This window comes from Ranitomeya imitator, chromosome 7 (assembly GCF_032444005.1).
Source record: "Ranitomeya imitator isolate aRanImi1 chromosome 7, aRanImi1.pri, whole genome shotgun sequence".
NCBI lineage: Eukaryota > Metazoa > Chordata > Amphibia > Anura > Dendrobatidae > Ranitomeya > Ranitomeya imitator.
Genome location: NC_091288.1, coordinates 164920658 through 164992746, shown reverse-complemented (window position 1 = coordinate 164992746; position 72089 = coordinate 164920658). Strand labels below are relative to the sequence as shown.

Here is a 72089-nt window from a genome sequence, read left to right as displayed (position 1 = left end):
TTTTCCAGGACTTATTTTTTGCAGAAGCGATACGTCTTCATTCTAGGTTTGAACATAATAGGACCTCTTCTACAATATTGTCAGAAAAATAAGTACAGAATACATCTTTAATAATCTTTATTTTTATATAGCGCTAACATATTCTGCAGCGCTTTACAGTTTTGCACACATTATCATCACTGTCCCCGATGGGGCTCACAATCTAGAATCCCTATCAGTATGTCTTTGGAATGTGGGAGGAAACCGGAGAACCTGGAGGAAACCCACGCAAACACGGAGAGAACATACAAACTCTTTGCAGATTTTGTCCTGGGTGGGATTCGAACCCAGGACCCCAGCGCTGCAAGGCTGCAGTGCTATCCACTGAGCCACCGTGCTGCCCGGGTTTAGGGGTAAAGTAACTGGGACTTCCCACAGCTCCTTGAGCATGTCTCACAATATTGTGTGTTGGAGTGCATCCCACTAATGTAGGATTACTGTCCCAAAAAACATTAGTTTTGGATGTTCTGCTTATCACTTCTTGAGGATCCACTAGATTCACTTCATCATCAGAAGAATCACTGGATGAGGATGTTCGATTAGCTGTTGGCAGATATTCTTCATCAGACAAAGATAGTTCACTTTCATAATCGCTTTGAAACATAATCGCTTCAATCTCTTGGTCAGTCAGACACTTGGAGGAAGAGTGTGCCATTGCTGACTAGATGTTAGCAAACTACAAGAAAAAACAATGAACAGAATCAGAGTTGTCCACTCTTTGCTTCTGTGTGATACACTGTAAGTGTAATGACCCCCCTTCTTCCTCTCACCCTCAGCAGCTCTTACCTTTTATACTTTTAGGTGGTGTACAATTCTCTGGATTTTTGTGGCTCACAAGCTCTAGCCTTGGCAAGCTTCTTAGAAACAGAAACTGAAAATGAATCAGATTTCCTCTCAACAGCTTACCTTATCACAGGTCCTTCAGCAATTAGCTCACAGAGTATACTGTCCTCATTACTCTATACACAGCTCATTACTGTGTTCCGAAGGACCTGAGGTGATGTCATGTGTTATGAACTGGTGGCCTAGGAGCAGCATGAGACGTACTCTGGAGAAGGTGGTACCTTTACTGACCGCAAACCCTGAACTAGCAGCGCAACTAGAAGTAGCCGTGGGGGGTACCTAACACTCCCTAGACCCCTCAACACAGCCTAAGAACTAACTACCCCTAAAGACAGAAACGGGAAAACTATCTTGCCTCAGAGAAAATCCCCAAAGGATAGACAGCCGCCCACAAATATTGACTGTGAAAGGAGAGGGAAATAACATACGCAGACATGAAATCAGGATTTAGCATAGGAGGCCATACTAGCTAAAAAGGAAGAATAGGAGAGAGTACTATGTGGTCAGTATTAAAACACTAGAAAATATCCACCACAGAAAATACAAAACACCACATCTGACTAAAGTCATGGAGGGTATATCTGCATCTCCAGAGACACAGCAAGGCTGCAAAAAATCCTTCACAGACAAAGCTGGACAAAACAAAACAAGAAAATGCACAGACAATAAGGTCCACAGCAGGTGGACAGCAAAAACAAGGCCAGAACTTATCTTTGAAGAAATGAACAGCAGACCAGGAGAGACCAAGTATGGATGTGAATCCTCCAAAAACAATGGACAACTGGCACTGACTAAAGGATAAAGCAGGACTTAAATAGCCCAGCCCAAATTGCAAAAAATGGATACACCTGATAACTGCTGCGATCCAACTACCGCAGCACTACCACTCATAACCACCGGAGGTGTTATGACCTGGTGGTCAGGACAATAATGGACCTGGTGGTTAAGAGTACACGGAATGACCTGATAGTTACTGATAATATAGGACGAGCTCTGAGACGTGGGAACTCTGCTGACCGCAATCCCTAATCCTATCACACACACTAGAAATAGTCGTGGATTGCTCCTAACGCTCCCTACGCAACTCGACACAGCCTAAGGAACTAGCTAGCCCTAAAGATAGAAAAATAAAGCCTACCTTGCCTCAGAGAAATTCCCCAAAGGAAAAGGCAGCCCCCCACATATAATGACTGTGAGTAAAGATGAAAATTACAAACACAGAGATGAAATAGATTTAGCAAAGTGAGGCCCGACTTACTGAACAGATAGAGGATAGGAAAGGTAGCTTTGCGGTCAGCACAAAAAACTACAAAAGGACCACGCAGAGGGCGCAAAAAGACCCTCCGCACCGACTCACGGTGCGGAGGCGCTCCCTCTGCGTCCTAGAGCTTCCAGCAAGCAAGACAACAATCAAAATAGCAAGCTGGACAGAAAAATAGCAAACCAGAGAAAAACAAGCAGGAACTTAGCTTCTGCTGGGAAGACAGGTCACAAGAACGATCCAGGAGTGAACTAGACCAATACTGGAACATTGACAGGTGGCATGGAGCAATGATCTAGGTCGAGTTAAATAGAGCAGCCAGCTAACGAATTAACCTCGTCACCTGTGGAAGGAACCTCAGAAGCCGCAGCCCCACTCACCACCACCAGAGGAAGCCCATGGACAGAACCAGCAGAAGTACCATTCATGACCACAGGAGGGAGCTTGACAACAGAATTCACAACAGTACCCCCCTTGAGGAGGGGTCACCGAACCCTCACCAGAGCCCCCAGGCCGACCAGGCCGAGCCAAATGAAAGGCACGAACCAGATCGGCAGCATGAACATCGGAGGCAAAGACCCAGGAATTATCTTCCTGACCATAACCCTTCCATTTGACCAGGTACTGGAGTTTCCGTCTCGAAATACGAGAATCCAAAATCTTCTCCACCACATACTCCAACTCCCCATCAACCAACACCGGGGCAGGAGGATCAACGGATGGAACCACAGGCGCCACGTATCTCCGCAAAAATGACCTATGGAATACATTATGGATGGAAAAAGAAGCTGGAAGGGTCAAACGAAACGACACAGGATTGAGAACCTCAGAAATCTTATATGGACCAATGAAACGAGGCTTAAACTTAGAAGAGGAAACCTTCATAGGAACATAACGAGACGACAACCAAACCAAATCCCCAACACGAAGTCGGGGACCCACACAGCGCCGGCGGTTAGCGAAACGTTGAGCCTTCTCCTGGGACAATGTCAAATTGTCCACCACATGAGTCCAAATCTGCTGCAACCTATCCACCACAGTATCTACACCAGGACAGTCCGAAGACTCAACCTGCCCTGAAGAGAAACGAGGATGGAAACCAGAATTGCAGAAAAACGGCGAAACCAAAGTAGCCGAGCTGGCCCGATTATTAAGGGCGAACTCAGCCAAAGGCAAAAAGGACACCCAATCATCCTGATCAGCAGAAACAAAGCATCTCAGATATGTTTCCAAAGTCTGATTAGTTCGTTCGGTTTGGCCATTTGTCTGAGGATGGAAAGCCGAGGAAAAAGTCAAATCAATGCCCATCCTAGCACAAAAGGCTCGCCAAAACCTCGAAACAAACTGGGAACCTCTGTCCGAAACGATGTTCTCTGGAATGCCATGTAAACGAACCACATGCTGGAAAAACAATGGCACCAAATCAGAGGAGGAAGGCAATTTAGACAAGGGTACCAAATGGACCATCTTAGAGAAGCGATCACAAACCACCCAAATGACCGACATCTTTTGAGAGACAGGGAGATCCGAAATAAAATCCATAGAGATATGCGTCCAGGGCCTCTTCGGGACCGGCAAGGGCAAAAGCAACCCACTGGCACGAGAACAGCAGGGCTTAGCCCGAGCACAAGTCCCACAGGACTACACAAAAGAACGCACATCCCGCGACAAAGACGGCCACCAAAAGGATCTAGCCACCAAATCTCTGGTACCAAAGATTCCCGGATGACCAGCCAACACCGAACAATGAACCTCAGAGATAACTCTACTAGTCCATTTATCAGGGACAAACAGTTTCTCTGCTGGGCAACGGTCAGGTCTATCAGCCTGAAATTTTTGCAGCACCCGCCGCAAATCAGGGGAGATGGCAGACAAAATTACCCCCTCTTTGAGAATACCCGCCGGCTCAGGAACACCCGGAGAGTCGGGCACAAAACTCCTTGACAGGGCATCAGCCTTCACATTCTTAGAGCCTGGAAGGTACGAAACCACAAAATCAAAACGGGAGAAAAATAGCGACCAACGAGCCTGTCTAGGATTCAACCGTTTGGCAGACTCGAGATAAGTCAAATTCTTGTGATCCGTCAAGACCACCACGCGATGCTTGGCTCATTCAAGCCAATGATGCCACTCCTCGAATGCCCACTTCATGGCCAACAACTCTCGATTGCCAACATCATAATTGCGCTCAGCAGGCGAAAACTTTCTAGAAAAGAAGGCACATGGTTTCATCACCGAGCCATCAGAACTTCTTTGCGACAAAACAGCCCCTGCTCCAATCTCAGAAGCATCAACCTCGACCTGAAATGGAAGCGAAACATCTGGCTGGCACAACACAGGGGCAGAAGAAAAACGACCCTTCAACTCCTGAAAAGCTTCCACAGCCGCAGGAGACCAATTGACCACATCAGCACCCTTCTTGGTCAAATCAGTCAACGGTTTAGCAACACTAGAAAAATTACTGATGAAGCGACGATAAAAATTAGCAAAGCTCAGGAACTTTTGCAGACTCTTCACAGATGTCGGCTGAGTCCAATCATAAATGGCCTGGACTTTAACAGGGTCCATCTCGATAGTAGAAGGGGAAAAAATGAAACCCAAAAATGAAACCTTCTGAACTCCAAAGAGACACTTTGACCCCTTCACAAACAAAGAATTTGCACGAAGGACCTGGAACACCATTCTGACCTGCTTCACGTGAGACTCCCAATCATCCGAGAAGACCAAAATATCATCCAAATATACAATCAGGAATTTATCCAGGTACTCTCGGAAGATGTCATGCATAAAGGACTGAAATACTGATTGAGCATTGGAAAGCCCGAATGGCATAACCAGGTACTCAAAATGGCCCTCGGGCGTATTAAATGCTGTTTTCCATTCATCGCCCTGTTTAATACGCACAAGATTATACGCACCACGAAGATCTATCTTGGTGAATCAACTAGCCCCCTTAATCCGAGCAAATAAATCAGACAGCAGCGGCAAAGGGTACTGAAATTTGACTGTGATCTTATTATGAAGGCGGTAATCAATACAAGGTCTCAAAGAACCATCCTTCTTGGCCACAAAAAAGAACCCTGCTCCCAATGGTGACGAAGACGGGCGAATATGACCCTTCTCCAAGGATTCCTTTACATAACTCCGCATAGCGGCGTGCTCTGGCACAGATAAATTGAACAGTCGGCCCTTAGGAAACTTACTACCAGGAATCAAATTGATAGCACAATCGCAATCCCTATGAGGAGGTAGGGCACTGGATTTGGGCTCATCAAATACATCTCGGTAATCCGACAAAAACTCCGGGACTTCAGAAGGGGTGGATGACGAAATAGACAAAAATGGAACATCACCATGTACTCCCTGACAACCCCAGCTGGACACAGACATAGATTTCCAATCCAATACTGGATTATGGACCTGTAGCCATGGCAACCGCAAAACGACCACATCATGCAGATTATGCAACACCAAAAAGCGAATATCGTCCTGATGTGCAGGAGCCATGCACATGGTCAATTGGGTCCAGTACTGAGGCTTATTCTTGGCCAAAGGCGTAGCATCAATTCCTCTCAATGGAATAGGATACTGCAAGGGCTCCAAGAAAAAACCACAGCACCTAGCAAACTCCAAGTCCATCAAATTCAGGGCAGCGCCTGAATCCACAAATGCCATAACAGAATAGGATAACAAAGAGCAGATCAGAGTAACGGACAAAAGAAATTTCGACTGTACCGTACCAATGGTGACAGACCTAGCGAAACGCTTAGTGCGCTTAGGACAATCGGAGATAGCATGAGTGGAATCACCACAGTAAAAACACAGCCCATTCCGACGTATGTGTTCTTGCCGTTCAGCTCTGGTCAAAGTCCTATCACATTGCATAGGCTCTGGTCTATGCTCAGATAATACCGCCAAATGGTGCACAGCTTTACGCTCACGCAAGCGTCGATCGATCTGAATGGCCAAAGACATAGACTCATTCAGACCAGCAGGCATGGGAAATCCCACCATGACATCCTTAAGGGCTTCAGAGAGACCCTTTCTGAAAATTGCTGCCAGGGCACATTCATTCCACTGAGTGAGTACAGACCACTTCCTAAACTTCTGACAATATATCTCTACCTCATCCTGACCCTTACACAGAGCCAGCAAGATTTTCTCTGCCTGATCCACTGAATTAGGTTCATCATAAAGCAATCCGAGCGCCAGAAAAAACGCATCAACATCACGCAATGCCGGATCTCCTGGCGCAAGGGAAAATGCCCAGTCTTGAGGGTCACCACGCAACAAAGAAATAATGATTTTCACTTGTTGAACATGGTCACCTGAGGAGCGAGGTTTCAAAGCAAGAAACAATTTACAATTATTTTTGAAATTCAGAAACTTAGATCTATCCCCAAAAAACAAATCAGGAATAGGAATCCTAGGCTCTAACATTGGATTCTGAACCACAAAATCTTGAATGTTTTGTACCCTTGTAGTGAGATTATCCATACAAGAGGACAGACCTTGAATGTCCATATCTACACCTGTATCCTGAACCACCCAGAGGTAAAGGGGAAAAGAGAGACAAAACACACTGCAAAGAAAAAAAAATGGTCTCAGAACTTCTCTTATCCCTCTATTGAGATGCATTAGTACTTTGGGACACCTGTACTGTTATGACCTGGTGGTCAGGACAATAATGGACCTGGTGGTTAAGAGCACACGGAATGACCTGATAGTTACTGATAATATAGGACGAGCTCTGAGACGTGGGAACTCTGCTGACCGCAATCCCTAATCCTATGACACACACTAGAAATAGCCGTGGATTGCTCCTAACGCTCCCTATGCAACTCGACACAGCCTAAGGAACTAGCTAGCCCTAAAGATAGAAAAATAAAGCCTACCTTGCCTCAGAGAAATTCCCCAAAGGAAAAGGCAGCCCCCTACATATAATGACTGTGAGTAAAGATGAAAATTACAAACACTGAGATGAAATAGATTTAGCAAAGTGTGGCCCGACTTACTGAACAGATAGAGGATAGGAAAGGTAGCTTTGCGGTCAGCACAAAAAACTACAAAAAGACCACGCAGAGGGCGCAAAAAGACCCTCCGCACCGACTCACGGTGCGGAGGCGCTCCCTCTGCGTCCCAGAGCTTCCAGCAAGCAAGACAACAATCAAAATAGCAAGCTGGACAGAAAAATAGCAAACCAGAGAAAAACAAGCAGGAACTTAGCTTCTGCTGGGAAGACAGGTCACAAGAACGATCCAGGAGTGAACTAGACCAATACTGGAACATTGACAGGTGGCATGGAGCAATGATCTAGGTCGAGTTAAATAGAGCAGCCAGCTAACGAATTAACCTCGTCACCTGTGGAAGGAACCTCAGAAGCCGCAACCCCACTCACCACCACCAGAGGAAGCCCATGGACAGAACCAGCCGAAGTACCATTCATGACCACAGGAGGGAGCTTGACAACAGAATTCACAACACAGAGGGAGCCCAAGAGCAGAATTCACAACAGTACCCCCCCTTGAGGAGGGGTCACCGAACCCTCACCAGAGCCCCCAGGCCGATCAGGACGAGCCAAATGAAAGGCACGAACCAAATCGTCAGCATGAACATCGGAGGCAACAACCCAAGAATTATCCTCCTGGCCATAACCCTTCCATTTGACCAGATACTGAAGCTTCTGCCTAGAAAAACGAGAATCCAAAATCTTCTCAACCACATACTCCAACTCCCCATCAATCAACACCGCGGCTGGAGGATCAGCAGAGGGAACAACGGGCACCACATGCTTCCGCAACAAAGATCTATGGAACACATTATGGATGGAAAAAGAGGCTGGAAGGGCCAAACGAAAAGACACCGGATTGATAATCTCAGAAATCCTATAAGGACCAATAAACCGTGGCTTGAACTTAGGGGAAGAAACCTTCATAGGAACATGACGGGAAGACAACCAGACCAAATCCCCAACCCGAAGCCAGGAACCAACACACCGACGACGGTTAGCAAAACGCTGAGCTGCAGCCTGTCAACCACTGAATCCACACCAGGACAATCAGAAGGCTCAACCTGCCCTGAAGAAAAGCGAGGATGAAAAACAAAATTACAAAAAAAAGGCGAAACCAAGGTAGCAGAACTAGCCCGATTATTAAGGGCAAACTCGACCAATGACAAGAACGCCACCCAATCATCCTGATCAGCAGACACAAAGCATCTCAAATAAGTTTCCAAAGTCTGATTAGTTTGCTCCGTCTGGCCATTTGTCTGAGGATGAAATGCAGAAGAAAAAGACAAATCAATGCACAGCCTAGCACAAAAGGCCCGCCAAAACCTAGAAACAAACTGGGAACCTCTATCGGACACAATATTCTCCGGGATGCCATGCAAACGAACCACATGCTGAAAAAATAACGGAACCAAATCAGAAGAGGAAGGCAATTTAGGCAAAGGTACCAAATGAACCATCTTAGAAAACCATCACAAACCACCCAGATAACCGACATCCTCTGGGAAACCGGAAGATCTGAAATGAAATCTATAGAAATATGCGTCCAAGGTCTCTCAGGGACCGGCAAAGGCAGAAGCAACCCACTAGCGCGGGAACAGCAAGGCTTAGCCCGCGCACAAATCCCACAGGACTGCACAAAAGAACGCACATCCCGCGACAAAGACGGCCACCAAAAGGACCTACCAACCAAATCTCTGGTACCAAAAATCCCAGGATGGCCAGCCAACACAGAACAATGAACCTCAGAAATCACTTTACTAGTCCATCTATCAGGAACAAACAGTTTCCCCACTGGACAGCGGTCAGGTTTATTAGCCTGAAATTCCTGAAGAACCCATCGTAAATCAGGGGAGATGGCAGAAAGAATCACCCCTTCCTTCAGAATGCCGACCGGCTCAAGAACCCCAGGGGAATCAGGAAAAATACTCCTAGAGAGGGCATCCGCCTTAACATTCTTAGTACCAGGAAGGTTTGAGACCACAAAATCAAAACGGGAGAAAAACAGGGACCATCGAGCCTGTCTAGGATTCAGTCGTTTGGCAGACTCGAGGTAAATCAGATTCTTATGATCGGTCAAGACCACAATACTGTGCTTGACCCCCTCAAGCCAATGACGCCACTCCTCAAATGCCCACTTCATAGCCAACAACTCCCGATTACCGACAACATAATTGCGTTCCGCAGGTGAAAACTTCCGAGAAAAGAAGGCACACGGTTTCATCAAGGAACCATCAGAATTCCTCTGAGACAAAACGGCCCCTGCCCCAATCTCAGACGCGTCAACCTCAACCTGAAATGGAAGAGAAACATCCGGCTGACGCAACACAGGGGCAGAAGTAAATCGGCGTTTAAGCTCCTGAAAGGCAGAAACAGCCGCAGAGGATAAATTCGTCACATCAGCGCCTTTCTTCGTCAAATCGGTCAGAGGTTTAACCACACTGGAGAAGTTGGCAATGAAACGATGATAAAAAATTAGCAAAGCCCAAGAATTTCTGAAGGCTCTTCACAGATGTGGGCTGAATCCAATCATGAATGGCCTGAACCTTAACTGGATCCATTTCTATAGATGAGGGAGAAAAAATGAAGCCCAAAAAAGAAACCTTCTGCACTCCAAAGAGGCACTTCGACCCTTTCACAAACAAAGCATTATCACGGAGGATCTGAAATACCATCCTGACCTGTTTCACATGAGACTCCCAATCATCGGAAAAAATCAAAATATCATCCAAATATACAACCATGAACTTATCAAGATAACTCTGAAAGATATCATGCATGAAGGACTGGAACACAGATGGGGCATTAGAGAGTCCGAATGGCATCACTAGGTATTCAAAATGGCCTTCGGGCGTATTAAATGCAGTTTTCCACTCGTCACCCTGTTTAATACGAATAAGATTATATGCCCCTCGAAGATCAATCTTAGTAAACCAGCTAGCCCCCTTAATCCTAGCAAACAAATCAGTAAGCAAAGGCAAAGGGTATTGAAGTTTGACCGTGATCTTATTCAAGAGGTGATAATCAATACACGGTCTCAAGGAGCCATCCTTCTTGGCAACAAAAAAAAACCTGCTCCCAATGGTGAAGAAGATGGCCGAATATGCCCCTTCTCCAAAGACTCCTTAATATAGCTCCGCATGGCGGCATGTTCTGGCACAGACAGTTTGAAAAGTCGACCCTTAGGGAACTTACAACCTGGAATCAAGTCAATAGCACAATCATAGTCCCTATGAGGTGGAAGGGAACTGGATTTAGGCTCATCGAATACATCTTGGAAATCTGACAAAAACTCAGGAATTTCAGAAGAGGGGGAAGAGGAAATCGACATCAAAGGAATGTGATCATGAACCCCCTGACAACCCCAACTAGTCACAGACATGGATTTCCAATCTAACACCGGATTATGTAGCTGTAACCATGGAAAACCCAGCACAATATCATCATGCAAATTATGCAACACCAGAAAACGACAATCTTCCTGATGGGCTGGCGCCATGCGCATGGTCAGCTGTGTCCAAAACTGAGGTTTATTTTTAGCCAACGGTGTAGCATCTATCCCCCTTAAAGGAATAGGGTTCTGCAAAGGCTGCAAGGGGAAACCACAACGTCTGGCAAATTCTAAGTCCATTAAATTCAGAGCGGCGCCTGAATCCACAAATGCCATGACAGAAAATGACGATAATGAGCAGATCAAGGTCACAGATAACAGAAATTTTGGTTGTACAGTACTGATGGTAACAGAACTAGCGATTCTCTTTGTACGCTTAGGGCAATCAGAAATAACATGAGCAGAATCACCGCAGTAAAAACACAACCTATTCTGACGCCTAAATCCTTGTCGTTCAGCTCTAGACAAAATCCTATCACACTGCATAGGCTCAGGGCTCCTCTCGGAGGACAACGCCACAGTGTGCACAACTCTGCGCTCGCGCAAGCGCCGATCAATCTGAATGGCCAGAGACATAGAATCACTCAGACCAGCAGGCGTGGGGAACCCCACCATAACATCTTTAACGGATTCAGAAAGACCCTTTCTGAAAATTGCCGCCAAGGCCTCCTCATTCCATTTAGTCAGTACAGACCATTTTCTAATTTTCTGGCAATACGATTCTGCCGCTTCTTGACCCTGACACAGGGCCAACAAGATCTTCTCAGCTTGATCCACAGAATTAGGCTCATCATACAATAACCCCAATGCTTGAAAGAAAGAATCAACATTAAGTAAAGCAGGATTGCCAGATTCCAGGGAAAATGCCCAATCCTGTGGGTCACCACGCAGCAAGGATATGATGATTTTAACCTGCTGAATGGGATCACCAGAAGAACGGGGTCTCAATGCAAAAAACAGTTTACAATTATTTTTGAAACTCAAAAATTTGGATCTGTCACCAAAAATAAATCAGGAGTGGGAATCTTAGGTTCTAAGGCAGGAGTCTGAATAATAAAATCTGAAATACCCTGTACCCTAGCAGCAAGCTGATCCACCCGAGAAACTAACTCCTGAACATTCATGTTAATACTAGGTTCCGTAGCCACCCAGAGATTAAGAGGGAAGAGAACTCAGAATAGACTGGAGAAAAAAAAATGGCTCAAGAGCTTCCTTCCGTTCTTCTGAGATGCATTTAACTCATTGTTGGCCAGTTGTACTGTTATGAACTGGTGGCCTAGGAGCAGCATGAGACGTACTCTGGAGAAGGTGGTACCTTTACTGACCGCAAACCCTGAACCAGCAGCGCGACTAGAAGTAGCCGTGGGGGGTACCTAACACTCCCTAGACCCCTCGACACAGCCTAAGAACTAACTACCCCTAAAGACAGAAATGGGAAAACTATCTTGCCTCAGAGAAAATCCCCAAAGGATAGACAGCCGCCCACAAATATTGACTGTGAAAGGAGAGGGAAATAACATATGCAGACATGAAATCAGGATTTAGCATAGGAGGCCATACTAGCTAAAAAGGAAGAATAGGACAGAGTACTATGCGGTCAGTATTAAAACACTAGAAAATATCCACCACAGAAAATACAAAATACCACATCTGACTAAAGACATGGAGGGTATATCTGCATCTCCAGAGACACAGCAAGACTGCAAAAAATCCTTCAGACAAAGCTGGACAAAACAAAACAAGAAAATGCACAGACAATAAGGTCCACAGCAGGTGGACAGCAAAAACAAGGCCAGAACTTATCTTTGAAGAAATGAACAGCAGACCAGGAGAGACCAAGAATAGATGTGAATCCTCCAAAAACAATGGACAACTGGCACTGACTAAAGGATAAAGCAGGACTTAAATAGCCCAGCCCAAATTGCAAAAAATGGACACACCTCATAAATGCTGCGATCTAACTACCGCAGCACTATCACTTATAACCACCGGAGGGAGCCCAAGAGCAGAATTCACAACAGTCATGGCCTTATCACTCCCTCCAAAAATCACATGACATCCTCACATGTTATTATCCACACCCTGGCCCCTCCATCAGCATTACTGAGTACAAATACAGTAACTTGAGACACAAACACTACTGAGAACATGATAAAAATAGCGGGGGCCTAAAAGGCCCCCAATTCGTACAGATGTAGTTTTCACCAAACAAGCATTGTTACACCATAATGCCTATGAAAAAAATTATATGAACAACTGGATATTATCAACAACGACATACTTGAGGAATACCTGGAGTTTCAAAATTATAACTAAAGTAATTTTGCAGATAATAGCAAAAATGTAAGCATGGGGGCATAAAAGGCCCCCAATATGCGTTCTAGGGTTAAATCAAATCCTGCAAGGAAACCACAATACAAATGCACATCAAAATATTCAGATTTATATATTTAATGTATTTAGAAAACCAAGTATCATTTCCCTTACAAATCACAAATATGTGCTACTTTGTGTTGGTATATCACCTAAAATCCAAATAAAATACATTTAAAGAGGTTTTACACTACTTTTACATTGATGACCTCTCTTTAGGATAGGTCATCAATGTCTGATCGGCCAGGGTCCCTCAATCCTGCCGACCTGCTGTTATTAGTGTCGGCGGCAACGGCCACCAGCAAGAAGTACTCACTTGCCGATATGCTCTGTCTATTTGTAGTGGCTGCTGCATGGTACAAAACATCCACCTAATATTGATTTGAATAGGAGGCGGATGTGCAATACCAAGCCCGGTCACTACAAGTAGACAGAGCAACTCGGGAAGTGAGTACGTTTTGACGGTGGCCGAGGACACCGATAACAGCTGTTCGGCAGGGGTGTAGGCCTAGCCCGATCAGACATTGATGACCTATCCTACAGATAGATCATTGTCATGGAAAATATTAAAATCTCTGAACCCCTAGTGAGAGGGGCATTCACCTCCTTCCTCCTTCTCTCTCACACAGAGTTGCAGCAGGAAAAAAAAGGGCTTACAATCAACAAATCTCTTTTAGTAGTTGAATTACACAGTTTAACATGTGGCAAATGTGTAGGACTGAGATTTATAGATTGGAGAGGAAGAGAATTGACAATCCTAATTAAAATGCAGGCAGTGTTCTTTGAACCAAAAGATGCCTGCCATATAGATTGGACAGGTAATTAAGGCAGGAAAGGGCTTTTCAGAGGGCTGGATAACAAAGATACATTTGTTTACACATATATGGAGAGGTGATAGAGCTTATTTTGTCCCTAGGAAATACTTTGTGCTCTCCAGGGAAAATGGTATACATTGACCTTAAGGTACCTTCACACTAAGCGACGCTGCAGCGATACCGACAACGATGTCGATCGCTGCAGCGTCGCTGTTTGGTCGCTGGAGAGCTGTCACACAGACAGCTCTCCAGCGACCAACGATGCCGGTAACCAGGGTAAACATCGGGTTACTAAGCGCAGGGCCGCACTTAGTAACCCGATGTTTACCATGGTTACCATCGTAAAAGTAAAAAAAACAAACACTACATACCGCATTTTTCGGACTATAAGACGCACCGTACCATAAGACGCACCCCAAATTTGGGGTTGAAAATTGCAGAAAAAAAGATTTTTTCTAAGATGGGGTCCGTCTTATTGTCCGAATTTACAGTATCTTACCTGAGGGCTGGCGGTGGCAGGGCAGGGTCACAGGAGGCAAGGTGTCGGCAGAGGTGGGGTGATGCTGGGATGAGGAGGTGCTGGGATGAGAAGGTGCTGGGATCAGGAGGTGCTGCGATCAGGAGGTGCTGGGATCAGGAGGTGCTGGGATCAGGAGGTGCTGGGATCAGGAGGTGCTGGGATCAGGAGGTGCTGGGATCAGGAGGTGCAGTGAGAGGTATGGCGTGAGAGGGGTCCCAGGCTTACCGTGCAGGCAATGCAGGCTTACCGTGGCGGCAGAGGTGCGGTGGCAGAGGTGCGGTGGCAGAGATGTGGTGGCAGAGGTTCAGCGGCAGAGGAGGCGCAGTAAGCGGGGTCCCTTTCCCCGGTATGGTGATTCAGCAGCCCGGTAAGCAGCAGAGCCGGGTGAATCCTGTTGTTATCGGTTGACGCGGCCATCTTCCTGAGGCCATGCATGTGCAGATGAAGCCCTCTGCTTCCCGGGGCTTCAGGAAAATGGCTGCGGGAGGCCGCGCGTGCGCAGATGGAGATCGCGGCGGCCATTTTCCTGAAGCCCCGGGAAGCAGAGCGCTCCATCTGCGCACGCGCGGCCTCGGGAAAATGGCCGCCACCACCGATAACAACAGGATTCACCCGGCTCTGCTGCATACCGGGCTGCTGCATCACCTCACCGGGGAAAGGGACCCCGCTTACTGCGCCTCCTCTGCCGCCACACCTCTGCCGCCACACCTCTGCCGCTGCACCTCTGCCACCGCACCTCTGCCGCCACGGTAAGCCTGCATTGCGACTATTAGACGCACCCCCCATTTCCCCCCCTTTTTTGGGGGGGAAAAAGTGTGTCTTGTAGTCCGAAAAATACGGTACTTACCTTCAGCTGTCTGTCCCCGGCGCTCTGCTTTCCTGCACTGACTGTGAGACATCACCGCTGTGCTTTCTGGCTGGCCGGCACTGACACAGGATGCAGGAGGTGTGCAGAGAAGCAGAGCGCTGGGGACAGACAGCAGAAGGTAAGTATGTAGTGTTTGTTTTTTTTACTTTTACGATGGTAACCAGGGTAAACATCGGGTTACTAAGCGCGACCCTGCACTTAGTAACCCGATGTTTACCCTGGTTACCAGTGAAGACATCGCTGAATCGGCGTCACACACGCCGATTCAGCGATGTCTGCAGGGAGTCCAGCGACGAAATAAAGTTCTGGACTTTCTGCAGCGACCAACGATGTCACAGCAGGATCCTGATCGCTGCTGCGTGTCAAACACAACGATATCGCTAGCCAGGACGCTGCAACGTCACGGATCGCTAGCGATATCGTTGTGAAGTTGTTTAGTGTGAAGGTACCTTTAGACTTAAGTTTTCCAATAGAACATTCTGAATATTAGGGCTTGTATAGATCCAATAGCAATGGGAGATACATTTTTAGCTTCAGGACAAATCGGGGAAGAAGATGCATATTTTTATAACTGTAACCCCTGCCTATAAGCCACAAATCAATAGTGGGTAGACCGCTGAAAACAGCATGTCATGTTTGATTTCTGGGTAATGGTAAAATCCCAATAAAAAATATAGAGGTGATCTTGAACTTCTGAGATCACCAGTAGTGAAGTTACTGCATAAGTTGTGAATTTCATAAAATCTTTAAGGGCTGAGGACATCTCACAACTCAGCCCATGTGAGATCATCATGGCAGGAGAGGGGGTGTTGGTATAACTCAGGCGCTGATAAAAGATTAAGAAAAATGATGATCTGGGTTCGTGTATATGCACGATTCCCATTCACTGGATGTTTTTCAAGTGAAGCGCTCTCTGCTACACTGGGCTGAATCGTATCTGTGATCAGTATAGTAAGTTTCTTTTGTTTTTTTTTTCCCATTTTATTTCATGTAAATGTATGTGCTGTATTGTTTTGTCTACTTTGTAAAATCTTTTGTGTAGGTTTCTTGTAAACACTGCCTACTATTTTGGATTAAATATAAAATGTAATAGTTCTGTTCCTTTAGTTCTGTGATCCGCTCCCCAACGCTTCCAGAACCAGGCCTCCAGTCAGCTTGTATAAACGACTGGTGGTGGCAGCAAGTAGTCTTGGGTTATCGTTGAGTTCATGGTGATCATATCGGTGGTATGCACAAGTATGCAATGCGTTGGAATTCGAGGTGCATATACCATACGCTCACTGTTAATTTCCCGATAACCGATCCCCCTGGCTGCAATCTTTGACAGTCATCAAAGTAAAAGGAGTGGGCAACCTCTTTAAGTTTGTGGGTGTAAAATGAAAAAATGGGGCATAAAATACTTTTTCAAAGCACTGTACATGTATCAATCATGCATTGGGGTGTTTACATATACATTGCTAATGTTATCTATTGGTAATGGCAGAAGTAAAAACAAGCCCAGCCACTACTTGAAAGTAAAGAGATGTTATTATCATATGAGTGAAGAGATTTTTGAATAATCTTGTTAAAGGGGAACCACTGCAGCCAAAGCAACCCTTTAGCACTTTGCGATTGAGTTGCAGAGGGGGACATGGGCACTTTGCACCCTGAGCGCTGTAAATGTCACCAAGAGTTGTGTTTTAATGCCGCCGTAAGAGATTTACAGCAGAATTTTAGAAGTTAGAAGCAGCTGGTGAAGTTCAGCCTCACTCGCTGCTGTCAGAGGCAAATGATGGCTGAATAACACAGTCATCATCTGCCGGCAATAATGCAGGCTCAGTTTGTGTACTTGCTTCAAGCATAAGGACCCCACATATTACTAAAAAATACGTCATATGTCAGGATGGAGTTACTAAAATGGCTGCTGTGAGAATTACAATTCCTCTTAGTTTCTGTGTGTGTTTTATGGTATGTGAAGCATCCAGTTTTAGGTAAAATTAGACAGTAAGGTAGACTATATATGTGGTGTACTTTATACAAATGGGTCAAGCAAAATGTAATGTAATGGAAATCATCAGTCTGAGCTGAGAGCAAAAGCTTTTCTTCGTATTAATGTACATAAAAAAATATTAATTCATTAAAATAATCACAGAAATTATCAATCCTAGGACGACAAATTAATTGTTCGCATGAGGACTAGCACGTGAAATATGTACATCCTTCCTGTGTTCATAGGTTCCCTATTGTGCTCCAAAAACATGCTGGTTGGTTTATTAGCTGTTATGTTTGCTTGCCTGAGGTTGAGAAGTAATATTATAAGCTCCACAGGTGCCAGGCACTGCTGTGAATAAATACGGCAATAAGCATGATGCCACTAGAGGAAAAAAAAAGGTTAATGGAAATAAAAGTAAAATAAATTGGATCAATCTATATATAGGAAGAGGTCACATCTTGGTCCTGGTGTTTGAGTACCCCTCTACTACATTGCAACATACAGTACCTGTTTGATAAATGGTTCAATCTTACAGAATTTGGATTTGGTACTGGCATCTTTAAAGCGAACCTGTTGGCAGGATTTTACTAAGTAGACTACAGGCATTGTCAGGTTGGCAGTGTTATACTGATTAAAATGATACCTGGGATGAAGAAATCAGTCCTGTGGTTCTTGTGTAATCAGTGTTAGAAGTTTTCAGCTAATGATATGCTTGTGCTCTGTGGCGGGACTGTAGGCAGAGTCTATCTTCCTGCTCTAAGTCAGAGAAACCATGGAGAGACTTACACACAGGCCGCCACCAAGGCACAAACAGTCTGTTTCTCTCTGTCTCTATGATGAGAAACATGTTTATCACTGGCAACCTGACAATGCCTGTAGTTTACTTACCAAAATGCTGTTGACAGATTCGCTTTAAGTAAAAAAACTAAAGGGCATCTGTCACCAGCTTTTTGCTGCTTTGTGTCAGAGAAAACATGATGTAGAGGCAGAGACCCTGATTCAAGTGTTGTGTGACTTACTGGGCTGCTTACTGCATTTATTATAAAACCATTACATAGTAACATAGTAACATAGTAACATAGTTAGTAAGGCAGAAAAAAGACATTTGTCCATCCAGTTCAGCCTATATTCCATCATAATAAATCCCCAGATCTACGTCCTTCTACAGAACCTAATTGTATGATACAATATTGTTCTGCTCCAGGAAGACATCCAGGCCTCTCTTGAACCCCTCGACTGAGTTCGCCATCACCACCCCCTCAGGCAAGCAATTCCAGATTCTCACTGCCCTAACAGTAAAGAATCCTCTTCTATGTTGGTGGAAAAACCTTCTCTCCTCCAGACGCAAAGAATGCCCCCTTGTGCCCGTCACCTTCCTTGGTATAAACAGATCCTCAGCGAGATATTTGTATTGTCCCCTTATATACTTATACATGGTTATTAGATCGCCCCTCAGTCGTCTTTTTTCTAGACTAAATAATCCTAATTTCGGTAATCTATCTGGGTATTGTAGTTCTCCCATCCCCTTTATTAATTTTGTTGCCCTCCTTTGTACTCTCTCTAGTTCCATTATATCCTTCCTGAGCACCGCTTGATCTGCAGCATTGCTATTATATCTGCTGCAGATCAATCAGTTCTCTGCTGACCTCTGGGTAACCCCGCCCACACCACTGATTGTCAGATTGCTATGTGCACTGCGCATAGGCAAAAAGCTGCCAATCAGTGATGGGGACTACATGATAGCAGGTTTACTAGTCCAATAGTGATAATCTCCGGCTGATTAAACAGCAATTTTATCAATACCATAACAAGTAGCCCAGTTAACAACACATCACAGGAATCAAGGTCTCTGCCTCTACAGCATCCTACGCTCAGATAAGGTGGCAAAAATCTGGTGACAAGATCCCTTTAAGTGGGTTTTCATATATGCCCAGAGTCTACCACCATTATTCAGTTGAATGTCTGATAGGCGGGAACACTACCAGTGCAACCAGTGTATGGAATGGCTCTGACTCTGACTCTGACTCTGTCTGACTCTGAGCCTTGTGTGCATTCCAGGCAGAACTCACACCCTTTTCTACAGATCACTGTCAGTAACTGTGGTTATACCCCTGGTAATTGGATACTGGTGGAATATACTAGAGATATAACACTAATTTGCCTGATCACTCATGTCTATGTCTAAGCTTTTAATGTTCTTGAACTTCATCAAATACAATTTACTAATATATTTGCATAAATGGAATGACATTCTCCTTTTTTCCAAGATATGTAAGCTGAAGCTCCTCTCAAGTGTAAATCCTTCTGCTGGAAAAAGCCTCATTCAGATGTCAGCTTTTCACGTTCGAGTACTATCTGTTTTTTCAAGGACAGTACTTGTACCCACGATAGTCTATGACATGTCATATCTTTCCTTGGATAAAGAGGGTTTGCACTTAATCGTGGAGATGTGTCCGGCATTGATCCGAGTATAGGATAAAAATGCCAACGCAAGTTTACGGGTCAGTGAAGAACTCTGTGTGCTGGCCGTATTTCACTACTTGATAGAAGGAGGTGGAAAAACGTATTATTTTCTTGTCCGTGAAAAAAAACTATGAAACATTGAACAAACTCTGATTGAACTCTGATGACCTTCTGACGAGACGCTATAAATCTTACTGCGATAAATATTTTTCGGTATAAATTTATTTAGATTTTTTTTTACTTACATTTATATTTTGACAACATCATTTTATTAATTACTTAAATAGCAAATACTGATATAATAATAATAGTAAAAAATTCACTTCTGAAATTTCATCAGTTTTTCTTGTACGTAAAAAAACCCCTGATGTCCGAATGAGGCCTACGTTTCGGATACTGTAAACTCTGTTCAGCACTGTATATTAAGGTGGATAAAGGCAGCAATTTGATTATGGTTTAGAATTAGTAATTAAGGTTTTTTTTCCCATATTTAAAGAATAATCGGCGCAATCGAGGAAATAATTACATTTTGTATGTGTTTCATGTGCGCTGATTATTCCAGTTTTAGCAATGTGAACAATTAAATATACCGTCTGATCATTCCTCACCATTCGATCAATTAAAATTCACTAGAAATGTTTCTTTGCTTTGCCAATGGCGAGATACAAGGGCGCCCCTTCGAAAATCCTTAAAACGTGCAGTGCAAGAGCGGCTGCCAATATGATATTCCTCTCTGCCTTCTCCGTCTCTGGCTTACGTATTAGTGAGACCAGGAAAGCTTTCAGAGCTCAGCTTGTTGCTTGCTCCGAGCTGTGTCTGCTGAATTGTCATTCCTACCACTGGCTGAACTAGAACATCACTAGGACTGTTTCCGAGAGGGAGGACAGATTTTCGCTGTGGTCCAGATGGGACAAATGATGTTTGTTTCATCCTGATGGAATAACGTTCCACGGAAATCTAAACCTGCTTTCTCCAACACTACTGACCTGCCGGAGCGTTGCTGATTCCATCTACAATGAAGCTGAAGTTGAGCATCTTGTCGGCTTTTGTTGCCTTTGTTGGCATTTTGAGCTTTATATTTTTGGTGGTGGCCATCGGAACAGATTTTTGGTATATTATTGATGCGTCCAAACTGGAAATAAAGAACAACTTGTCGGAGACCATGAGCTCACACTCAGGACTGTGGAGAATGTGTAAATGTAAGTAGCATCTGCGATGTGGGAATACCCATGCTATAAGATGTCAATCACGCCGGTTGTCTTCATCAGATTTCCCTTCTTTCTCTTCCAGTTAAAGACAAATGCTCTCCTTTGATAAATCCTTTCGGGCATGGTAACTTAAACTTTACAGATCCACAAAAACAACTTTTAAGTGAGTTGACTTGCAAATTTCCAATATATTATTCTTTTCTTATATATTTGCAGAAAAGTATTTGTTTTTTTTTGTTTGTTTTTTTTTTTGTTTTTTTTTTTTTGGGGGGGGAGCATATTATCTGCTCAAATGAAATTAGCATAGTTAACTTCTGATGTCCTATGCCATAATTACAATTAAACTGTAATTGTCGTTTTGAACGTATTGGAGTTAAATTCAAAGTCTCATATTTACATGATTACTATAAATGTTATTGTTACTGTTTTTATTACTTTGATTATAATACTATGATTTATTACTGCTTTGGGATTTTATTTTAGTATAAGAGTGATAATCAAAATGCTTTTTATAGACATAAAATGTATTATATATATATTTTTATGCTTTTTATGCTTTATTTAAGTTATTTATTTGCATGGTTTTCGCAATAAATTAAATTATTACAGCTATATACATTTTTTTTTTAAAGAGAGTTCTTAGGCATTTGTGTTTTAAAAATGTAGATTTTTTTTACCAGTGTTATATCACCCCCTTCTGGTTCATTGTCATACTGCAAGACAGTATGATAACATTACATGTATTATTATTACTATAATTATTATTACTGCTGCTATAAATCTTGCTACAATAAGTACTTTTCATCGTAAATTTATTTAGATTTTTTTCAAATACATTTCTATTTTGATTACATCATTTTATTAATGACTTAAATAGCAAATAGTGATATAATAATAATAATAATAATAACAATAACAATAACAAACATGGAAAGTTAAGGTGATTCAAATTTCTTATATGGATTTCGTTTAAAAACCACATTGGATTTTTCCTCCTCAAAAACACCTTGTGAACATAGTTGCATAGGTTTAACCCCTTAGCGACCGCCGATACGCCTTTTAACGGCGGCCGCTAAGGGTACATGTGGAGGGTTTCTACTGGTTAGGTACATCAGGGGCTCTGCAAACGCAACATAATACCCGCAGACCATTCTATCAACGTCTGCATTCCAAAATGGCGCTCCTTCCTTCCGAGCTCTGCCGTGCGCCCAAACAGTGGTTTACCCCCACATATGGGGTACCAGCATACTCAGGACAAATTGGACAACAACTTTTGGGGTCCAATTTCTCTTGTTATCGTTGTGAAAATAAAAACTTGGGGGCTAAAAAATCTTTTTTGTGGAAAAAAAATATTTTTTATTTTCACGGCTCTGCATTATAAACTTCTGTGAAGCACTTGGGCATTCAAGGTTCTCACCACACATCTAGATAAGTTCCATGGGGGGTCTAGTTTCCAAAATAGTGTCACTTGTGGGGAGTTTCCACTGTTTAGGCACATCAGGGGCTCTCCAAACACGACATGGCGTCCAATCTCAATTCCAGCCAATTCTGCATTGAAAAAGTCAAACGGCGCTCCTTCACTTCTAAGTTCTGCGGTGCGCCCAAAAAGTGGTTTACCCCCACATATGGGGTATTGGCGTATTCAGGAGAAATTGCATAACAAAATTTATGGTTACATTTCTGTTTTTACACTTGTGAAAATAAAAAAATGGTTCTGAATTAAGATGTTTGCAAAAAAAAGTTAAATGTTCATTTTTTTCCTTCCACATTGTTTCAGTTCCTGTGAAGCACGTAAAGGGTTAATAAACTTCTTGAATGTGGTTTTGAGAACCTTGAGGGGTGTAGTTTTTAGAATGGTGTCACACTTCATTATTTTCTATCATATAGACCCCTCAAAATGACTTCAAATGTGATGTAGTCCCTAAAAAAAAATGGTGTTGTAAAAATGAGAAATTGCTGGTCAACTTTTAACCCTTATAACTCCCTAACAAAAAAAAATTTTGTTTCCAAAATTGTGCTGATGTAAAGTAGACATGTGGAAAATGTTATTTATTAACTATTTTTCGTGACATATCTCTCTGATTTAAGGGCATAAAAATACAAAGTTTGAAAATTGCAAAATTTTAAAAATTTTCGCCATATTTCCGTTTTTTTCATAAATAATCGCGAGTAATATCGAAGAAATGTTACCACTAACATGAAGTACAATATGTCACGAAAAAACAATCTGAGAATCAGCGGGATCCGTTGAAGCGTTCCAGAGTTATAACCTCATAAAGTGACAGTGGTCAGAATTGCAAAAATTGGCCTGGTCATTAAGTACCAAATTGGCTCTGTCACTAAGGGGTTAAAAAAGACCTAGATCCATCAAGCTCAACCTTTCACCACCATTTATACCTTCAGACTATTCACTAGGACTTTGAACAAATTGAACACAACCTAGTGCATTTCTTTAGACTACAGTTGCAGCTCGTAAGTTAAAATTATTTTGTAAGTCACATTCATATATTCAATATTCGGTCAGTATTGTACCTCAGTATTTGTAAGCCAAAAACAGGAATGGAACAATTAGAGGAAAAGTATAATAGAAACATATGCACCACTTCTGTATTTACCACCCACTCCTGGTTTTGGCTTACAAATACTGAGGTAAAATACTGACCAAATACTGAACGTGTGAATGTGGCCTTAGGGCTACAAGTTTCTGTGAGGCTCTAATATTAGACTTTATTAAATTAGACAGAAGTATATCACAGGTTTTGGTTCTGGGTCCAAACAACCTCATTAAGCCAAACTACGACTCCAACCTGCTTTGTGTCTAGAACTCAGTGGAGCAACAAGGCACACTCAAGAAAATTCTAATCATTGGCTAAGGTATATTAAAGAGTAAGTATGGCACAACTATGGCAAAACATATTTTTGGGGATAACTTGATGGCTCATTGATAAATCCAGAGGCATGACAACTTTGAGTGCTTACCGTAGAATTAACTGTGCATTCATCTGTTGCTTTAGTACCTCACTAGTCACTAGTCACAGAGAGAGTCACTGTTGAAATAGGAGGAGATTGAAATGGATCAATATACATATAGTGTACATATCATTGGTATAAACTGTACGGGTGCACAGAGGCCCAAGGAGAAATTGGGCCCATTTGCAATTCCAAAGCAGGGGGAATTGATGAGCTATTAAGCTGCAAAGGGACCAAATATTGTTCTTGCACAGGGGTCATCATCTGTTTATGTCTGCCAGCAGGAATGCCACCAGGAATTTCAGGGCCCCATACTGGAAATATTTTTGGGCCCCATTGAAACTCTGCCCTGGCTTCACCCCTTAAACCTTCCACAGTCCCAACGTCCACACTTGGAAAAGCTCCACTTCTGCACCACGTCCTCAACAATCACACATTAACAGTTCCCAATGAACACCAGATCACATACAGTGCCTTGCGAAAGTATTCGGCCCCCTGGAATTTTCCAACTTTTTCCCACATATCATGCTTCAAACATAAAGATACCAAATGTAAATTTTTGGTGAAGAATCAATAACAAGTGGAACACAGTTGTGAAGTTGAACAAAATGAATTGGTTATTTTAAATTTTTGTGGAAATTCAAAAACTGAAAAGTGAGGAGTGCAATATTATTTGGCCCCTTTAACTTAATACTTTGTTGCGCCACCTTTTGCTGCAATTACAGCTGCAAGTCACTTGGGGTATGTCTCTATCAGTATTGAACATCGAGAGACTGAAATTCTTGCCCATTCTTCCTGGGCAAACAGCTCGAGCTCAGTGAGGTTTGATGGAGATAATTTGTGAACAGCAGTTTTCAGCTCTTTCCACAGATTCTCGATTGGATTGAGGTCTGGACTTTGACTTGGCCATTCTAACACCTGGATACGTTTATTTGTGAACCTTTCCAATGTAGATTTTGCTTTATGTTTGGGATCATTGTCTTGATGGAAGACAAATCTCCGTCCCAGTCTCAGGTCTTTTGCATACTCCAACAGATTTGCTTTAAGAATGGTCCTGTATTTGGCTCCATCCATCTTCCCATCAATTTTAACCATCTTCCCTGTCCCTGCTGAAGAAAAGCAGGCCCAAACCATGATGCTGCCACCACCATGTTTCACAGTGGGGATGGTGTGTTCAGGGTGATGAGCTTTGTTGCCTTTACGCCAAACATATTGTTTGCCAACGAAATAGAAGCATAGAAAGGGACGGCACCAGAGGAGTATAACTTCTTATGGACTTGGACTCTTTAGAAGGAACCAATATGCAGGTGTCACGAAAAAGCTGGACATACGGTGCTCTGCACTAAAAGCATATAGCCAAATGATTCAACAGAGAAAAAGAAAATAGTGCGGCACTCACCCTTTTTTGCTCTAAGATTCATGTGCTGAATTGGAAGTAAAATAGTAACATATAGTAACATATAGTACATCCGTTGACCTGATGTCCTAACGGATGTACTATATGTTACTATTTTACTTCCAATAAAGCACATAAATCTTACAGCAAAAAAGGGTGAGTGCCGCACTATATTCTTTTTCTCTGTTGAAACATATTGTTTGGCATTGTTGCCAAAAAGTTCGATTTTGGTTTCATCTGACCAGAGCACCTTCTTCTACATGTTTAGTGTGTTTCCCAGGTGGCTTGTTGAAAATTTTAAATGCCACTTTTTATGGATATCTTTGAGAAATGGTTTTCTTCTTGCCACTCTTCCCTAAAGGCCAGATTTGTGCAGTGTCCGACTGATTGTTGTCCTATTGACAGACTGTCCCACCTCAGCTGTAGATCTCTGCAGTTCATCCAGAGTGATCATGGGCCTCTTGACTGCATCTCTGATCAGTCTTCTCCTTGTCTGAGATGAAAGTTTATAGGGACGGCCAGGTCTTGGTAGATTTGCAGTGGTATGATACTCCTTCCATTTCAATATGATCATTTGCACAGTGTTCCTTGGGATGTTTAAAGTTTTGGAAATCATTTTGTATCCAAATCCGGCTTTAAACTTCACTACAACAGTATCACGGACCTACTTGTTGTGTTCCTTGATCATCATAATGCACTTTGTGCTTCAAACAGAACCCTGAGACTATCACAGAGCAGGTGCATTTATACGGAGAATTGATTACACACAGGTGGATTATATTTATCATCATTAGGCATTTGGGACAACATTGGATCATTCAGAGATCCACAATAAACTTCTGGAGTGAGTTTGCTGCACTGAAATTAAAGGGGACGAATAATATTGCACTCCCCACTTTTCAGTTTTTGAATTTCCACAAAAATGTAAAATAACCAATAAATTTCGTTCAACTTCACAATTGTGTTCCACTTGTTGTTGATTCTTTACCAAAAATTTACATTTGGTATCTTTATGTTTGAAGCATGATATGTGGGAAAAGGTTGAAAAGTTCCAGGGGGCCGAATACTTTCACAAGGCACTGTACATTGCCTTCAGCTTTTGTTTTGACCAAAAGATTTTTTATGCCACCACCATGACAAGGTAGACTCTTTTGGCCGAGCGCTACTCTACTCTAACCTATTAAACATTTATTATATCCAATTCTCTTTTTAGGTATGTTTTTATTTATTTTTCAATTTTTAAAATGACCAATAACATTACATACAAGGGACAAATACCCTCACACTATGACCAGACCACATATTACCACCACATAGTGACAGAATACTACAATACTAATCATTAATGAAAACAAAACACTATACTAATATGACCATAAGTGTCTGTATTTAATGTATAAAGGTAATACAGTGATCACCAGTGACATTACACATAGGAGCTCTGTATTTAGTGTATACAGGTAATACAGTGATCACTAGTGACATTACACATAGGAGCTCTGTATATAGTTTATAGTGTACAGGTAATACCGTGATCACCATTGAAATTCTACAAAGGAACTCTGTATATAGTGTACAGGTAATAGAGTGATCACCAGTGACATTACATTCCAGAGCTTTTTATATACTATATAGAGTATAGGTAACACATTGACTCAACATGATGTCTCTAGTTGAAGTCCTTCAACTTCGCTTTTCTTCCTGCCAGCATCTGGTCAGAAGCTAAGAGGGGAATGGCTCATAACATGGCAATGTGCAGAGCTGCAACAGCAGGACTTCCATGAAGCACCCTTCAGTTTTAATAGTGCTGTATTGCCCTCTTCTCCCTGATTATCTTCTATATTGTGTTCATGTCCTCTTCCATGACTGTCCTAAGATGAGATGAAGTGAAGCACACCCAAGCAAGAGAGGAGAAAAAGAGGATAGTTGTATATATGAGTGTACATGGTTGCATATGTGTGTGTACATATATATATATAAATATTGTACGGTTTATTCTCACTCAGCTGTGGTGGAGGTAGACACAGGAAGCAAAATGTCCAGGCTGGTTTATTAAAACTTCAAAACTTCATAAACCGCTCAGCATAACCAAACAAAAAGACAGCCTTTCCCAGCACAGAGTGAAAAGAGAAAGTAAATAGTCCATATAGTAGTACGGGTTCGCCCTCTCAGGTTAGTCCAGATCTTGAGTCCTTTAGCAAATTACAAGTAATACCGAAGGTCTACACACCTCCAGACACAGACACTGAATGAGACAATTGGTCTCCTTTTTATCTGCCATACCACGCCCCTCAGGGTGGAAATCTGTGAGCAGCCAGTCCCACCCGTCTCTATGACTGCTTGTAAACCCAGCCCTGATAAGCCCTATTAACTCACTCAGCATGATATGTGCTGGAGCCTGCTTTCCCAGGCTTATATGGCTTACATAATTTTAGCTACCAGCCTTGATTATACATATCTCCCCTAGAGGACCTGTCTGGTGTGCCATCTTAAAATATACACAATATATACAGTACAGACCAAAAGTTTGGACACACCTTCACATTTAAAGCTTTTTCTGTATTGTCATGACTATGAAAATTGTACATTCACACTGAAGGCATCAGAACTATGAATTACCACATGTGGAATTATATACTTAACAAAAAAGTGTGAAACAACTGAAATTATGTCTTATGTTCTAGGTTCTTCAAAGTAGCCACCTTTTGCTTTGATGACTGCTTTGCACACTCTTGGCATTCTCTTGATGAGCCTCAAGAGGTAGTCACCGGGAATGGTTTTCACTTCACAGGTGTGCCCTGTCAGGTTTAATAAGTGGGATTTCTTGCCTTATAAATAGTGTTGGGACCATCAGTTGTGTTGTGCAGAAGTCTGGTGGATACACAGCTGATAGTCCTACTGAATAGACTGTTAGAATTTGTATTATGGCAAGAAAAAAGCAGCTAAGTAAAGAAAAACGAGTGGCCATCATTACTTTAAGAAATGAAGATCAGTCAGTCTGAAAAATTTGGAAAACTTTGAAAGTGTCCCCAAGTGCCGTGGCAAAAACCACCAAGCGCTACAAAGACACTGGTTCACATGAGGACCGCACCAGGAAAGGAAGACCAAGAGTCACTTCTGCTCCTGAGGATAAATTTATCCGAATCGCCAGCCTCAGAAATCGCAGGTTAACAGCAGCTCAGATTAGGGACCAGGTCAATGCCACACAGACTTCTAGCAGCAGACACATCTCTACAACAACTGTTAAGAGGAGACTTTGTGCAGCAGGCCTTCATGGTAAAATAGCTAATAGGAAACCACTGCTAAGGACAGGCAACAAGCAGAAGAGACTTGTTTGGGCTAAAAAACACAAGGAATGGACATTAGTCCAGTGGAAATTTGTGCTTTGGTCTGATGAGATTTGTGTGATGCAGAAAAGTTGAACGGATGGACTCTGCATGTCTGGTTCCCACCGTGAAGCATGGAGGAGGAGGTGTGATGGTGTGGGGGTGCTTTGCTGGTGACACTGTTTGGGATTTATTCAAAATTGAAGGCGTACTGAACCAGCATGGCTACCGCAGCATCTTGCAGCGGCATGCTACTCCATCCAGTTTGCGTTTAGTTGGACCATCATTTATTTTTCAACAGGACAATGACCCCAAACACACCTCCAAGCTGTGTAAGGACTATTTGACCAGAGTGATGGGGTGCTAAGCCAGATGACCTGGCCTCCACAGTCACTAGTCCTGAACCCAATCGAGACGGTTCGGGGTGAGCTGGACCGCAGAGTGAAGGCAAAAGGGCCAACAAGTGCTAATAAGATAATAATAACAAAGAATTTGTGTTTGCAATCATTTCCAGGAAGAAACTGATTATTATCTGACAGAATTGTAGGGGTGTCAAGACTTTTGGCCACAACTATATATATATATATATATATATACATATATATATAAATATGTATATATATATATATATATATATATATATATATATATATATATATATATAGACAAACATATACTTTTACACAGTGGGGAAAATCAGTATAATTAAATTGCATTTTTTTGCATGAAATAAGTATTTGATCACCTACCGAAGAGCAAGAATTATGGCTATCTCTGTTAGTTTTTCTATAAGAAGCCCTCCTACTCTGAACTCATTACCTTTATTAATTGCACCAGTTTGACCTTGTAACCTGCATAAAAAACTCCTGTCCACACACTGAATCCATCACACTCCATCCCCTCCACCATGGCCAAGACCAAAGAGCTGTTTAAGGACACCAGGGACAAAATTGTAGACCCGAACAAGGCTGGGATTGGCTACACGACTATAGTCAATCAGCTTGGTGAGAAGGCAAAAACTATTGGCACAATTATTAGAAAAGGGAAGAAACACAAGATGACTCATAACGGTCTGGGGTTCCATGCAAGATCTCACCTCGTGGGGTAAGGATGATTCTGAGGAAAGTCAGGAATCAGCCTAGAGCTACATGGGAGGACCTGGTCAATGACACGAAGAGAGCTGTAACACAGTCTCAAACATTACCGTTAGTAACATACATATTAAAATCTTGCAGGGCACGCAAGGTCCCCCTGCTCATGCCAGCACATCTACAGGCTCGTTTAAAGTCTGCCAGTGACCACCTGGATGATCTAGAGAATGCATGGAAGAAGGTCATGTGGTCAGATGAGACCAACTTAGAACTTTTTGGTGTCCACTCCACTCGTCGTGTTTGGAGGAAGAAGGGTGAGTACAACCTCAAGAACACTGTCCCAACCGTAAAGAATGGTGGGGATCATACTTTGGGCTTGCTTTTCTGCAAAGGGGACAGGATGTCTGCACTGTATTGAAGGGAGGACGGATAGGTTCATGGATTGTGAGATTGTGAGATTGGCCAACAACCTACTTCCCTCAGTAAGAGCATTGAAGATGAGTTGTGCCTGGGTCTTCCAGCAAGACAATAACCTGAAACACAGCCAGGACAACAAAGGAGTGGCTCCCTAAAAAGCATTTCAAGGTCCTGGAGTGGCCCAGCCAGTCTCCAGACCTAAACCCAATAGAACATTTTTGGAGGGAGCTGAAATTCAATGTTGTCGAGTGACAGCCCTGAAACATGAAAGGTCTGGAGAAGAACTGTATGGAGGAGTGGGCCAAAATCCCTGCTGCAGTCTGTGCAAATTTGGTCAAGAATTAGGAATTGTCTGATCTCTGTAATTGCAAGCAAAGGTTTCTGTACCAAATATTAAGTTCTGTTTTTCTACCGTATCAAATACTTATTTCATGCAGTAAAATTAATTATGCAAAAATCATACAATGTGATTTTCTGGATTTCTTTAAGATACTGTCTCTCACAGTTGATGTGTATTGCAATAAAAATGACAGACCACTCCATTTTTTGTAGGTGGGAAAACTTGCAAGATTGTCAGTGTATCAAATACTTCTTTTCGTCCGTGCAGGGCTGTATTTGCCACTAGGCACTTGAGGGCACATGCCTAGGGCGGGGACGATGTGGGTGGCAGCACCTGACCAAGTTTTTTTTTTTTTTTTAAAGTTCTGGGTCACCTGCCGACCGACTGCCTCCACACCCCCGCTCCCGTGGTACCGCTCATTAAGGTCATGAATATGCGCATATTCATGACCTTAATTAGCGGTACCACATGACCACTCACTCAGGAAGAAGGTGCTGCAACGGGAGTCGGGACAGAGCCAGAGGGATGTTGGCGCGGCCACGCGGTGTGGGATGGACAGGTGAGTATGAGGGACAGGGGACGGGGGATGAAGGAGGATGGTAAGCCGAGCCATGCAAGATGGGAGAATGAGCGGGAGCGGGAGGGTGGAGAGATGAGCCATGTATACGAGGGGGAATATGAACCATGCATACAAGAGGTGGGGGGAATTATGAGCCATGCATACAGGAGGGGGGATTTGAGCCATGCATACAGGAGGGGGGATATGAGCCATGCATACAGGGGGGGAATTATGAGCCATGCATACAGGAGGGGGGATATGAGCCATGCATACAGGGGTAATTATGAGCCATGCATACAGGAGGGGGTGGTGGTGGATTATGAGCCATGCATACAGGAGGGGGGGATTATGAGCCATGCATACAGGAGGGGGGGTGGAATATGAGTCATGCATACAGGAGGTGGGGGGGAATTATGAGCCATGCATACAGGAGGGGGGAATATGAGCCATGCATACAGGAGGGGGGAAATATGAGCCATGCATACAGGAGGAGGGGGGAATATGAGCCATGCATATGGGATGGGAGGGAGATGAGTCATGCATGCAAGATGGAAGGGGGGCATTATACAGTATTGAGCATCATGTGGGGTCATTACACAGTATGGAGCATCATGTGGGGTCATTATACAGTATGGAGCATCATGTGGGGCAATTATACAGTATTGAGCATCATGTGTGGCCATTATACAGTATAGAGCATCATGTGCGGCTATTATACAGTATTGAGCATCATGTGTGGCCATTATACAGTATGGAGCATCATGTGTGGCCATTATACAGTATGGAGCATCATGTGTGGCCATTATACAGTATGGAGCATCATGTGTGGCCATTATACAGTGTTAAGCATTATGTGTGGCCATTATACAGCATTGAGCATCATGTGTGGCCATTATACAGTATTGAACATCATGTGGGGTCATTATACAGTATGGAGCTTCATGTGTGGCGATTATACAGTATGGAGCATCATGTGTGGCCAATGGCCATTATACAGTATTGAGCATCATGTGTGGCCATTATACAGTATAGAGCATCATGTGTGGCCATTATACAATATAGAGCATCATGTGTGGCCATTATACAGTATGGAGCATCATGTGTGGCCATTATACAGCATTGAGCATCATGTGGGGCCATTATACAGTATTGAACATCATGTGGGGTCATTATACAGTATGGAGCTTCATGTGTGGCGATTATACAGTATTGAGCATCATGTGTGGCCAATGGCCATTATACAGTATGGAGCATCATGTGTGGCCATTATGTAGTATGGAGTATCATGTGTGGGCATTATACAGCATAGAGCATCATGTGTGGCCATTATACAGTATGGAGCATCATGTGTGGCTATTATACAGTATGGAGCATCATGTGTGGCCATTATACAGTATGGAGCATCATGTGTGGCCATTATACAGTATGGAGCACTGTGTGGCCATATTTATTTTTGTTTATAATTATTGTATATGAAACAGTGTGATCAGCAGTGCTAAATGGGTGTGGTTGGGACGTGGATATGGGTGTGACTAGTTGTGAAATGGGTGTGGTCAGAGGCGTGGCCTAAATTTTCCAGTGGCACACTACGTGCGCCGCAAGCTTTGCACCTCTTTCCCTTCTTCAAAAGTTGGGAGGTATGGTATCACATTTGCCAGATCACGGCAAGTGCCACAAATCCCATGGGGAATGAATGAGGTCGAACGCAGTGTTGCCGTAAGTGATCCGTTAAACGGCAGATGCAGAAAAACTGCCCGATCTGCTGCAAAAGGCTACTTTCACATCAGTGATTCTTGCCAAAGTCTATGCCGATAGTGTCATACTCACCGATGGGGAGGCAGCACTAAAAGTGCCTAGGGCAGCAGAAACTCTAAATACGGCCCTGCCTCTGTGTAGGTATCTTTTTGTCTCTCTCTCTCTTGCAACATGAAGAAGGAAACGTCATAGTATTATAAAAATCATATGATAAGTCGATATTTTAATAATGTGCATAAGATGAACAATATTTTCAAAACATCTTGATTTACTCAGCATTGAGTGCGGTTTATATGCATTAATACACCTTAGCGATTTTCAATGTGGTTATTAATGGTTGTCTAAAAAAAATGTTCTACCGAGCTGAATGCACTTGTGTAAATAAACAAGATCCGCTGCTGGCAGCTCCATTTGCACTTGCCAACCAATGACATTCCAGATGTGATTAATGGGAGACGAGTTTGAAAATGCTACAGGTCATAGAAGCTTAGTTATGCCACTCAGGCTGCTCGCAGTAGGCAACATGTGGGCCTAGAGTTTTTTTTTTTTTTTTGCTGAAAAACAACTCCTAGGATACTTTGATGAAATTACTATACCACTGGTTTCAAGTAGGTGAATTTCTAGTCAAAGGGGTTATCCGGGACTTTTATACTGATCCATGGGATAGGTCATCAATATCTGATCGATGGGTGAGCAACACTCGGCATCTTGTCAGATCAGATATTTCCAGCGCTGGCGGCAATCAGATGATCATACACAACTCCGTCAACTATTTAGTGGCTGCAGCTGGGTACTGCACATCCACCCCTTATTGATCCGAATAAGATATTTATGGCCACAAAACAATTGATGGAGCTGTGCAGCTCCGCAACTGAGAAAATCTGGGTATAGCTGATCCACTCGGGTGCCAGCTGTAGCACCCCCACCAGTCGGATACAGATCATGAATTTAAATGTCCTGGACAAACCTTTCAATCAATAACAGTCAAGGACCATTTAATCCATGGCTTTACAGATGGATGAGATTGTAACAGGTGGTCTGGTGAACATATGTCTTTTTTATATTTTGTTTTCTATTGTTTGTGGGGCAGGGTGAACACAAAGATTGAAATTTTGTCAATGTTGTTTATTTTTATTATTGATGGCGATCATTGTGTGGGTTAATGACTTGTAGGGCTCTCTTCAATGCAATTATGTGTACTTTTTTTGCATGATGATATTAGTTTTAACCCCTTAAATGTAAAATTTTTACAATTCTGACCAATGTCACTTTATGAGATAATAACTCTGGAATGCTTTGACAGATCCTGGTGATTCTGAGGTTGATTTTTCTAGAAATATTGTATTTCATAGTATAATGATAGTGGTAACATTTCTTCGAATGGCTTGCGTTTGTGAAAAAAACTGGAAATTTGGCGAAAATTTTGAAATTTTCGCAATTTTCCAACTTTTAATTTTCATGCCCTTAAATCACAGAGATATGTCACACAAAATAGTTAATGTGTAACATTTCCCACATGTCTACTTTACATCAGCACAGTTTTGGAACCCAATTTTTTTTTGTTAGGAAGTTATAAGGGTTAAAAGTTGACCAGTGATTTCTCATTTTTCCAGCAAAATTTGCAAAACCATATTTTTAGGGACCACCTCACATTTGAAGTCACTTTGAGGGGATTATATGATAGAAGATACCCAAAAGGGACACCATTCTAAAAACAGCACCCCTGAAGGTGCTCAAAACCACATTCAAGAAATTTATTAACTCTTTAAGTGGGGAAGAGGGACAGGGAGTCTCCACGTGAGTAGCATCCAGCTGGAATTCAAGCGAGTTTGCTAGCATCTGTCTGGTGGGTGCCGATCCTGCTGGTGCATTCCGCAAATGCAGGAAAAGGAAAAGATATGTTTCAAGGACACCGACCATTTAAAATGAAAAAAGTTTATTTGGATATGATTAAAAATAAAACAACAAAACCACCCTGATGTGTTTCTGGTGCAACAGTGCACCCTTAGTCATAGGATATAGCGAGAACATACAGACAGATATAAATAAGGAACAAGCACCACTCAGAGCAAAGAGAACTTTTTTCATTTTAACTAATGTGCAGGAAGCATATCCTTTCCTTTTCCTAACCCTTTAGGTGCTTCACAGGAATTTTTAAAAAATACATAAATGAATGAACATTTAACTTTTTTTTCACAAAAAATTTACTTCAGATACAATTTTTTTTTATTTTGACAAGGATAACAGGAAAAATGGATCCCAAACTTTGTTGTGTAATTTCTCCTGAGCATGACGAAACCCCATTTGGGCACATGGCAGAGCTAGAAGGGAAGGAGCGTCATTTGACTTTTTGAATGTGAAATTTCCTGGAATCATTAGCGGACGTCATGTCCCATTTGGAGAGCCCCTTATGTGCCTAAACAGTGGCAACCCCCAACAAGTGACCCCATTTTGAAAACTAGACCCCTTAAGGAATGTATTTTGATGCGTGGTGAGCACCTTGATCTCCCAGTGCTTCAGAGGAGTTTACAATGTTGAGCTGTGAAAATAATAAAAGCACATTTTCTTCATAAAAATGATATTTTAGCCCTAAATTTTGCATTTTCATAAGGGTAACAGGAGAAATTGCACATTACATGATCAGCAAGTTTCCCAGCTCTAGTGACCCGGATGTTGTCGGGTCACCATGGCAATGATGGGGATCCCGAATCACGTCGCGTAGTCTCCGATGCAAAGGCAGAGGGATTGTCTCGTTCGATCATAGCATTTAGGGTATTAAAGTGCCGGGAGCTGTGCACGACCACTCCTGGCACTTAGTGCTGGGTGTCAGCTGTCAGAATCAGCTGACACCCGGCAGCGATTGCCTTACGTAATAATCGATCCCTGGTCAGATAAACCCAGGTCACATGGATGGATTATTGCGTCTCATGTCAGAAAGGGGTTAACATACCAAATTAACCTTGTTGATGAAATATTTAAGTATAAAATAGCATAAAGCTCCACTTTGATTTTTTCAGAAGGCCATAATTTATCTGAAACTGGTCTTAGAGGTGAGCATAGTTTCTATCTTATTTTACAACATTTGCAGTTTTTTTAATGTAAAAGTTGGATAACTGCTTTGCAGTCGATAAAATCCAGAGGTGCTGAAGTATAAACTGTTCTCGCGTCTTCAGCTGGCTGCTGTTTTAGGAAAACAGAAAAATGAAAATATTCTGTCAGTGAAATAATTTATTATACTTGTCTCTAGTCAGCCTGCAGTCCCATGAACAGCTCTGCAGGTCTGTGCCTTATCTACTGAAAATGCAATATGTTCACAATAACTCTTTGCAGGCCCCTAGAAAAAAACACGGTCAAGTTGCAATGCTAAAACTGGGCAGACCAGAAGGAATGCTATTTACCAACTCGGTTTAGTACTTCTGGGTTTGGAACACAAGTTTTCCCAATTATTTTCAAATCTGTTGCTTTAAAGAAATAGATTTGTCAGTGAAATACACAGGAAATGTATGGCTATTTTGCCAATGTACATGCTAGGACAGAAAAATTTGTGGTGGCCAAGTGAATCGTTCAAATCTTAACTCGTTAAAAATCAAGATCCTCCACCCTGGCACTAACAAATTATGTATTTTTGCTGTGTAGTCACCCAACCTGGTGCTTTTTATTTTCTCCTCCACTGAGTTGGCATTTTGGTCTTCCTGTAGTCACGATGGCTGCCCAGAGGTACCACAGTGGTGAGTCTAACTTGCTTTAACTGCTATTCCTGTGCTGCGGAGGTGTGGTTCAGACTTACCATGGCTCCATATACCTCTACACTTGTCACCTTAGAAGCAGGAGGACTGAAATGCTGGACTAAGTAGAAGAGGCAGCAGGAGGTAAATGGGGGGTACCATGTGGGGTGATTAGAGTATATATGAGCCATCCACATGTGATGATGTTCAGCGCCGAATAATAGGCTACATGCCTTTACTCACAGTACTATGACAGACTGAAAAATAGAGAGTTAAATCATCACTTATGGTTGCAAGCAAGAAGCACTGTACCAATTGCTACAATTGTACAGATTGTCTTAATATGCACACGTTCCATATTTGATGAGTTTTTTACCTCATTAATTGTAAGCCAAAATCAGGCGAAGAACATCAGTAAAATAGAAACACGTCACCACTTCTGTAATTATCACCCACTCCTGATTTTGGCTTACAAATACTGAGGTAAAAAACTGACCAAATACTGACCGTGTTAACATGGCCTAGTAGAAACACGTCACCACTTCTGTATTTTTCACCAACTCCTATTTTTGGCTTACAAATGCTGAGGTAAAATACTGAGAAAACACTGAATGTGTGAACATGGCCTAATAGAAACATCACCACTTCTGGATTTTTCATCAACTACTGGTTTTGGCTTACAAATACTGAGGTAAAAAACTAAGAACATACCAAACGGGTGCACGTGGCCTAAAGTCTACAAGTTTTCATACAAAATATAGTACACTGCTCAAAAAAATAAAGGGAACACTTAAACAACAGAATATAACTCCAAGTAAATCCAACTTCTGTGAAATCAAACTGTTCACTTAGGAAGCAACACTGTTTGACAATCAATTTCACTTGCTGTTGTGCAAATGGAATAGACAGCAGATGGAAATTATTGGCAATTATCAAGACACACTCAATAAAGGAGTGGTTCTGTGGGTGGGGACCACAGACCACATCTCAGTACCAATGCTTTCTGGCTGCTTTTTTGGTCACTTTTGAATGTTGGTTGTGCTTTCACACTCGTGGTAGCATGAGACGGACTCTTCAACCCACACAAGTTGCTCAGGTAGTGCAGCTCATCCAGGATGGCACATCAATACGAGCTTTGGCAAGAAGGTTTGCTGTGTCTGCCAGCATAGAGTCCAGAGGCTGGAGGCGCTACCAGGAGACGGGCCAGTACACAGGAGATGTGGAGGGGGCCGTAGGAGGGCAACAACCCAGCAGCAGGACGGCTAGCTCAGCCTTTAGGCTAGGAGGATGAGGAGGAGGACTGTCAGAGCCTTGCAAAATGACCTCCAGCAGGCCACAAATGTTCTTGTGTCTGCACAAACGGTTAGAAATCGAGTCCATGAGGATGGTTTGGGTGCCCGACGTTCACAGATGGGGGTTGTGCTCACAACCCAACACCATGCAGGACACTTGGCATTTGGCACAGATCACCAGGATTGGCAAATTTGTCACTGGCACCCTGTGCTCTTCACAGATGAAAGCAGGTTCACATTGAGCACATGTGACAGATGTGACAGAGTCTGGAGATGCGGTGGAGAGAGATCTGCTGCCAGCAACATCCTTCAGCATGACCGGTTTGGCAGTGGGTCACTAATGATGTGGGGTGGCATTTCTTTGGGGGGCCGCACAGCCCTCCATGTGCTCGCCAGAGGTAGCCTGACTGCCATTAGATACCGAGATGAGATCCTCAGACCCCTTGTGATACCATATGCTGGTGTAGTTGGCCCTGGGTTCCTTCTAATGCAGGGCAATGCCAGACCTCATGTGGCTGGAGTGTATCAGCAGTTCCTCCAAGATGAAGGCATTGCAGCTATGGACTGGCCCGCCCATTCCCCAGACGTGAATCCAATTGAACTCATCAGGGACATCATGTCTCACACCATCCACCAACATCACGTTGCACCACAGACTGTCCATGAGTTGGCGGATGCTTTAGTCCAGGTCTGGGAGGAGATCCCTCAGGAGACCATCCGCCGCCTCATTAGGAGCATGCCCAGGTGTTGTAGGGAGATCATACAGATACTGGAGGCCACACAAACTACTGAGCATCATTTCCTTGTCTTGAGGCATTTCCACTGAAGTTGGCTCAGCCTGTAACTTAATTTTCCACTTTGATTTTGAAAATCATTCCAACTCCAGACCTCCTTAGGATATTTGTTGTGAATTACATTGATCATTTTTAGGTTTTATTGTTCTCAACACATTCCACTATGTAATGAATAAAGATTTACAACTGGAATATTTCATTCAGTGATATCTAGGATGTGGGACTTTAGTGTTCCCTTTATTTTTTTGAGCAGTGTACAGTATATAGTGGAAATCTCTCCAATATGCAAAAAATGTAGTCCCTTTTCAGTGCCTTTAATAACCAATGATTTGTCTTATTGTCATAATTGAAGAGCCATAACTTTTATACTTGTCCATCAATCTAGCTGTCCAGTGCTTGTCTTTTCCTTTTTTTTTCCAGTGGCATCATTTTCAAGCTCATGTATACTTGCTTATTTTTATCAATGAGAAAAGGAAAAAAAAAAACAATTCCACAAATGATTTTCAAATTTTAGATTTTGTGCCATTTGCCGTAAGATATCACCTTGATTTTGCTGAATAAAATAATTACAGCAAAATTAAATATGTAGAATGTTTCATCCCTTAATGACTTCGCGATTTTCCGTTTTCAGTTTTAGCACTTCATTTTTTTCTTCCTCTTATTCCAAGAGCCATAACTTTTTTATTTTTCCATCTCCGTAGCAGTGTGAGGGCTTGTCTTTTGTGGGATGAGTTGTACTTTTGAATGACCTCATTCATTTTATCATGTGATGCACTAGAAAGCAAGAAAAAAATCCAAGTGAGTTGAACTTACAAAAAAGGTGCAATTCCACAATTGTTTTTTTTAAAATATATTTAGCATGCTCACTATATCAGCAAAAACCTAAAGGGATCAGCTGTAATATAAGTTGGTGTGCATGCCACGTTTAGGCACGTGTTCACCCATTGGCTAGGTGTCCACTATCTGCGTCTCATTCCTTCTCAGCCCTTATTCACATTATGTTACTTGACACATGATAAGGTTTTAATAATAGTTGTTAGGACCATCCCAAATAGGGTCACCATGACGTGGTGGGATGGCTTTTACATTTTTTGATCAAAATTATGCTAACTAAGTACTTTATATTATTTTCATGCACTATTGCTATTTTTTTTATTTATTGAAGGGTATTTATTTATTTTATTTTTAGCTTATGTTCACTACATGGCAAAACTGACCTGTCAATATAATTCTTCTGGTCATTATGAGTATGCAGATACCAAAGTTGTATAGGTACAGTATATCTTTTTTATTTAAATAAATGGTGAAAAAATATTCTGAAATTTGTAAGAATTTTTTTTTAATTTGGTTTCTATTTACCAAGCCCCATAACATTTCCATTTTTCAGGATTTCGAGCTGGGTGAGGGCTGATGTTTTGCACCCTGAGCTGATATTCTTATTGATACCATTTTGGTGTAGATACAATGCTTTTATCGCCTGTTATTGCATTTTATTGCAATGTTGCCGCAGCCAAAAAAAATTTAATTTTGTGTTTTTAATTTCTTTTCTCGTTGCGCCTTTTACCGATCAGACTAATTTATTTTATATTTTGATAGGTCAGACATTTACGAATGCAGCAAAACCAAGTATTTGTTTTTTTGTCTGTTGGGGCAAAAGGGGGTGATTTGAACTTGTTTTCTTTATATTTTTAAAAAACTTTTTTGACTTTTTACTTAATTTAATAATTCCCTTAGGAGACTTGAAGCTTTGGTCGTCCAATCGCCTGTGCTATACATAAATATGTCTAATTTGGCCTGCACTCTAAATTTAGATCGGGGTGCTGGTGAAACAGACCGTAAGGTCTAATAACAATATTATTGAAATCCACCGCACTCCCTGTGTGGAATATCTTAGAAACAAAAGGATTTTTTTGAAACTTGCTAATTTATTCAAGTGAAAAACAGAAATCAATCAAATGTGACAGATCAAATAGTAGGCACTTATTGAACAATTGTACAAGCGACTCAATGTGATTGACGTTTCGACCTTCCCGGGTCTTACTCTAAAGTCGCACTTAATCCAGGATTTATGAGTGGCTCTTATGGTAAAGAGGGTGTTGTCCCTGTAGTGTCAAGGGGCAGGTGCAGTCTCTTTAATACCAAGTATGGCCTAATAGTTGATTTTTCTCTGAGTGTGACCTTGTTGAGGAATAGCAGCGGTGCATCAGCGTCTTGCTGCTGTTTGCGATTTAAATAGAAAGTTGGTATGTCACTGGAAACAACCTTTTTTGCAGGTGCCAGCGTATTAGCCTTAAATTGCTGGTAAGTTGTATGTGGTTTAATGGATTTGCCAGTTCTGGATGAAGCCTTGTAGAGGGGTAACAGCGGCGCATCTGCATCTTGCTGGTGGACATGTAGGCTTAATACCCTTAGTGGATGGGGGATAGCACTCCTGCATCCTGTGGGAAGGCATTTTTTGACTTTTTACTTAATTTAATAATTCCCTTAGGAGACTTGAAGCTTTGATCGTCCAATCGCCTGTGCTATACATAATCGTGGCAAGAGTCATGGTTCACTGGAGGATCGTAATGATGGGCATAGGTCTTCTGCCAACCACCAGCTGTTCTGGCAACCCATTGGTGCCCCGCAATCATATGACAGGGATGTCAATGGGTGGGGTGAATGATGCGCTTCTTGCTTGCACGTATTTAATCCCGCTGTCAGTGATTGACAGCAGAATTTAACTGGTTAACAGCCCCAGGCTGAGCACAGCTGCACCTACAGATGTTAAAGACACATGATAGCTGACTAAATCATTCATCATGTGCGTGGAAAGATGAGGGCTCGGTGTGAAAGCCAACATCAAACACAGGGACACAACTTTTGATTTAAATGTACACCAAAGTCCCTGATGGGGCTTATGTTTCAGTACCTTGACAAAAAAATTGGTTTTGTGTTTCCATATACATCAAAGCATATTTTTTATCAGCTTAATGAGGTCTTTTATCAAATTCATGCACAAGCTAAAAAAAGTTATAGTTAGTATTCTTCCACAATTGTTTGAGCCATGTGGAAGTATAGATCCATATGTACAGGTGCAGTGAAGCTGAGCTCATGGGAGCATCCCTGTGATTGACAGTCACGATCCTGAAGTAACAGACGGTAGCTGGAAATGCTCAGATCCCAGAGGCATGACCTAACAGTTTGCCTGTCATTGATACAGTGACAGGCAACAATGCCTTGGAATACTAAGGAATCCATAGTTTTATGCATGTGATCATGAGAGAGATTATGGGTCTCAGAATAATGTCATAAAAACTACAAAGCATCCTACAAAATATGAGCCTTCATATAGTTGTAATGCCAGGAAAATAAAAATAATAGCTCTTTGAATGTAATGGTGAAAAATAATAAATCAATTCTGAAATCTTGTCAGTTTATCAAAGCTGAAAAAAAAAACAGCTTCTCATTGCCTACATGCCCATATAGAAAGCTTAGGAGGGTTGATCCTACTGAGAGATACCCATTGCAGAGAGTTTTTCAGAACACAATTTCTGTTCAAATGAAGCACAGCACCTAATAAAGGTATAATAATAATAGCTGTGATAAAAATCTTGTTTTCTCTGGCTGTCTGCTTTCAATGGTTCCCTTGGCTGGTTATTAAAAATAGAAGGATCCCACGTGTTATTTTTTTCTTATAAATATTTAATAAAAAAGAACTGTAGACAAGAATTCCCATGCTATAAAATGGCTGTACAATGGTGGTAGCCTTGCAAAAAATGGGAATAGGGAAATGTCTTAAAATAACAGAGACAAAAATAATAGAACCATGAGGAAGAGGTCCAACGTTAGGAGAGGGTGGAGGTGGGCTTGGTGATGGAGGTAGAATATGGGGAGGGGGACAACACTTGTTTTTTATGCAAATGATGAGTTAAAAAAGGAGAGAAAAAATGAACAAAAATAAAAACATTTGAGCCATGAGCTAGAGGTCCAAGTATAGGAGGGGGTGGAAGTGGGCATGGGGGTGATGGTGAAAGGATGAGAGACAGAGGTACAAGTGGAGGAGGGGGTTGAGGTAGGCGTGGTGGTGGAGATGGCATGGTGTGAGGAGGCCAACACTTTTTATGCTAGGCAAAAGATAACGTCACTGAGAAAAAAAATAAGCAAGAATAAAAAAAATAGAACCATGAGGCAGAGGTCCAAGTGGAGGAAGGGGTGAAAGTGAAAGGGAGGTAGGGGCCAACATATTTTTTCTTAATAGGATTGTGAATATCTTTTAACTCTCATACACATGATTAATAGTTAATGACCAATATCAAACCCTATTAGAACTAGAGAAAGTGAACTTTCTCCATACATACAACATGCTTCAACCTGTATCTACTTGACACAAACACAATAACAATGCCCACTGCTTGATACGATGTTTTAAAGGTTAATATGACATAGCAGATGTCAGATATCCTCTAAACACTAATTATGGTGGCAAAGTATCAGTAATGTTTCATCATCCTGCACTGAAGCCAGCAAACTTATTTGTTTAAAGATTAGGCATCTGGTGTTTTTATGGCATCACAATATAACACTTCTGTTAAAGCCAATTCAGTTTGTGAAGTGGTCGACATAATGAATTCAGTAGATGGAAAATAGGATTAAAGGAACATAGGTTAACATCTAATCTATTTCTTAGCTTAATTAATCAAACAAGACATATTGGTAGACATTTATTATTGACTTTATGGCACACCATTATATGCCGCTCTTTTAACGTTCACCCCACTTATGCCACTTTTCAGAAGGAGCTGGGCCATGAATGTCTTGACACAATTACTATAATAATTGACTCCACTTTTCATTTTTAATAAATTTAGAAATTTAGAGTATTTTATGGTAGTAAGCATTTCATTAAGACAGGTGTAAAGTACGCCTGTCCTAATATATGTCCCCTATTGTGTTTTTGTAGAGTTCAAAATCTACAGGGTGGCCCATTTATATGGATACACCTAAATAAAATGTGTATGGTTGGTGATATCAACTTCCTGTTTGTGGCACACTAGTATATGGGAGGGGAAAACTTTTCAAGATGGGCGGTGACCATGGCGGCCATTTGGAAGTTGGCCATTTTGGATCCAACATTATTTTTTCCAATGGGAAGAGGGTAATGTGACACATCAAACTTATTGAGAATTTCAAAAGAAAAAGAATGGTGTGCTTGGTTTTAGCGTAACTTTATTCTCTCATGAGTTATTTACAAGTTTCTCTTTGTTTACAGCCATTGACATGTCACAGAGGTTAACACGTGAGGAGCGGATAGAAATTGCGTTGATGTCTGTTGAACACAGTACCTGGGTCATTGCAGCAGATTTAAATGCAAGACACCCCACGCAAGAAAACTGTCACAAATTCCCATGTTATTTAGGTGTATCTATATAAATGGCCCACCCAAAAAAGTTTGCCTCATCACTGAACATAATGTTCTGTGTAAACTGGGGGTCCTGATACAATTTTTGTTTTGCCCATTCTGCAAATTCAGCGTAATTAGGGAGAATATCATAAAAAAGGCAGTAAGAATTTAGAGCTCTTTATTAGAAAAAATGAAACCCTTTGGACCTGCAAAATAAACAGTATATTATTAATGTAATCAGAATCTAAATTTTGGACCAAGACATAACATACTTCTAAAAAGTGGTCATTCACTTTAAAGGGTTTGTCTAGCCACACCAGATTCATGACTGATCTACGGTTGCACAAGATGGGTCATAAACATTAGATCAGTGAGAATCTGACATCTGGCATCCCTGTTGATTATCTGTTATTTGCTCCAGAGACTGCTGGATGTAAACACTTAGGCCCCAAATTATCAACGAGATTATGCTATTCTGTTGTAAACTCTTTGAAAAGTTGTAGAAAAATTTTGCAATGTTTGGCATTTTCATCAGTTTCAGAGGTGGTGCGGAACACGAATGTGACGAGGGCTAGAAATTATTCTCCAGTTTCTATCTGGAGTAAGATTTGTGGTGTTGCGTACAGAGGTGTATGCCACATGTAAGACACTCTTCTTGTCAGCGCACCTCTTAATGAATTACGAGAGTCTGGATCCTCCTTAGTAGAGATGAGCAAATATGTTTGGAACTGATCACCAAATCCGAATTTGCCATATTCGTGCCATATTAGTACCCCATCTGTGCCAAAATTGTGTTTGACAATCATTTCAGAACATATTTACTCATTTCTACCCCCAGTGACTCCAGTGGCATTTGGCTATGTTCAGCAAATATTGCAAAAACAATATTTGCCGGCGATCGTAATCTGAACCGAATATTGGAATATTCGCTCATCTCTAATCCTTATCAAGACTGGTCTTGATGAATAGGGGTCTATGAGCAGAGCTGCAAAGCACAGTTCTATTGATTGTGGACTGACTGCTGCTGGGTACTGTAGATTAGCTTCTATGAATAAAAGCCATTTTGCAGAGTCCATCAGCAGTGACTGTCAACGCCGTGGCTAGAACTGTAGCTCTACAGTGCTGGGATCCTGGGTTCAAATCCTGTATTGCCAAGTTCTTAACATTAAGGTTCGGATACGGCTTTAAAGAAGGCTACTACTTGCGATATAATGCAATTTTATTTCAAAGTACAAAATTAAAGGAGTAGTATGATTGTGTGCACTTTTGTATATTTTAACATACAAAGGTTAAGAACATTTAAAGATTAAATACATATAATGATTAAGTACATATAAAAGTTAACTACATATACTCACATCATCACCAAGAGGCTTTTAAACATCGTCCATCTGGAATATCAGAGAAGCATGCACCAAGACAGAGAACCCCTGGGAGATTACCTACACTGCATGGGCGTCTCCACTTATGCAGGTATCACAACACTGTACACATACTGTATAAATACAGGTACCCAATTTTCTGTTTCTATCTTAAGGTACCTTCACACATAACGATTTCGTTAACGATATCGTTGCAACGTCACGCTTTTTGTGACGTAGCAACGATCCCGCTAACGATCTCGTTATGTGTGACAGCGACCAACGATCAGGCACCTGCTGGGAAATCATTGGTCGCTGGGGAATGATCAGGACCTTTTTTTGGTCACTGATCACCTGCTGTCATCGCTGGATCGGCATGTGTGACGCCGATCCAGCGATGTGTTCACTTGTAACCATGGTAAATATCGGGTTACTAAGCGCAGGGCCGGATTGGCCATCTGTCAATTCTGGCAAATGCCAGAAGGGCCTGTCTGGTCATCTGTCAATTCTGGCAAATGCCAGAAGGGCCTGTCTGGTCGTGGGCTGCCTTGTCTGCTTTGTTGTTAACAGAATCGGTGTTCTCAAGACACCCATACTGTTGTGATGAAGCACAAAGTTGTTCACTCTTTCCCTTATCCTAGCAGGCCACTGGCATCGTTGGAAATATTGGTGTTGTAGTAAATATTGCTTTCTTCCATCCAGGATAATATTAGTAATATATCTCATCTGGTGCTTGGTGACGGGGACTGCATGGGCCTGTGTGATTTCAAATGCCAGGGCTGAATTTCAGCCCCTGTCTGTACCTGATTATAGGATATACTTGGCACACTCGTAGGGGTCTGATGCAAAAGTGTTTATTATATACATACAGTATTCACAAGATTCAAACGTTTCGGTCTGCAAAGGATCTTCATCAGTGTGCTCTATGGAGAGCAAGAAAAGGGTATAAAGCATAGACCCTTAAGAGAGATATTGCATCAAAATAGTAGGATAAGCAGGGAATCCTGAAAATAGAGGGCTCTAAACCAGCCGATCAAGCCGTGGAGGAAGGAACTGACGCAGTATCCACCGCAGGTCTGGGGAGCTGGATGGCGCTTGGAGTGTGCCAAGTATATGCTATACTATATTTCAAGGTCTGGGCACCAACCCCTTCGGCACCTCCACCCATGGGCTGTGCTTATCATCTACTCTACTGTACCTGATTATAAGCATTCTATACATTGACATAGATAATAATGTGAAAAAGCTATAAATGTCTTAAAAGAAATCTATTATTTTTCTTGTGATATTTCCCTGAACATCATGATAGTCACGAATAGAATTCCGATAAATGAACAATATAATTACACCCAGTAATGCACTGTAGCCTGTGCAAAGCATTAACTAATTTAAAATCTATTTCATACTTTAGCATTTCCATTGTGTTATTGCTCATGCAATTATTCAGACTCCGATTTATGTAAAGGTAATTAATTGCTGTAATGATTTGCTACACATTAACAACTTCAACATGAAATCATTATTGGCTAGTAATAAACAATGTTATTTTTGCAGGTATGCATGGGACGCTAGTCATATTGTTACCTCTCAGTTTAATCCTGATGATATTTGGAGGAATGACTGGTTTTGTTAGTATACTTGCAAGAGCGTACCTGCTTCTGCTCCTAACAGGGATGCTGTTTCTTTTTGGAGGTAAAGTATACATTGAAACGTACATACATTTACAACCACCTTCAATTGTCACTGCAGGCCCATATTTTGTGTCTATGTGTTCATTGTGATTTAATTTCAAATATGGTGTCCCCCCACTGGAATTTTCCCATAAACAAAGTACATGTTAATCAACACATTTTGGAATAATATTAATTTCTGCAACTGAATGTGTTTAAATAAAATGTTTCTGTTCTTAGGTAATCTTATAAATGTGTCCCTGCTGTGTACTGTGCAATGGCTGTGTCTGACCGTGCAGGAACATGGTCTGATCATACCACAGCTCCTGATCAGAAGGGGGGTGAACAGTAGGGACTCACAGCTGCTATTTTCTGAGGTTTTCAATGCCCGAGGTAACACATTTTCTTGCTTGTGGTAAAATATTTCACAGCCTGAGGAAACATATTTCCTTGTCTGAGGTAACGTATTTGCCTGCCTGAGGAAACACATGTCCCTGCCTGGGGTAAACATTTGCCTGCCTGAGGTAGCACATTTACCTACCTGAGGTGACATATTTTCCTGTCTGAGGTAATACATTTCCCTGCCTGAGGTAACTTTTTTTCTGCCTGTGGTAACATATTTTCCTGCCTGAGGCAACACATTTCCCTGCCTGGGGTAGCACAAGAGTATTTCTGGCAAGTCTCCAGTTCTCTGAGCTCATCACGAGTCAGTGACAAAATAGCTACACTCCTCTTTAAGGATCCTGCCTCTACCACCCACAATCTGGTGCAACCATTGTCATTCCACAAATGCATGTAAGGTCCCGATGGAGATGACTCTCAGTGGTTTGCCTAATCTGCAAAGTTTGCAGTTCATGCCAGACACTGACAGTCTTCTTCACAAGATGAACAGTTCAGGAATGAGCAGCATGAGTAAAGCATGAAACTCTGCAGATTGCATCAGACTCTTATTTTCAGCTTCATCAGGAATTTACTGTGCATGCAGCACCTCATGGAATGGCAACGCTTGCACTGGATCTTGGTTGGGTGAGGCAGGTCCCTAAAAGAATAATGGCTTGTCAATCACTGAGACAAGGGGGTAGGTAGGAAATAGAGAAAAGTGGCAGCACTGCGTGCTGTGAGGATTCTCCAGTGATGGGCACTGTGGTACCATGAACGCAAGAATGCGATGTGCATGTGTAGCGCCCCAGGATCCTGGTCGTCACAGTAATGTTGCTTTCCTCATGGGGAGAGTGATGCTACGTTTGGAGGCAAGAAAGGATAACTGTAACCAGGTACCACAAACATGCAACACATTCACACTCCAGGCCACCAGGGGGAGCTTCTGATCCTATTTACTAGGTGACTCCCCATATATACATAACTGGTAGTTTGTAGAGAAAGTTAGTGAGTTCCAGACACCAGTCTGAGGAGGACAGAGGGTTTACGGAGCTGTGCATGCCCCCAGAGCTGCAGCTCCCGGAAAGAGACATTTTAGAAAGCAGAATTGATTGCTGCGAGTGTGCAGGAAAGCAAAGCACAGAAGAGGATACCAGAAGGGGACCAGCCCCGAGCAGGCTGCCTCCTTCTGAGGCGCAGAACACCGGTAGCCGGGATACCGAGGTTGTAAGGACCCCCACGCCTTACATCAGAGACCGTCAGGACAGCTAATTTCACGTTACCTGTCCGCACCCACACCCAGGAGGCTTGGTGACACCCCACAGTTGAGTCACCTAAGAGACCCTATAAACAGGCTCAAGTCACCAGTCATACAGGTTTTGTCCTATCCTAACCGGGGGACAGTGAGAGAAAGAGATAACATCTGTGAAGCTTCTAGCAGTAAGGGACTAGACCACTACAGCGCAAAGGAAGGCTTTTACTTTCCACCTGGATAAGGGGACTCTGGACTTGCCTCCAAACCGGCCAGACTCTACCTGCCCTGTGATCCAGTGCCCTGGACTGTGGCTGCTGAAGACTTCAGTAAACGAGGTACAGAGACTGCAAACCTGTGTCCTCGTTCCTTACTGCACCTCTCACCGTCCCCATTCTACCATCTACACACTGGGAAGCTCTGGGCATATACTTCACCTGTGGGAAGGTATACCATCCCGCTGCCATAACATCACCCCAGCGGACCCCTTAAAGCAGCGTCGTTCACCCTGACCGAACACCACAGGTGGTGTCACGAACATAAACTTTATCCCTTTAAAGACCTTTCCCTTTTACATTGGCGCCCTGGGCCATGGGCCGGGTCGTAGCCACCGTGACATCCCCCTGTGAACACCGGACCCGGTACCAAGTACCCCACAGCCCTGGCCGGAGACTTATCTTGGCATCACGAACAGGATTGACTGACCCAGCCAATCGGGTCATGTGCGCCTAAAAGACTGTGCCTGAACTGTGCCTAAACTGTGCTTTATTGTGAGACTGTTCACTGTAAAAGACCACCAAAATTGCCACCAAAACTGCCGCCATTACAGTGCCACGAGGAGCGCCGGAGAAGAAGGGTGTGCTATCATGAGAGGAGACTATCTGAGTGGCGCGAACAGTGATGAACACCCGCTACGAAAGCTATTACATGATGAGGACGTGCCCATCAGCCAAGGAAGTCTGCCTTCTGATCTGCAAGGGCGGGGACAAGGAGGAGAAGGAGCCCCGCCCCCAAGAGATGGAGGAGCAGCGTGCCTGTGTGGCCGCAGATTCGGAAGAAGAGATGGTGACCAGCGGGTACCCGAAAGATGGTGAAGCAACTCAGGACCATCCCAAGCCACCAGATGAGGACCCGAGCTTACCTCTGCTGGAGGATCCGGACTTCTTGGAACCGCAGGTGGAGGCGCTGAGCCGCCAGCTCCAGGACACCGAGCTGGCAGCGGTGAAGAAATGGAAGTCGGCTCTGTGCAGGAAGAATGCACTGGAGGAGTCGCGGTCCGTGCAGCAGCCATCTCCAGCAGCCTCATCAGCGGAGCAGACTGGCATCGATGGAACCACATCAGACGATGGTACAGAAAATGACCCTGCCCCAGTGACTGATACCGTTTCCGTGACAGCTCCTGACCGGGATCTGTGTCGAGGGGATCATGTGACCTACACCCGTCACTGGAGTGAAAAAGGCTGGTATGCCATGAATGTTAGGAAATGTGTACCCACAGCAATACCACCTAGTGCCAAAGAAACTACCCCCACTACTACCTCAGCTGCACAGCCAACAACCCCTCAGACCCTTACCAGTACCACTGTGTGCATGATCACGACCACTAAGACAACTGCTGTAGCAACTGCACTAGCTTTCCTACGTACTCAAGCCACGCAAACTTTGATAGCAGCTAATGACTTGACTGTACATGAGGAACAAACCCATGACGTCGATCTGGTACCAGATGTGAATTCAGATACCAATGTTTTCAGACCAGGACGTCTTCGATACCGACTGGTACCTTGGCTACTGCTATAACAGAACAAAGCAAATCGGAAAATGACTGTAAATATTTAATTTAAATCTTTCGCTATTACAAAAAGTTTATTGAATCCGGCCAGGGTTTTCTACTTAAAGGGGTCCCACGTTAAAAGGGATCCTCTGTTGCAGAGTTCATCCATTTAAAGACATTCGAGTCATGGACAATGAATGTCTCAAAAACTTTCACTTGTAAATAGTTTGCACCTTCTTAAAGGTGCTTTCTACTGGTTTTACATATGAGTTCTTAAAGGGACTATTCCCATGTTGCCTTAAAGTTCAGACTTGTTTTCCAGAGACCTGAAGAAAAACCCATCTGGCGCGGCAGGATTCCAGGTCTGGATACACGCCTTGTAGCCCACCCAAGCCAACATTGGGGGTTAAATACGGGTCCCTCACTTCATTGCTGCTGTTTTAGAGTTAATGATTGACTTGAATATTAATTGCACTACCTCAGTATTAGGAGACTTGAATATTGTTCGCACCCATAAAGGGAATGTCGTATCACATTGCACTTTGCCTGCTAGAATTCTATGTTGTAAGAAAGAAGGTTAATAGATTACAGAGTTAATATAGTAAATAAAAATAAAATTGAGAATTGATACGCTTTTGAATAAAATTGAGAAGAAGATATAGTAAACCTGTGGGGGTTAGTCGAAAGCTTTGCACTTGAAGAAGAGTAAAGACAAAATGCTTGTTTTGCACTTTGAAGGTTTAAGATAGTATACCCGTAGCGGGTAATAGCATTTCATAGTCAGTTAGTTATTATATTGTTTTCTATTCCCAAAAGTATGCATACAATGTAAATAAGTTATTGTAACGTTTAAGTGTCCTCACCTCCCATAAAGGGAAACTCTAGTTTATATAATTAATTTGTTTTATAAGTTTACAGCATTCCAAAAATTGTATGTCTTCTTGCATTAACATGTATTGTTGTTATTCTTTTCCCAGTCCGGAAGTACTGGATTTAACGGAGGGGAGTGTGGCGCCCCAGGGTCCTGGTCGTCACAGTAATGTCGCTTTCCTCACGAGGAGAGTGATGCTATGTTTGGAGGCAAGAAAGGATAAGTGTAACCAGGTACAACAAACATGCAACACATTCACACTCCAGGCCACCAGGGGGAGCTTTTGATCCTATTTAGTAGATGAATCCCCATATATATATATATATATATATATATATATAACTGGTAGTCTGTAAGGAAAGTTAATGAGTTCCAGATATCAGTCTGAGGAGGACAGAGGGTTTACGGAGCTGTGCATGCCCCCAGAGCTGCAGCTCCCAGAAAGAGACATTTTAGAAAGCAGGATTGATTGCAGCGAGCGTGCAGGAAAGCAGAGCACAGGAGAGGATACCAGAAGGGGACCAGCCCCGAGCAGGCTGCCTCCTTCTGAGGCGCAGAACACCGGTAGCCGGGATACCGAGGTTGTAAGGACCCCCACGCCTTACATCAGAGACCGTCAGGACAGCTAATTTCACGTTACCTGTCCGCACCCACACCCAGGAGGCTTGGTGACACCCCACAGTTGAGTCACCTAAGAGACCCTATAAACAGGCTCAAGACACCAGTCATACAGGTTTTGTCCTATCCTAACAGGGGGACAGTGAGAGAAAGAGATAACATCTGTGAAGCTTCTAGCAGTAAGGGACTAGACTAGACCACTACAGCACAAAGGAAGGCTTTTACTTTCCACCTGGATAAGGGGACTCTGGACTTGCCTCCAAACCAGCCGGACTCTACCTGCCCTGTGATCCAGTGCCCTGGACTGTGGCTGCTGAAGACTTCAGTAAACGAGGTACAGAGACTGCAAACCTGTGTCCTCGTTCCTTACTGCACCTCTCACCATTCTACCATCTTCACACTGGGAAGCCCTGGGGATATACTTCACCTGTGGGAAGGTATACCATCCAGCTGCCATAACATCACCCCAGCGGACCCCTTAAAGCAGCGTCGGTCACCCTGACTGAATACCACAGGTGGCGTCACAAACATAAACTTTATCCCTTTAAAGACCTTTCCCTTTTACATGGGCACCCTGGGCCACGGACCGGGTCGCAGCCACGTGACATCCCCCTGTGAACACTGGACCCTGTACCGAGTACCCCACAGCCCTGGCAGGCGACTCACATGCTCCTGGCCCGAAATCAACTAGACTGTTTCTGATGTGCTCAATGCAAGTGTATTGTAAAAGATTGGCACCAGTGCAGTTGGATTCTGGCAGGGAGTATGCTTATCACACACTTGCAGTGACCTCTATTCTCAGCACTGACACTGGAGAATTCTCAGAGCACACAGTGTGAACTTCAGTATGTGAGGATTCACAAATCTGCACTTACAATTTTTTTTTTAAAGATATTTAACTAAATGCAGATAATGATTACAAATTTTGGTGTATAAATTTTATAGTTGACCTTTAATAATGATCAAAACATTTAAAGCTAAATATTAAATGAGGCTCTTTTGATAAATAATAGCCTGCTAGTAATACTATTTTCTTGTAAAAAAAAAATCGCCCTAAGACGTTTTTAACTGTTTCAATAACTCACAGAGAGTTTGTATGTCGGGAGGCACTAATGCTTGACCTCTATAAAAATTAAGGTTCGTTGGTGGTTCTTCTGACAGCAAAATTGCAGCATAATGAGGAAAGCAGTTTTAACCCCTTATTGACCGCGATAGGCCTTTTAGCGGTGGCAGTTAAGGTTACTTATTCCTCAGCGATGCTTTTTATCAACACTGAGAAACAAAGGTTATAGCGCTCCCTCATGTCGGAACATTTCCGGGGGTAGCTGAGACCCTGGAGAACATGATCAGGGCCATTTTTACAGTCCCCTGCCACGTGATTGATGTTATTCACCAAATAACAGCGGTCACAAAAAAAAATCTGATTTAAAATTCATTTCTTTCTCCTCTGATATGGTCTAACATATCAGAGAAGAGAGAAATGGGGTAACTCAAGCCTCCCCGATACCTCCGCCATTTCCAAACCCTCCTGCTCTGTCTCCCAGCCCTCTTCGTCATTTTGCTAGAAAAAATGGTGGGCGCATGCACAGTCCATCCGCCAAGATCTGCCAAATAGCACCCGGCAACAATAGAGAATTTTCCCTATTGGTTCCTTTTGATCACTGTGATAGGGTCTATCACAGTGATCAAAATAAAAAAAAAATTTTTGTAATTTTTATCTTACTAAGGGGGTGAAAAAGGGGGATTTGATTTACTATTTTTTTAAGTTTTTCCATTCTTTGCAGTTAAAGTTGGGGATAGGGTTGCGTTAGGGTTGGGGAAAGGGTTGTTTTTTTTCAAAAGTAAAAAAAAAAAGATCACTGTATGACGGCTAGTGCTCGCTACTTGAGTTTGCATTGGGTGCTCTCTCGATTCCAGCCAATTTTCCGTTCAAAAACTCAAATGGCACTTCTTCCTTTCTGAGCCCTGCCGTGAACACAAGCAGTGGATTTCATCCACATATAGTGTATCGGCACTCTCTCGAGACATTGCACAACTAATTGTATGGCCTATTTTCTCTTGTTATCCTTGTGAAAATAAAAAAGTTTGGATGTAAAGAAAGATTTTTGTGAATAAAGTTATTTTTTCCCTTCCACATTGCTTTAGTTCACGTGAAGCAACTGAAGTGTTAATAAACTTCTCGAATATGGTTTTGAACACCTTGAGGGGTTAACTTTTTAGAATGGTGTTACTGATGGATTTGACTGTGAGCATCAGAAGAAGAATCTTTTCGACAGAGAAGTCGGTGACCGATGGAAGGACCATGGAGCATGAGTCTTCAGCTAATCTCCAAATGACACAATATTTTTTGTGCCTTTAGAATAATTGTGAGTCCTGTCATTACAATGTGCAATCATGAAATAGACACATTTCGAAAGGCAGATTTTAATGACAGATTTGCTTTAAGAAAGTCAGATTATTTAATAAATATTTATCTTGTCATGTCTTCATATGTTTTATAAAGTACAGCTACATTTTATACCTGACATAAATGAAATGAATTCGTAGCATTATCAAACCTCAAACTAGAACACTCTGGTGGAATGTATTAGAAATAATTTCTTAAAGTGCAAAATAAACCTTGTGTGATACTGGACGTAGCATATCTATGCTTTTAGAAATGTGTGAACGCTAAGTGCACAGATAAAGCACCCATTTTACCCTGATGGAATGGGAAATCAATTGCAATCATAAACTGTATACAAGAGCTGTAATCCAAATGGCACAGAGTATATGTTTAATCTTCTGGAGAATTCATTATATGGGAAACATCTGTCCTGCACACTTGATAGTGACAAAAATGCCTTTGAGTCTGTAATTCACTTTGAATAGCAGTGAGTATAGTTGGGGTATAGACCAATATGTATCTAGAACAATCTTCAGCTTGAGTCCTGTTGTTATTTTACAGCATATTCCTTCAAGGTGCACTGAGTGTATTATATGGGAATTTGAAAAATCAGTAAATTTTGTGATTCTGTATGCCTAAAATATCTGTAAAATCCAATGTCAGAAAAGATGACAATTTAACTGTCCCGTAATTACTAAAAAAGACCAATATCACATCCACTTTACTTGCTGCAATGTGAAATTGAGCTGGAGGTCATTTCTGAATATTTGTATATCAAGTAAATGGCCTCTTTACAGTCAGCTGAATCCTGTTGCAGTGATAATCCATAACATTTGGAAGTTGTAATCTAAATGACATAATTCACCCATGGTAACCACCTCTCATCTTTCCTGCATCATCGCCAGAATAAAATATGCAGGGAGTTGATTGTGTCTTTAGCAAAACTCATTGTGGATTTTATTTGCTGTATATTGTATTATAGAGATTTTAATGATGCTATTTCCCAACATGCAGTTATAGTTTGTTCATTGAAATGAATAAGAGTTATAAACCACCCTTATTTACAACGCTTGGTAGTTTTCATAAGTCCCACTTACTCAATTTCATTGCTATATCTGATATTTGGGGATTTCCTCTTTTTGGTAGGGGAAAGCTAGTATCTAGGTATGGCTGGACCACTGTCACGGATATGTCAGAGGCTGTAGACTGTTGCACTGCATCTGTCTGCAGAATGTCTCAGCAGTTTTCTTTGCAGACTAGTGACCACCTCCCCAAGCTCTGATGGGGTCATCTGGATCAGGGTGTTTATAACTCCCAACTTCCTGTTAGGATTTGTGGGTGAACATTTCCATTTGCATTTCCCTGATGAGGCTTGGAGCTGGAGTAGTCAGCTATCGTCTTCCCTGGAGTTTGGAGGACATTGGTGTTTCTCTCTGAGTCTACTCAAGCTAAGTGTTCCCCTTTTTTCTTTTGTTTATCCCTGTTGTCTTTAGAGGTAGTGGGGATTGAGTAGTGGTCATCCTGCCCTTCGCGGTGCAGATCTTATCGCCAGGGTCAGGCAGGGATTAGGTATCCTGCTTGGCGATGGGTGCGGAACCTATATAAGGATGTTAGGGAAGACAGGGTGAGGTTATATCTGTTGAGGGGTCTCTACTCCCCCCTTCCCTGGTGTTTGGTTCCCTGTACCTTATCCCCCCGTGTTGCACTTAGCCTTTTTCTACACATTGCGTGACAACCAGTGGATTTTTGGGTCTGTTGGGTTCAGCCGAACTTTATAAAAAAGAACGGTACCCAAACTTGATCCCAAATCCCTTAAATGGGGGGGGGGGGGTCTCAACATCTGGCGGTTCCCATGCTGTTCTCTGTGTGACAGCGTCGGAAACACCAACTCTAACCAGCGGTAACCTAACTGAAGTCACCACTTTTATATTTTACCAAAAAGTGGAAAGCATTGAAATGAAGAAAATGTATTCTGTAGTAAACTCAACCATTTATCAGTTTAACTCTGCTGTTCTGTTCGTATTGGCTAAACACACAAGGGGCAGCACGGTGGCTCAGTGGCTAGCACTGCAGCCTTGCAGCGCTGGGGTCTTGGTTTCAAATCCCACCAAAGACAACATCTGCAAAGAGTTTGTATGTTCTTCCTGCGTTTGCGTGGGTTTTCACCAGGCTCTCCGCTTCCCTCCCACATTCCAAAAACATGCTGATAGAGATTCTAGATTGTGAGCCCCATTAGGGACAGTTAAGTAATGCAAAAGGTATTGCATAATGCCTGTACATGTCTGAAATGTCTGTAAATGTCTGATAATGTCTGTAAAGTGCTGTGGAATTAATGGCGCTATATGCGTGAGTAAATTAAATAAACACTTGTACTGTTCAACCTATTACAGTCTGCTCGTTTTGACATTTAGCTACTCTAAGCGTATTATTTGAATACCTTTTGCATTATTTAACTGTATTTGAATATGGGTGGTCAAAAACAAATGAAAAATGAAAATCAAAGCTTCAGATTGCTTTATTTTCTTTTGTGAAGGGTTGTACAGGTTCACTTATTGCTATATTCAGGCATTCTTACGTTCTGCACAGAAATAACCCCCGTTTGCTTCATATAAATACTATGACTAGAAGATGTAATATTTGTTTTATTACAGGAAGATGGACAAATGCTGCATCTTCTCCTTTTTAAGCTTTTCCAGTGCTGATGGAGAATGTGGGTTTGCGGTGTTGCGCATCCTGCCAGATATGGTTTACTATGGCTGCTGTTTCTTCAATTAGGGGTTTTACTTTTCTTCCTAGAATGCATGGCATAACAAGTGACTTTCCTAATTCTTCCACAAAGAGTCTTTGTTTATGAAGTTCATTGATGTTCAAATCAGGGTTTATTTCACATCATAAAACAGATGCATTGTAGGCAGATACATCAAGAATGTTATAAAATAAAAACTTTGGCCACCAATTGGTTTTGCGTTTGCTTGTGTACGTAGCTATTAGTTGATCACGTGTATCTACTGCCCCTTTGGTGACATTATATAATCTAATATATAGAGACTAGGAAAACACAACAGGCAAATATAAGGTGATCTAATCATTATATCTTATGGGAAACAATCCATCTAGATACAACAGGCCAGTAAATGGAAAAGTGTGGGACACACTGATAATGCATAAAGCTAAACCACAGAAAAAAACACAGTGCAATAGTCCAAATTTAAGCAAATCGTGCAAAAAGTCAATTTTATTAGTAATATTTGGACAGTGTATTCATGCTGCGGCTCTGGCGCATGCGTATTTTGTCTGCCCTGTTGAGGGCAGAGCAAAGGGCTGCAGTGCGCAGGTGCCGGAAAAGGTTAGAGAGGCCCAGCATCTGTGCACTGCAGTACTTTGCTCTGCCCTCAACAGGGCAGACAAAGTACGCCTGCACCTGAGCCACAGCGTGAAGACTAGAAGAGGATGTCATCCTATGAAGATAGGAGGTCCCGGACCGGACCGCGATGCCCAATGGACCAGACCGCCCCCCCAGGTGAGTACAATCTAACCTGTTTTTCTTACCTTTCAGGTTACATCGGTGGCTGATCTACAGCATTACCGAATACTGTAGATAAGCCCCTGATGCTGGTGGTCTTAGCTCATCTTCGATTTTGGGGGTGACAGGTTCACTTTAAACAATAGGTCATTTCCTGATGATTTCTTCCTATTAACAATTGTTCTGTGTGCCTAGAATGTTTGTTAGCCTGTGTAAAAAAAGCCATGAATTGAGCGGTAATTGGCTTGCGTATAGCCATCTGGCGTTTGTTTAACACCATGGATCTTGTCATGTAACTTAGGATAAACACAGTAGATAATAATAGCAGACTTACTAATGTTTGGAAGGGAAAATTACAGCCATTTCAGTCCCGCACATACGATCTTCCAGGAACATTTTATAAATACAGGTCACCAAGATTCCACTTTTAGACATGTCTTGCTAAGCCATACCTCTTTGATAGGCAATTTCCAGCAAATCTAGACTATTGGGCAAGTATATAGCAGTGTGTTACTGGCATATTTATGTGCCAAAAATAAATTTGTGATTTTGATGCCACAGAGGTATGGCTTCCAATATTCTATAAAAGAAGAATGTATTTACAAAGCAGAAGTATTATTATTATGATGCTGGTGTGCTGCTGACACACCATTGTGTCCTTTCCGCAATATATAGATCCAAAATACTTTTGCATATTGCCTCCTTCATGAGCCTTAGATTTCATACTTTTTCCCTTTTTAAAAAAATTGCTACAACACATTGTGTAATACAAAAAAAGCTTCAGAGACACATTGCTTCTTGTTGAGAATAAGGTGTCTTACTGTCACTGATAATATGAACCTATAGGGACTATGTATGCCATCTACAATGCACTTAATATTTAATCTTGTCTAGAATCCATTTACGAATGCTCAGATAATTGTTCACATCCATTAACTTTCTGTTCAATTACTTGCTAAATATGTTTTTTTTTTTACTTTCCCTCAGCACTGGTGACTCTCACTGGAATCAGCATCTACATAGCATATTCCGCTGCAGCCTTTAACTACGCACTGTACTCCTTAGGCAGCGCCATTCTATCGGAAATTGATATTCGGTTTGGATGGTCCTTGGCTCTTGCTTGGATATCCTTCATCACAGAGGTGCTAACTGGGATGGCCTTTCTCTTGGCCGCTAGAGTTACTGGTCTTAAACGAACTCGAGACCAGGTTATTTAAAATATGTAATGAGCCATGAAAATAAAGATTACGATGATATGTTCTTGGATGTGAAGATCAACGATTACGTTGCAGATGTTCTGGATGTCAATCATGGTCTATCAAAGGAAAGAACTTTATCAAGAAGACTACATACCACTTACCTCAGAGTGAAAAATTAACCATTTATGGATATAATTCAATTTCTGTGCTAGCCAGCTTGTGATATTCCTTCAGAGAACAGAAGCAATTAATGGACATGCCTTGCGATCATCAGTGTTACTGTACTTCAAAATTTGACAGTGGAGCAACCAATAACTTTTGTTATCCATTCCATTTTGCTTAGGAGTTGTGGAATAAATGTGAAACTCAATTTTTTTGAGCCAATTTACTATAATGAACCTAATCACAGAAAAAAAACTATAATCTGCACCAGGGTTGAAAATTAAAGCAGTTTTCGTGAGAGAGCTACTACATCAACAATGCTATCAGAAATGGTGGCTGATGGACCAGAATAATGGATATGGATACAACCAACATAAAAATCATCGTGAAGCAGAAGCGATCAAAGCCTTTCCTTTACCTTACTTTTCTGAACCACGACACTGGAGGACTGGATGTAATGCCTCTGGGAACTGATCTACAAGTCTTCTAAGATATTTGTCCAGATTCATCAAACAGTTTAAGAGAATTCTGACATAAAGCTGTTTGAAACATCGCAACCTATATGGACAATTCATAGTTGTGCAAAGATTTTGCGACTTTTGGAAGTTTTTTTGCTTGCGTTGCCAACTTTTTAAGGAAAGTAAGGAGGGGGCGTAGCCACAAAAGTAGCGTAAGTTAGAACGGAAATCCATACATTGACTGTAATATACTTGTGGGGGCACACGGCAGCTGAAAGATGTGGACACCTCTTAATAAATGTGACACATCTTACTCCAGGAGAATCTTCATCAAGTCTGGAGTGCAAAACACCAGTCTTCAAGAAGGAGCCCCAATGGTTCACCAGAAAATAATTTTATGATAAACATACTGTAAAGACTTTTTGTGTTTTTTATTAAGTTTTCATGTCATATTATCTAAAAAACATTTTTTTTTAAACTTGAATTCGTGCAGTTTTCACTCTGGCTACTAAGCATAATACACAGACACTTCATGTTCTGTAAAATAACTTTTCAACAGGTATTTATTTTATTTATTTATTTGACTCGCTTATATAGCGCAATTAATTCCACAGCGCTTTACAGACATTATCCGAACTGTCCCCATTGGGGCCCACAATCTAAATCCCCTATCAAAATTCACATGCTGTATGATAGTCATTACGATTAAGAGCTAGTGTAGCTTGAAATGCGTTGTCCGCTATCATGTTTTTTTTTAAAGTTTTCCTTTTCATGTTTTAAATCTACTAATAAATGTGAAGTTTTATGGCTTTTGCGGTTGCTGGATTTTCCCATTTTCTTCACGGTTCATCTAAATTCACTTTGGAGCGTGGAAAGAAACTGGAGAACCTGGAAGAAACCCACGCAAACACGAGAACATACAAATTCCTTGCAGAATGATCTATAGATAACATAAATCTACCAGTGACAATAGGTATAGGTCACAGCCCACCTCTGTCCCCTTCTCTGCATGGCGACCTACGCATAAAACATGCCCAGAACACTGTTTCACAGAAGAGACAATGAACATAATCTCTTTCTGACTTTTGATTCCAATGCTCTAAGTCGCAACTGTAAAGCGAACTGTAAAGAGGATGCTGTCATCTCAGACAAGATGCCTGCTCCAATAGAAAATAATAAATAAAACACAAACAACCCCCCCAAAAAAATCAGTTTAAAAAATATAATCTAAAGCAGTATTTTCTATTAATAATCATATGTTCCCTATAATAAGACTCCACTGCTGTATTCTTCCAAGCATGTCTTCTACAACTGTGCCAGGGAAGTTGGGTTCATATACAAGCACTTTATAGGCATCACCACTGAAGAAATGTGGCAGTGTGTTTCTCACAACACATATTACATTGACACTAGAGATGAGCAGATTGAGGACTGAGTTTGAAATTTGCAGTTTCAGGCAATTTAAAACACTTTGAAATTCGATTACCATTTCACAAAAACAAAACTTTGCTGAAGCATCAGTGAGCGGGCTAATGTCTTCTTTCATAGCTGGTCAGACATTCCCGTAATGCACTGCAGATATGACATCTTACAGATTTTTATACCTTGTACAGTTGTGGTCAGTACCTGGGCCATCACAGATCAGCGGTTCATAGCAGAGGACAGTTTGCATAGTAGAGCCGTTTTCCATCGCCAGAGTCACTGGGTAAGTCTCTCTCTTCTATAGAGTGTAAGCTCTTATAGTGGACAGGGTCCTCTCTCTCCCGCTTCTGTAGAGTGTAAGCTGTTATGGTCAGCTGCGTCCTCTCTTTTTTTCTCTCTCCTGTATAGTGTAAGCTGTTATGAAGAGACGGGTCCTATCTCTTGCTTGCAATGGGTAAACTCTTATGGTCAGCGAGGCCCTCTCTCTCTCCTGTAGAGTGTAAGCTCTTATTGTCAGCATCAGAGGCTTAGCTAGGAGTTCCGGTCGGGGGGGGGGGTGAGACATCTGAGTGGGCCCCTAACTTCTCATTACTAGAGTTGAGCGACCTTGACCTTTTTAGAGTCGAGCCGGGTTTCGCGAAACCCGACTATCTCAAAAGTCGGGTCGAGTGAAATCGGCCGATTATGGCGAAAAGTCGGGATCGACCGAAACACGAAACCCAATGCAAGTCAATGGGGCAGCATAGTCGGCAGTGAGTGGGGGCCAGGAAAACACCTAGAGTGCCCATTTTAATGTCAAAACCATCCATTCTTCTTAATGAAGCTTGTCAAGCATAATTTACCTTATAATAATTGGAAGGCATTTGAAATTGGGGGTCATTTGGCTAAAGTTGTGTGGGGTAGGGCTGGTTCAAGTAATTAGTGGGCCCAGGAAATCTGGACCACGTCACGGCAGTGGAGCAGGGAGAGGTAAGTATTTCAACTTTGCAAGTGCTGTGATCCTGAGCAAGCAGGGGGGGCCCACTTGTTGGCATTGGCACTGGCACAGGGCCCCTCAAAGTACAGCGGTGTGTTTGCACGGCGGGGGCGCCTCCCACCGGCAGCAACACTTTTGCGTACTATGAGAGGCCCTGTGCCAGTGACGTCGCCAACTAGTATTCCTCCCCCCACCTGATGAAGGAACCTGCACTTTCATCTGCACCTTCCTCTTTGTCCCCGTGTAAGGTGGTATGGTATGCGGGAAGAGCAACCTGACTTTCAGCAGGGTCACAATGTTGTTGTGTAGCATGCACGGGGAATGTTGCGTTATGGGTCAATGTACCAGCAGACTCATCTATCACTGGCTGGGCAATGGGCACGATGAAGTGGAAACACAGATATAGGCCCAAAGAATAAAGTGGGCTAAATGCAGTTCAAAATTGGTAACACAGGAATAACCAGGGGGCATTGCAGTGGAGGACAACTGGAATGAGAGGCTGACACAGAGAGTAGGGCCAAATCAGTAAGTAGTCGAAATGCAGTTCAAAATTGGCAACCGTAGTAAACAGGCGGCACAGCTTTGTTCAGTGGAGGAGAACAGCAAGGAGTGGCAGACACCGATAGTAGGCCCCAACCCAACTAGTAGGCCAAATGCAGTCTAACATTAACAACTACTTAACGAGAGCCTGAAAATGGAATTTCAGGACAGGAAACCAGGAGAACAGCAAGGAGTGGCAGACACCGATAGTAGGCCCCAAACCAACTAGTACGCCAAATGCAGTTGTTCCATTTAACCACAATTTAATGAGAGCCTGAAGATAGAAGCTCAGGAAAGGCAACCTGGGGAACACCTTGGAGTGTAACACACCATCTCTCTCCACCCCATACCCATTTTGTAGGCCTAATGCAGTGTACTTTTCTACAACTACTAAACGAGAGTCGGAAGACCGAAGCAATGGCAAGGAAACCTGGGGAACACCTTGGAGTGTAACACACCATCTCTCTCCACCCCATACCCAATTTGTAGGCCTAATGCAGTGTAGTTTCCAAGAACTACTAAACGAGAGCCGGAAGATCGAAGCTCAGGAAAGGCAACCTGGGGAACACCTTGGAGTGTAACACACCCTCTCTCTACACCCCATACCCAATTTGAAGGCCTAATGCAGTGTAGTTTCCAAGAACTACTAAACGAGAGCCGGAAGATCGAAGCTCAGGAAAGGCAACCTGGGGAACACCTTGGAGTGTAACACACCCTCTCTCTACACCCCATACCCAATTTGAAGGCCTAATGCAGCGTAGTTTCCAACAACTACTAAACGAGAGCCGGAAGATCGAAGCTCAGGAAAGGCAACCTGGGGAACACCTTGGAGTGTAACAAACCCTCTCTCTACACCCCATACCCAATTTGTAGGCCTAATGCAGCGTAGTTTCCAACAACTACTAAACGAGAGCCGGAAGATCGAAGCTCAGGAAAGGCAACCTGGGGAACACCTTGTAGTGGAACACACCATCTCTCTACACCCCATACCCAATTTGAAGGCCTAATGCAGCGTAGTTTCCAACAACTACTAAACGAGAGCCGGAAGATCGAAGCTCAGGAAAGGCAACCTGGGGAACACCTTGGAGTGTAACACACCATCTCTCTACACCCCATACCCAATTTGAAGGCCTAATGCAGCGTAGTTTCCAACAACTACTAAACGAGAGCCGGAAGATCGAAGCTCAGGAAAGGCAACCTGGGGAACACCTTTGAGTGTAACACAACGTCTCTCTACACCACGGAAGGGCTGATTCTTAGGAAGGAAGGCTGTTGGAAATAAGCATTGCGCGTCTGAGGGTGATTATATTCTTATTAGGTATATACTCACCCTCGGACGCGCCCTGCTTCTTTATTTGGAATGAATGTTTATTTGCAATGTGGTGTTGACTTTCTCTATTATTTTGGTAATTAATGATTTTATTATTTTCATTGTTTTGCATCTTCTCGGCAATAATATAAAGAAGACGCGACAGGACAACACTCGGTGGATGCCATATCTGTGTTTTCAATTTAAAAAACCTTTCAGTTAAATACTTGCAGGATAAAGTAATTGTAGCTGGTGGCCATTTTTAGTACTGTACCAGATTTTAGTTGTGTGTTTGTTTTTAATGTTAAAATGTCTGCATTTGATATCTCACCAGTATTTTCTTTTTTATAAGCAAAATACTTTTTTTTTTATTTTATGATGTTGGTTCAAGGGGTACACGGGCAGCAGTAGACAGGTCAGTGTAGGCCTAGTGGAAGGAGGGACCGCAGACAGGCTTCGAAGCCCTAACATAATAAATTGGGCTGCCTGTAGGCAGTTTAAAATTGGTTCCAGGGGAACACGGGCAGCAGTAGACAGGTCAGTGGAGGCCTAGTGGAAGGAGGGACCGCAGACAGGCTTCGAAGGCCTAACATAATAAAATGGGCTGGCTGTAGGCAATTTAAAATTGGTTCCAGGGGAACGGTATTTGTTGCTGTCACACAACTTACACGGTGAGCTATAACTTCAGTATGATTTAGCTACCCCTTTACAAGTGGGTGAGACCACAACGAAAATCAGCCACAATGTTACACACTCTGTTGTTGTTGGCAACAAATGAGATGGCACACACGCAGGACTGTCACTGAAGCGCAAATGTAAATATTTATCTCCCACTGATTTGTGTTTGTTTTTTTTAAAAGGGAGACTTCAGAAAAAAAAAAATTAAAAAAAAATTATTTTTTACAGAAGAATTTATAAAACAAATAAAATGAAATGATTGTTTCAGGGAGAATTTAGGAAAAAAAAAAAAAAAAGGCTTTGTAGGGCCCACTGAGTGAGAGAGGACGCACACAGGAGTCAGGAGTGGCACACAAGCCCAGAGGCCAATATTAATCTCCCACCGATTGATTTAGTTATTTTTTTTGGTAGATTTTGGAACCCAAATCAAGCAAAAAAATTAATAGGCTTTCTATGGCCCACAATTGGGGAGAGAGAGAGAGAGATGGCACACCCAGGAGTCAAGACTGGCACACAAGCAGAAGGGGCAATATGAATCTCCCACAGATTTTTTTTTTTTTTTTTTTTTTCAGGGAGACTTTAGAGAAAAAAAAATACAAAAAAAATAATTTTTTTCAGGAATAATTTAGAAACCAAAGAAAATAAAATGATTTTTTCAGGGAGAATTTAGAAAACAAATAAAACAAAAAATAGGCTTTCTAGGGCCCACTGAGTGACAGATGACGCACACAGTAGTCAGGAGTGGCAGACAAGCCCAGAGGCCAATATTAATCTCCCACTGATTGATTTAGTGATTATTTTTGGTAGATTTTGGAACCCAAATCAAGCAAAAAAATTTATAGGCTTTCTATGGCCCACAATTGGGGAGAGAGAGAGAGATGGCACACCCAGGAGTCAAGACTGGCACACAAGCAGAAGGGGCAATATGAATCTCCCACAGACTTTTTTTTTTTTTTTTTTTTTTCAGGGAGACTTTAGAGAAAAAAAAATACAAAAAAAATGATTTTTTTCAGGAATAATTTAGAAACCAAAGAAAATAAAATGATTTTTTCAGGGAGAATTTAGAAAACAAATAAAACAAAAAATAGGCTTTCTAGGGCCCACTGAGTGACAGATGACGCTCACAGGAGTCAGGAGTGGCACACAAGCCCAGAGGCCAATATTAATCTCCCACTGATTGATTTAGTGATTTTTTTTGGTAGATTTTGGAACCCAAATCAAGCAAAAAAATTAATAGGCTTTCTATGGCCCACTATTTGTGAGAGAGATGGCACGCTCAGGACTGGCACACAAGCCCAGAAGCCAATATTAATCTCCCACTTTTTTTTTTTTTCCAGGGAAAATTTATAAACCCAATAAAATAATAAAAAAATAGGCTTTCTATGGCCCACTATCTGAGAGAGAGAGAGATGGCACGCTTAGGACTGGCACACAAGCCCAAAGGCCAATATTAATCTCCCACTGATTGATTTATTGATTTTTTCAGGTAGAATTTAGAACCCAAATCAAGCAAAAAAATTAATAGGCTTTCTATGGCCCACTGAGTGAGAGATGGCACACACAGGAGTAAGGAGTGGCACACAAGCCCTGAGGCCAATATTTTTCTCCCACTGATTGATGTTGTGATTTTTTCTGGTAGATTTTGGAACCCAAATCAAGCAAAAAAATAAATAGGCTTTCTATGGCCCACTGAGTGAGAGATGACACAGACAGAGATGGCACTCTAGCAGAAATGTCAATCTTAATCTCCCACAAAAAAAAAAAAAAAAAAAAAAGGAACTGTCCTTCAATTACTATCTCCCTGCAGTAATCTCAGCCAGGTATGGCAGGCAGCAATAAGGAGTGGACTGATGCACAAATTAAATAAAAAGTGTGGACAAACAAACAAGATAGCTGTGCAGAAAGGAAGGAACAAGAGGATTTGTGCTTTGAAAAAAGCAGTTGGTTTGCACAGCGGCGTACACACAGCAATGCAGCTATCAGGGAGCCTTCTAGGGCAGCCCAATGAGCTACAGCGCTGAGGAAAAAAAAAAAAAAAGGAGCTTCCACTGTCCCTGCACACCGAAGGTGGTGTTGGGCAGTGGAAATCGCTACAGCACAAGCGGTTTTGTGGTTAATGGACCCTGCCTAACGCTATCCCTGCTTCTGACGAAGCGGCAGCAACCTCTCCCTAAGCTCAGATCAGCAGCAGTAACATGGCGGTCGGCGGGAACTCCCCTTTATAGCCCCTGTGACGCCGCAGACAGCAAGCCAATCACTGCAATGCCCTTCTCTAAGATGGTGGGGACCAGGACCTATGTCATCACGCTGCCCACACTCTGCGTTTACCTTCATTGGCTGAGAAATGGCGCTTTTCGCGTCATTGAAACGCGACTTTGGCGCGAAAGTCGCGTACCGCATGGCCGACCACGCACAGGGGTCGGATCGGGTTTCATGAAACTCGACTTCGCCAAAAGTCGGCGACTTTTGAAAATGTTCGACCCGTTTCGCTCAACCCTACTCATTACAACTATGCTGGCGCACCCTAATAGTGGATGTAGGAGAACCTCAGCAGATGATCCTGCTGTAAGTAAGAAAAACTCCACAAAGACCAATACTGATATCACCGCCATATTGTGACCACATAGTGGCAGATACCAGTCCTAAAAAGCATACAAGTGATCACAGTACACTTATGCATGGTTACTTACAGAGGACGTTCTTTCCGATGGAATTGTTCACTTTTCCTGTCTTTTCCATCTCGCCCAGACCGACATGACAACTTCTCCAGCTAGTTCCAAAGTGTGAACAGGTGCTGAACCTAGAGTCGCCAACTCGTATATAGTCAAGTAAATCAGGCAGCACACTGCAGCGCTAAAACATGCAAACATGAAACACAAAAATTGAACTGCATTACTGCACTAGAAATATGAAAATTGAGAGCGTATAGCACTTAAAAATGGCCAATTTTATGTGTACCTGGTAGCCACTTTACGGCATCTCTCTTATACCAAGTCCTAAACTTGCCTTTCCCCGCTGAGAATAAATGTCTCCATCTGAATGGGTACATGTGAAACCTCTTCTTAGACTAAAATTCTCTCTCTCTGTGGAGGGGTATTGGACCTGCTGTAATTAAAACACCTGTGGCTAGGAGGCGGAGTGCTCGATCAGAAGGCTAAAGAATACATTTAAAAAAACCTGACCATCACATCCAAACACAGACTAAGTGTGAACAGGTGCTGAACCTAGAGTCAGTTCAATTTTCGTGTTTCATGTTTGCATGTTTTAGCGCTGCAGGCCCCCACAGTAGTCCCCACCCTGTATAATGGCCCCCACAGTAGCTCCCACACTGTATATAGGCCCCTACACTGTATGATGACCCGACAGCAGCCTTCAAACTGTATAACAGGCCTTGCATTATCTCCCAAACTGTATAATGACCCCCGCAATACCTCCCACGTTGTATAATGGAAACCGCAATAGCTCCCACACTGTATAATGACCCCCGCATTAGCTCCAAAGCTGTATAATGACCCCCGCATTAGCTCCCACACTGTATAATGACCCCTGCAATAGCTCCCATGCTGTATAATGGAACCCGCAATAGCTCCCACTCCTTGGATTTTGGTCGCTGTCTGTGCCTTTCTGTGGGCTTATACTTGCACAACCCTGATATATATGACAAAGATTTAAATAGAAGAAAATAGAAACAGCCAGTAGGTGTGTATAGAGGCCAACATATGGGTATAGCTCCCAAAATGTATCCAGGTAACCCTAAAAGAATTCTCTTGTCTGGACAAGCCCCCAAAGAGGGAAACGGAAACAAGGGAACAAGAAAAAAGAGGGGGAAGTAGAATATTACCAATGTAACGAAAAAAGTACACCTCCTGGCTCGTCTGTTCCTCTCTTTTTCCCCTTCTCCCCCTTTGGGGGTCTTGTTGTCTAGACTCGGTATATGTTCAGGGGCCCACACCCATACGTGATTTTCTATACACACCTACTGGCTGTTTCTATTTTCTTCTGTCTGAATATGTTTCATATATATTCAGCCTCAACTTATTTTTTTAATAAAAGGTTTTACAATGGGATGTTCGTGTTTTCCACCTTAGATTTACTGACATAAAATCATGGAGACACTAGTCTAATAGGATCCAGACCTCAGCTACAGGATATAACATATATATAGTCTGATAGGACCCGAGCCTCAGCTATCTGATAGAATATATATATATATATATTCTATCAGATAGCCGAGGTTCGGGTCCTATCAGACCAGTGTATTTGTGTGTGACAAGACTGGCCAGTAATGAGCACTGATAGACTTGACCCCGTCTGTAGGACCCCACAGATGAGGATATTTCACTCTTTCCAATATACAGTATATATAGGAAAGAGACATACAACCTCATTTGTGGGGACCTGCAGCTGGGGTCACGTCTATCAGTGCACGTTACTGACCAGTCTTGTCTCTCTATATGAGGCACCTTGAGATTTATGGCTGCTGCTTTGAAGTCTTTTACATATGAGGTGATGCTCAAGCAATTTGCATTCACAGTGACCCGATCTGTGCAAAAGTTCAAGCAGCCGCCATAAAACTACAGTGCCTTAGTGACTGCAGATACAGGATAAGAATCCCTCCTTACCAGGAGAGCAGCAGAGTAGTATAGAAGAGTGAGCTGTTACTTACACCACTATGTCCTGTCCTGCTCCTCTCTGGCTGGAAAAAGCAGCGCCTTCCTGACTGCTTTGCAGTAGACAATCCCACTCAGTGTGCTATGTGGGCATGTCTGCAGTATACTGGAGGCAGCTGTCAGGTACAGTGCTGGCACCCTGCATATATACAGCATCCCCAGGGGTATGGGATATGTTCCTCTGTCTCTCTTCGACCACTGCACGTAGTAGTAAAGGGAAATCATGTCTCCCTGCTCTACCACAGAGCTTAAATATATCGGTGAGCTGTGCACGCTGATATAATTAAGTGTAATGTAGCTCCAGGTGGGCCTCTGTGAGCGGTGGGCCCGGGGCGACTGCCCCCTCTGCCCTCCTGGTAGCTATGCTACTGGTCAGCAGGGTTCTCTCTTTCTCCTGTATAGTGTAAGTTCTTATGGTTAGCAGGGTTTTTCATCTCTCTCCTCTCCCCAACATAAATCTTTTGAGCAATTACAAGCTTTCCAGTATTAAGATGTGTGCAAATGTATTGGTATTGAATCAAATTTTAAGGGAAAAATTGGCAAATCCAGTGCATTCGAATTTCAAACAATTCAGTCATCTATAATTTACGCAGTTCTAACAAAATGATCATAAAATGCCACATACAGTACTTATAGAAGAAGTAGCGTATAATGTACCTGGATTAATATTACCTATGAAACTCTTTTTATTGTTATCTCTAGTATCCCTATATACAGTAAATCCTTTAAAATCATACATGCCATTTTGAATTTACAGGGAATCGTGAAATGACTAGTGTTCATTAATAAATGATATGTTTTCATAAATTGCCTCTTTCTGTTCATTGATTTTTACATTAAAGGGTTTTCAAATCTTGAAGTATATTTCGGGACACACTATGTAAATGCAGATTACCAAGTTGTTACTGTTTGCAATATGCATACTGTCAGGATTCCCCTCTAATAAAAGTTCAAGTTGCTGATCACATGACCACAAGTATGTGATTTGCATACATGCAGCCTTGTGCCAATTAGCTTTAGCACGAGTGTAATGCGAGTACAATCCGGTTTTTCACAACTAGCATCCGATTTACATCTGAATGCAGTGCGATTGCTATCCGATTGCAATGTGATTTTAACATGAACTTTTACATACAGCAATTCTCTATGTCATTTACACATAGTTTTCAAAGGAAATATTCGTCAAAACACAGATATGTATATATATATATATATATATATATATATATATATATATATTGTGATGCAATGGTAGGACCATAAACATTGAGATGGCATGAACCCAAGTAGGTTCAAACAAAACGTTCCTTTATTGTTACTTCACACAGTCTATTAGCAATACATAGTAAACGGCTTCTTCATCCAGGCCAAAGGAAAATACACAGTACATGGCTTCTTAATACAGTCCATTAGAAATACACAGTAACCGGCTTTACATTGACCTCCCCTTGTCCCGTTTGCTCCCTTTGTCGCCCGCTGATAATAAGTCTCTTTACTCACACTGTGTACCTCGCGCTGTCTTCCGGATTGCAGCCTGGCAACACAAGACAGCCCGGGATGCAGGGTGTCAGTTCCTTTTGCCCCTGTGTGGCTCCACACACAAAGAGCTCTGCAGACAACTGCTCTGTCTGCTTCCAAACCAACACTGACACACCTCCCCCTCTACTACAGGGCTTTTAATCAGTCACTGCTTCACCATTCTAATTACAGCCACACCTTTGTCTGCAGTACACCCTCATGCAGTTACTGTCCCAGGACAGGAGAGAAAGAGGACCTTGTCAGGACACTACAGGCCGCAAGGGACTAATAGTCAGTGCAAAGCAGAAGGCTCCCAAACTGACTTGTCAAAGTGGTTTCCACCTGTCTTCAGGCTGCCTGGACTCCTGTCTTCAGGCTGCCTGTCTTCAGGCTGCCTCAGTCCAGGTTACCTGTTGCAGGTAACCTGGACTAAGGCTATCTAACACCAGTAAACCAGGTAAAGACTGCAACCCTGAGTCCTCCGTTTATTTACCGGCAAACCACCATCCTTGCTCACTACACTGGGAGCCCTGGGTATCACGCTTCACCTGTGGGAAGCGTTATCATCTTGCTGCAGTAACATTGCCCCAGAGAACCCCTTTAAGCAGCATCGGTCCCCTCTGACCGAGAACCACAGGTGACATCATGAATACAAACTTTATTAAACATTAAAGGCTGTGTGCACACAATGCGGATTTAGTGCGGATCCGCAGTGTTTTTTTCAGCGAAGAAACACTGCAGATCTGCAAAGTGATTTACAGTAAAAAGTAAATCAATAGGAAAAAAAAATGCTGTGCTAATGGTGAGGACAATTATGCATGAAAAACGCTGCGGATCAAAAGAAGTAGCATGTCACTTCTTTTGTGCGGATCTGCAGCGTTTCTGCACCCTTCTAATATAGAAATCCGCAGTGGTAAAAAATGCATGAAATCCGCACAAAATCCACATCAAATCCGCAACAAAAACGCACAAAATCCGCATAAAACATGCGTCAAATCTGCACCTTCGTTTTCTGCCAGGAGATGCGGATTTTGTGTAGAAAATTCTGCACCCCAATCCGCAAAGTGTGCACATAGCCTTATAGAAATCTGCAGTGGTAAAAAATGCATGAAATCCGCAAAAAATCTGCATCAAATCCGCAACAAAAACGCACAAAATCCACATAAAAAACGCATCAAATCTGCACCTTCGTTTAATGCTAGGAGATGCGGATTTTGTGCAGAAAATTCTGCACCCCAATCCACAATGTGTGCACATAGCCTTAAAGACCCTTCCCCTTTTTTACTGGAGCACCCAGGGCCACGGAGCGGGTCACTGCCACCGTGACCACCCCTTTAATTGCGACCAGACCTGCTACCAAGTACCCCAAGCCCTGGTGGGTGACTCATATATATTAGATAGATAGTTTAAAAGCCGGCAATTCATGTGCCGCCTACAGTAAAATGACAGATTAGGTTAGAATAGATAGAATAGATATATACACATAGAACACATAGATGTCAGTGACACACACAT

The 72089-nt window shown here is 42.4% G+C and overlaps 1 protein-coding gene across 1 annotated transcript; it reads left to right on the top strand.

The window, feature by feature from the left end:
• The first annotated feature begins 20318 nt into the window (after positions 1-20318).
• TMEM114 (transmembrane protein 114) lies at positions 20319-60276 on the top strand. Its single transcript, XM_069733991.1, has 4 exons — positions 20319-20752; positions 20844-20924; positions 46725-46862; positions 58630-60276. Exons 1-4 carry the CDS (start codon positions 20569-20571, stop codon positions 58857-58859), a joined length of 633 nt encoding a protein of 210 aa, XP_069590092.1. The 5' UTR covers positions 20319-20568; the 3' UTR covers positions 58860-60276.
• The last annotated feature ends 11813 nt before the right edge of the window (positions 60277-72089 follow it).

Bases quoted from the DNA above. Each gene is read 5' to 3' on its own strand.
- TMEM114 (XM_069733991.1), top strand. From the start codon at position 20,569: ATGAAGCTGAAGTTGAGCATCTTGTCGGCTTTTGTTGCCTTTGTTGGC. The intron at 20,753-20,843 runs GTAAGTAGCATC...TTTCTCTTCCAG, and splicing joins ACTGTGGAGAATGTGTAAAT to TTAAAGACAAATGCTCTCCT. The intron at 46,863-58,629 runs GTAAAGTATACA...ACTTTCCCTCAG, and splicing joins GATGCTGTTTCTTTTTGGAG to CACTGGTGACTCTCACTGGA.